Raw genomic sequence first — 72,089 nt, forward strand, 5'->3', positions numbered from 1 at the left:
GTATTCAACCGTGTGTGATTATTTGTATTTCTGGATGCACAATAGCATGTTGATTTTGAGACTAAGTCTTGGAGGTCTCGCCTTACCACCTCCTATAGATTAAAGATTCCATGGCATGGTCAAGTCATCAATCTCAGGAAATATTTGCATAGCAGATGGTGCAAAGAAATACAAATTGAATATTAACCAAAAAGTGAGAAAATAACGTAGACATATATTCTCGATATTCTGCTGAGAGAATCAACTGACGGAATGCGTATGGCATAGCATAACAATAAATTAAATATTATTTCAAGTGCAATCAAGTTATTAAAGATTCTCACATACCCAAACACTATTTCGGATGAAACATACATCCTACTCACAATAAGAGAAGTGATTTTCATGGTTTTATGTTACTGACTCGAAAGTTTCCTAATTTCCCGCATACACCATCCCTGCCGATGAAGTTCAATTTAAAAATCCCATCTTATGAATGTTGCTTTCTGATAGGTGTTTTCGATCTTAGTTGTTTGGCCAGAATTATCAATGTTAATCCTATTCCTAGAGGGAATTGTCCATGATGACAACACTTTTAAGGATTCATTATATCAACGTTCCTCTTTCTGGAGAATCCAAATATAGAATTGCCTCGAATTACGTTTTCAAGACTTACCGACATTGGTTTCACTTCACACTATTTAAACGTTTAACGTTCCCTTGGAATTTTTGGAAAATTTGCTTTTCATACATTGCTTTTGATTAATGTTTAATGTCTTCGATGCATAATGATTCGCTTCAATACTTGGTCCTCGATTATGTTTCAGTATAATGTTTATACAGGAATGATTACAACTTTATTATCATACAACCTTCCCACAGCTTCAACTCAGTCAGCGTCATCACATGTAATACAATATCTTCACCTTGTGGACAACTCTAGTTTAAGTGAACATCACAATGGAATCCTATAGGTTGTGTATGTTTTCCCTTAGTAATATAGGAAAACGCTTCTTAATATTAACATAATTTATAAATACGAAGAAATAATATTACCATATAGTTGTGATAGTCTCGATTTATATAGCTAGAATCTGGCTTAACTGTGTCCTTAGATGAGAGTTAACTACTGGGTCATTATGACGATGTGTGTGCTACTCACTAATACGTGTAACATTGACTTTGTACAATAGTTTATAATACCATGAGTATGTACGAGAGGACATAGGGGTTACTAACGGCAGAAAAAGAGACGAGTGTTTTAAAGATGTGGAATACTTTCTTTGTGAAATGGTGCATGGGTATAAATCTATAGTGCTTATCCTCTATCTTTTATCAAAACAAAGCTCAAAAGAGTTAAATGATTATTTTATTTCATATTGGAATTGAGCGTGCTTATATTTGTTACATTAACATCTTTTACTTCGAATTTAATAATTCCTTTCATTAATAATGTATCATGTAAAAGCCCGAATGTTAGAGCTATTCAGTTAAGAGAAAGAGAGAGAGAGAGAGATGATTCTTGAAATACTTGTTCTCAAAACAATCGAACTCATGGGGAAAGCTGTCGAGGGATAGGTTAACATATGGATAAGACTGGTCAAACCCACGAACATCGAAAACGTATATTACAGTGCCATATTCAAAAGATGGGAACTATATGTATGTATGTACGTATGTATGTATGTATGTATGTATGTATGTATGTATGTTTTTTGAAACGGTAGTAGAGTAACGCGTTACATAGCGCAATCTTGACAACTGGGCGATATTCTTAGTAAATTGCAATACCCTTTCTATGATAACGACGACAATGTTTTCTGCAATTCTTTTCAACCTTTTGGTAGTTGTTACAGTCTGCTATTTGTAAATTAAAAGGGATATATTACTCAAAATATGAAAATCATTTGATATAACCGTATATGAAAGGCTCACGATGCAATTGTAAAATTACACAACGTATTTATTACAAATTGTTGCGACTTGGAAGACCTCTACGGAAATTTGAACCTAGGTCTGCGGGTAAACGGCATCAATCGCCGTAGAGAACGAATTAGAAGCTCTCTAACCTGTTTCATAGTATCCTTTGCATTAAATATTAATCCCACCTACTATTTTCAAACATTCTCCTATAAAATCCATGGATAGGACCTTCCGTTCTGTCTGGTGTATATTTAATATTCTCTACAATTAATACTAGATACCTGGATTTATTTCATAGGAATCCGCAATGACTGTGCAGATATATGCGAATTAATTGCTCGGTCAGAATTCGAGTGTGACTGCTACACACAAGTGCAAACGCTGATTATGTAGCATCAATATTTGGTGATGTGTGCTTAGTCGTGATGGAATATGGATGGTGTTTGGATGCAAGGTGATGGGTGCGTTTACACGCGGACCTGGGCTCGAATTTCCGTAGAGTACGAATGCAAATTCTCTTACCTGTATGATAGTATTATTTTTATTAAATAATTCTGCCAACTATTTTCAAACATTCTCCTACAGATTCCAGGAAAAGAAGTTTCCGTTCTATCTGGTGTGTGTGTGTGTGTGTGTGTGTGTGTGTGTGTGTGTGTATGTATATATATATATATATATATATATATATATATATATATATATATATATATATATATATATATATATATATATATATATATATATATATATATATATATATATATATATATATATATATATATATATATATATATATGTATGTATATATATATATATATGTATATATATATGTATGTATATATACATAATTATTTGATTACCAAACATCGATATCATTCATTACAAGAAAATTCTAATATCTAATATTTTTACAGTACTTTATTAAAGGAGTGCGTGATGGAAATAAATAAACAGATGATTATTTACAATGTGAATGCGAGCTAATGGTAATAAATTGACATGTTTCTCTGCAAGAGAATAAGATTCCATGGAATGATATATAACGTGGTATGACATATTAGAGATCATCTTGAAAAATTTGCTTGAGAACATACGTGTACATCATTTCAACATATTCTGTCTCACGTGGATACAACCAATTAGAACTAAAAATGTCATAATCAAGGAATATTATGGCCAAACAACTTTTTAACCATAATTTGTTGATATGACCATTAAGCTTCAGTCATTAATGGTCGATTGACAATCAATACTTTAAATATTGTTAAGGATTCTAAAATAAGAAGCAAATCAAACAAATCATTGCATTGGCATGATGCGTAACGTTGTGGAGATGAATATATTTGAAGAAATTTAATTCCAGAAAGGACTGGTGTTTTTTCTTATTAAAGAAAACAACGTGTTATATTCCAATATGAAATAGTACGGATTAACTATGACTTATCGAGATTTGTTTTTAAAACAAATATTCCCTTAGTTAGATGGACGGAACTTTGTATACAAGTAATCAGTTTTAAGTAACTACTGTTAATTTAAATTTAAATTTTTGAGATACTCATAGTTAAATGAAACTATCTGTTTTATGAATTTGTAATGTCACGTCTGATAGCTCAGGCAAATTTCCCGTTGTTTGAAAGTCTCGAAAACCTCTGTAACTGTTTGTGAGAAAATTAGGGCTATTTGTTTAATTGGATAGATAAGATTATGTTGTCACAGTAATTTCGAAATTTCAGTGCAAATAGAATTTGACTCTTTTCTAGATATATTTTAATAAATAATAAGGACAAACATTGATGTCCCTAAAATCTTTAACTTCAAAAAAAATCAGCTTATAATAATTCCTTAATGTTATTAACAAAACTCACACAGTTTATTGCATTCGACCAATTAAAATCTCGATGCAGATTTCAATTTGAACTTAAATTGTTATTCACGAGGTTTTGCGAGGATAACAGTTTGAATTCAAAAGCAGTAGAATCGCTATAAGTTTTGTCAAAATTTAAAATAAGAGTGATAATATTGAAATGTAGCCAATATTAAAATTCATTTGTCGCAAGAATGAAGAATTAATCAACGATACAATATTGAAGTACGCTTATAAAAGAATGATAGATGTCAGTATCTTTACTCCTAAAATAATGAAACAAAATATGTCAAAATAAAAACGTTTGAAACCGTTACCATTTGTAAGAACAGAGGTAAACGGTGAAATGAAATTTCGAGAATGATCATGGTAGATGCTTATAGCTCAGTAACTGCAACCATTATCATCTTGTCATGGTTTGTATATATCCTACTGTTGGTACTGATGCATGAAATCATATGACGACATTATGCTCAGAATACTGGAAAATTCTTAAAACAAGGAAGACTTCAATATCGTAACTACCACAGATGCGGTTTTGATGTGTCACTTACATATACTTGATACTATATCAATTCATATTTTCGAACTAAAACCATAAGATATCTCTCTATATCTCAAAGGGCCCAATATTCAGCAAGCGTTCTAGTCTCTTCTGTACTCCAGGATTGCCAAAGTCCCGCAACCGTATTCTGGCATGTGAGGTTCGTGCTCGGCACATTTCCGCTAATGGCCTGTATCCATTCAAAATCACACAATATAGTGGCGAGTTTATCTGACAGACTCCTGAGATCTTTGCTCATCTGACAATTGGGGTTTGAAGATTGACCCTTGCGATCTTTTCTCATCTGACAATCGGGGTTTGAAGATTGAAGATAGAATCTTCCTTTCTCGCAGTGCAGAAAATATCAAACCAAAAGAAAACCTAAACCATATGCATACCATCACCTAATACTATCAGCAGTATATCCGACACAATTGTCTAGGTGGTTATCTCAGTGTTAAGTTAAATATTCCTTTTTTGCATTTCCTGCTATCATTTGCAAAGCAGATATTTCGTGCGATGATTGACTTGAACATGCCACGGAATCTTGAATCTATATTAGTTGGTAAGGGATGAACTTCAAGTTTGATTCTCAAAAGCAACATCGTATTCAACAACCAAAACTACAAAGGCGCACAGACGATTACATATATAAAAAAGAACATTTCGCTGCTATGCACGAATGCAATCAGACACAGGCGTTGAAGTCGCAGCAAGATCATTGAAACGTTGGAATCGTCTCCACATCGGTCATAATGCTGCATTTATTTTGAAAGTGTAGATTCTCTGACAATAAAGCGACATATGGTACTTCAATGGTTACGAATAGACAGGCAAAAGGATGTTCAATAATATAGTTGCAACTTATCTAAAACACACATAATATGCCCTTCACCCAGACACATAGGAAGAAGTGCTTCCATCCACAGTCACAGTGGAAACATCGATATCATTTATTACAAGAAACTTCTAATATTTTTATAGTACTTTATTAAAGGAGTGCGTGATGGAAATAAATAAACAGATGATTATTTACAATGTGAATGCGAGCTAATATTAATAAATTGACATGTTTCTCTGCAAGAGAATAAGATTCCATGGAATGGTATATAACATGGTATAACATATTAGAGATCATCTTGAATTAAAACAAATTTGCTTGAGAACATACGTGTACATCATTTCAGTTCTGTCTCACGTGGATACAACCAGTTAGAACTATAAATGTCCTAATCAAGGAATATTATGGCCAAACAACTTTTGAATCATACTTTGCTCATGTGACCTTTAAGGTTCAGTAAATAATGGTACATTGGCAACCAATTGTTTAAATATTGTTAAGGATTCTAAAATATGAAACAAATCAAACAAAGCATTGCCTTGGCATTATCGCGTAACGTTGTGGAGATGAATATATTTGATGGAATTTAATTCTGGAACGGACTGGTGTTTTGCTTATTAAATAAAACAACGTGTCATATTCCAATATGAAATAGCAAGGATTAAATATAATTTATCGAGATTTGTTTTTAAAACAAAAATCTCCTTTAGTTAGATGCAGGAACTTTGGAATCAAGTAATAAATCTTAAATAAATTCTATTAATTTAAATTTTCCAGATACCCATAGTTAAATGAAACCATGTGTCTTATGAATTTATAATGTTACGTCTGGTAGCTCAGTCCAATTTCCCGTTGTTTGAAAGTCTCGAAAATCTCTGTAACTGTTTTTGAGAAAAATAGAGCTATTTGTTTAATTGGATATATAAGATTATGTTGTCACAGTAATTTCGAAATTTCAGTTCGAATAGAATTTGGCACTTTTCTGGATATATTTTAATAAGTAATTCGGAAATGCATTCATATCCCATCAACTTATTTATCTTTAAAAAATCAGTTTATAATATTTCTTTGTTGTTTTAACAAAACTCACTCAATTTTTTACTTTAGAATAATTACAATCGCTACGCAAATTTCAATTTCAACTAAAATTGCCATTCACAAGGTTTTCCTAGGATAATAGTGTGAATTCAACAGCAGTAGAATTGCTATAAATTTTTTCAAAATTTAAAATAAGAGTAATAATATTGAAATGTAGCCAATATCAAATTTCATTTGTCGCAAGATTGACGAGTTGAAAAACGCTACAATATTGAAGTACGGTTATAAAAGAATGATAGATGTCAATATCTTTACTCCTACAATAATGAAACAAAATATGTTAAAATAAAAAACGATTGAAACCGTTAACATTTGTAAGAACAGAGGTAAACGGTGAAAAGAAATTTCGAGAATGATAATGGTAGATGCTTATACCTCAGTAACTGGAAGCATTAGCATCTTGTCGTGGTTTGTATATATCCTACTGCTGGTACTGATGCAAGAAATCATATGACTATATTATGCTTAGAATACGGTGAAATGTTTAAAACAAGGAAGACGTCAATATCGTAACTATCGGTTTTGGTGCGTCACTTACATATACATGATACTATATCAATTCATATTTTCGAACTAAAACCATAAGATATTTCTCTATATCTCTAAGGGCCCAATATTCCACACGCATTCTAGTTTCTTCTGTACTCCAGGATTGACAAAATCTCGCAACCGTATTCTGGCATGTGAGGTTCGTGCTCGGCACATTTCCGCTATTGGCCTGTATCCATTCAAAATCACACAGTATAGTGGCGAGTTTATCTGACAGACTCCTGAGATCTTTGCTCATCTGACAATTGGGGTTTGAAGATTGACCCTTGCGATCTTTTCTCATCTGACAATCGGGCATTGAAGAGTCTTCATTAAATCGTATTTGCTCTGCAAACATAATTGCTGCTACCATGGAATCGTAATCCGCCCTTATTATTTCCGTCTGAAAGATGTTATGAAAAGTCATGAATATTTTGTAGAAACGTATTTTGTATGGAGTGCTGTTTTGCATTGTATAATTTGTAGATAACAAATATATGATTAAGATTCTGTACGATGAATAAAAATACTTCCAGTGCCACTACAAAAACACAACATGATCATCATCATTCTCTGCTTAATGCTAATGTAACAACTGCTATAAATAACATCTGTATCGCATCACCACTTTAAAAACTATTTTCAAGCTTTCTTACCACATTTGATGATTTGACCTTTGTTTCTTCCTCTTTGAAATTAATATTTCCGTTTCTGAACAAGTGGTCTCTCGCATCTTCAATTTCATTGACCAGACCTGTATTACGGATGCGGTCGATCCTCTGAAAAAAGATACAATATTATTGAGTAAACCATTAACAACTCAATCTTCTTTATTATTGTATTAGCACGTGACTAGTTACATTAAAGTTTTCAAGAAAAGGTGTGAAAAGATAAATTATATAAGCAAGCGAATAGACTAGAAAGTTTGTTAAGGTTTATTTATTTTTTAGTTGGGCGGCAGGTTGAGATATTTACGTTGACGTGAAAGTGACTTGCAATGACCCCAAAAACAACATTATATTAAATTCGAAGTGCACCAGATATACTATTTTGGAAAAAATTTAAAAATGAGAAGTATTATCGTCAGCTGTATCATGAAACATTACATTAAAATAAACGCAGGAAATAATATTCTACTAATAGCGTTTCGTTAATGGACATATACTATAGGAATATCCCCGTATATTTGTATCTTTCCTTTTAACGAGATTACGTTAAAATGGTGCAATATTTGCTTAATAGGTATAATATAACATATACATGTCTTAAAACTAAACCAGCTCTATCATTATCATCACTACCACCACAACCGACAGTCAGAATTCATTCAATGATGTTTTTTAAGGACAAAACATAATTGATGAACTGGTGACATCATTACCATAACAACTACTTCTACATTGAATAAAAAATAATAATAATAATAATAATAATAATAATAATAATAATTAAACAATGACGAAAATATGTAGAAAGTCTTACATATTTCATTTTCAAGTATTTTATCATGTCCAGTGCTTCCGCCATATTCATTAGTATGGTCCCCAACGTCTCACTAATCGCTGCCTTCTGTATGCCAAAATCTTTTTCGGGTGTGCATGTTTTACCACAAGGTAAATTCCAGTATGTATAATCAGAATGTCCGCAGACAAGTGGAGCCATTGGATGAGGTGTAGAATTTGGTGCTCCTTGGATGACACACATGCACACGGTAAGGAAAACTATGCTTCCGAAATTCACTTGATCAACTATAATCACAAAAATAAATGCGTTTAGTTTAAATATACACGTTTTACGTAGTCTCTAAAAGTGCAATACTAATGTTGAAAATCAATATATCAATTAAACAACCAGTATCGAATCAAAACGTCCAATCGTTTAAACATTTGTAATCATCAGAGTCTCTCTCTCTGATACACTTTTTGAAAATGTATTTCCCCATCTCGAAAATAATTTAACATAGTGGAAAGAACAGAATCGACTTCCTAAGAACTTTAGCGGAATTAATTGAGTGTCTTTGTATAACATCGAAAAATACATCGTCAAGTTTCAATGCCTACCTTTCATAATGTTCATCTTGTATTGATATTGCTTTAAAAAACAGTACGCAATATTTTCGGGTGATACTGTTTCTACTAGCTAAAGGTCGGATTCTTTTGACACAATGTTCGTCTCAAATATTTATATACAACATAAATAGGAAACATCATAGGGATCGACAGTTTCTGGATATCATCGGAATGTTCTGTGTCTGAACAAAAGCTGATGACAGTGTTATGATCCGTTAGCAGTCATCTAAATTTAGATGTTTTTATTAACTTCCAACGAATGTTCTTCCGGACGGGCAGATTTCAGGGTTTTACCACTATACTGGAAAATTGCGATGCAGAATAAATTCTTTAAGCTATCTGGCTACACATTTCTTTCGAAATGATTAGCTATGTTTCAGCGTGAATAACGTAGGTGTTAGAGATAAATCGACTACGAACGGAATACACATAATGCAAATGTATAATTATTTCGGTAAAAGACCATGAAAATTACTTCTTCGTTTTTCCTCATTTAGGAACTAAACTTTGCAGAATTGTTTTGCATTAAATAAAATAAGTATCTTGACGACAGCCGAATGCAAATTTTGCCGATTTTTTCTTTAAATTTTGTAATTTTTTGGGACAGCTGTAGCCCACAGGACGATACAGAAAATCCAGTCTCCTGAAAGTAAATTTCTCGTTATAGACACGTTGTGGTCTTTGCAATCACATCAACACAGTCTGTAATAAATCGTCCTGAATTCTTTATTTGATCAATTTTGTACCAAATATACATTAATATTTGGATGTGTATACTTGAATTTACAACAGTAACTGACTGTATATATAATTAGACTACATACAAATCAAAATCTAACAAGATGATAATGAGCGGTATCGATATACTCTCACCCCACCCCTCCCAAAGCAAGACAAAGGCAAGAAAACTGGTGTTCCAAAATGTTTAACTGAAGCTATTTGGAATATGTCACAACAAAATACAACTGATATGATAGGTGCTACTAAACATTGATAATAATAATAATAATAATAATAATAATAATAATAATAATAATAATGACAGTAAGAATAATAGGGGGCCACGTAGCAAAGTTTAAAGGCGTTGGGTCGACACCTCGTTGCATTTTATATATATGGTTTGACGAATGCAATTTTGTTCTGATTTTCACGCTAAAGCAGCTACACTGAGAACCCTTTAAATATAATTTTGGTAGTTTAAGCTATAACATCTCATAAATAATAATAAAAATAATAATAATAATAATAATAATAATAATAATAATAATAATAATAATAATAATAATGTCATAATATTAATAATAAGAAGAAAAAGAAGAAGAATTCATAAAGCTGGAGTGGTACGTTTGTGATAAATATTTTGTATAAAAATTCGTTAAGAATACTTTATAAAGAAAACTCTATCCGACGGCAGTATCATATTAGCAAAGTTTAGACTTTTTCAGATAAAGAGTGTCGAAAGATACAGACCAGGTTAAAAAGCAAATTACAGTAATTTTATTTAGCACTATAGAAAAATTTCCTAGCGTCCTAGACAATGTCATATTACTATATTTCCGTATTTAGAAAACGACGCTTCTGTTAATTTATTTGTAGTCACCCTAAACTATATTGTGTGATATAGATTTGTTAACTCTGCTACTTAATATTAATTCCTCAGTTTATGGTTCTTGTCGTATTGATGTTGGAACATTAATGTGGTAATCGTACAATTATTTTCAATGGCCCTTAGTCTTATGGTAATGCTTAGCATCCTTGTAAAGTCACCCCATTTTATCATTTGGAAATAGGAACAAAGTTCAGAAATACAATAACACGAACAAATCAATCTTTTAATGGAACTAGAGAAGGTCAAAACGAATCGATATAATGTGAATTCCGATAGAGAGAGGAGGGAGAGAGAAAATACAAAATGATGCAAATTGAGAGAGAGAAAGAGAAAAAAATACTGTTACAGAGGAGGAAACAAAACAAGAAAACAAAAATGAAGTTTCGGAGAGAGAGAGACGGAGGAGAGAAAATATAGGATAATACAAATAAATTCAGATGCAGAGACGCAATAGAAATTCAAAGTAGATTAAAATTATTAGGATTGCCGGCGTTGCTCTCCCCCACTACACACAAGATCTGGTTTTGAATATGCCACATCTAACGGGTTAGTAACCTTTTTTGAGGAAAAGGAAGACTTTCACTATTTTCATCACGTTTGAATAAATTTATGAAAAGGTCAAAAAGGCTATGCACGTCGAAATTACAATGATAAAGGAGAACTAGTTTATAGTTTAGGCTCAGCAAAAATGGTTGATAAAAGTAGTGATAAGATGGGAAAGCTCATTGTAAAGGAAGAGTTGAAGAAATGAATCTACATTGATGTCAAGTCTTATTTTCATGAAAGAAAATGTGAAAATTGTGGAAAATACTGCTTGCGCTGGTGATGATTATTGACTCATAAAGTTTAAGTTGTCAAGAACTTTTCCTCCCAGAAGTTGTTTGGTAAAAACCCATTAGACGATTACTTTCAAATCTTAATATGCAACACGTTTTAGATGTCCATGTTTTGAAAACAAAAACGTCTAGTTACTCGTGCATCACATAGATATAAGGCTGAATAGTAAATTATTTTTCAATAGTTTCACCAAAATGTTCCCTCTCTATAGTTTACATTGTTTTATTTTTCGACAACAAGAAACATCTACTTCACCTTGTGGGCATTAATCTACGTTATTTTTGGTTCGAGTCTTCTATAGGTGGGAAATCGTACCTAAGGGGACGAAACAGCGTTGTATACTCCTATTTTGAGTAATTAAATTATTATTTCGTGTTTACACCTGACAATTTTCTTTTCTTTTTGTGCGAGTATAACTACTTTTAATCATGAAATGCAAATTTGTTGTAAAAAGAAAAATGTTAGAGTATAACCGGTGACCTTTAAATAAATCATTACCTTAAATATATACGATCAATACCATTTCATGATGTGTCCTAACAAGTTGTTTTTAAGAAAACAAGAAGACAATACAAATATTTTATATAAATAATTATGAAACTTTACAATTAACAAACTGTTATAGCACGTTGTTCTCGAACTGATTCTTCGGAGGCATGTTGTGCAAGAAGAATATTTGGTCGAATCTATACTCATTATTTATTACGGCACTAAATAACAAGTATTAATTGTTTTTAATGCTTGTGCATTATTATTGTTAGTATGAGAGAAAATTGTACAGATGAAAAAATGACCATCACATTTTTGATAAATATTTAAAGAGATATCTGAAAGTAAAAATGCACAATTGACGATGGTAATACTATTTTTATGCATTTGATAAGAAAAATAATCATATTACCTTCGTAAATAAAACCAAATAAATTTATACGCATACCATCTCAAATAAATACCTAAAAAATATTTCATGACTTGAAAATGATCGGAAAAATATTAACTAACTGCAGAAGTGAATAATTCTCCAAATTTAATCTTTGATTGCTAGTACTGTTAAGTTAGTGCATTCCTAATATACCCTTACCACCGTAAACAAATAACAACTTTGTCAAAAAGCATTTTAAATGATAGAATTCAGTGTTACTGTCATCAATGTATCACCTCACCAACAAAGTCTCGTAATGGAACACGGTCCCCAAAGAGTACGATTTTGTATATCAAAACGGTCAAAAGCATACATTATGCCTTGCAATATCTGCTTTAAGGTGACCCTTTAAGCACATCAACGTTTGTCATAAATAGAAGGACATTATAATATTTTGAAACTTGTCGGTTTCGTAATTCTTTAGTTTACTTATATTAAGATCACAGAGGCGTGTATATATACATACATACATACATACATACATACATACATACATACATACATATAATCACTACTATGAAATATCTGTTGATGCGATTATTTGGATATTTCTCCTTTGATCTTTATATAGTGGTAGTAAGTTTGCATGACAAAAGCATTCATTAGTCATTTTAGTCTGCAGATTGTCAATACTTTGCAATATATAATTTACGTGTTTTTACAATTACTTAGTGTGGTAGAACTTCTGAAACGTAGAACAGACATGAAAAACCCAAATGTTATTTGTTCTATGGAAACTGTCTTGCCTTTTATTAATAATATTTTCCAAACGTCAAGTTTGCCCTGGGTAACGTGTTCCACTGGTTCTGTAAAAAAAAGTGCTTACTTGGTTTTATTGTGTTTCTGACTCTTAATAATACTTTAAAATTTCTAAAATGATTTTTATCAAGTGTTGATTTAGATTACAGGCTCTTAAAAATTAAACGTTTGCCACATCTATATGTCAACCCAGAAAGGTAAACTGGTGAATTAACACTAAACAGACGATTTAAGTAATTAATATTGCAGGCTGTGTATTAGAGCGAAAAAAGATATTTTAACGGCACGTTTCCTTTTAAATACCGAAAAATTGTAATATGAAATTATCCATGCAGTTTGGTAATGTTTCTAAATTGTTACATATAATTACTGCACTTGACAATTTCGCACAGGCTGCATATTTCGATTTCACTCCATATCTGAACAAGAATTAAACATAAAACTGCAGTATGATTGAGTATTTTGACATGGTATTTATAACGACCCATTACAAACTATTCCATGTAGATAAAACTGTTGTAGTTATTATTATCATCATTATTATTATTATTATTATTATTATTATTATTATTTTACTGTCATTCTTTATATTACTATTATTCTTATTGAGAGATCAGAGACTCAGAGACTCAACTAAAATATATTTAACGTATACTCAATAGGTCAAATGTTGGTTTTGGTTTGGTAATATTTTACGTGGTTCAAATTTCCAAATGCATAGTCCTACGATGAATGAGAATTCGTCCATCCTTTCAAACCACAAACCAGATATATACATTCCAGGTAGGCATATAGTATGGACATCACAGGTGATAATTGTATTATTATTATAAGTAGTAGCAGTAGTAGTAGTAGGCATAGTATTGTTTATTGTCTTTTCAAAAAGAAAAGAAATCAATGTATTTACACGATTTCCTTTCATTGTTCATTATCTATATTCATCGTCAATGCACAAATAAGTTATACATCCTCTGAAAAAACTGTTAAAGTCTCCTTTCAATCCTTATCTGCCATCAGTTGGGCTTGTTAGTAGATGACCATATAAGTAAAGTGTTTTTAAGACAAAATGTTATCGCTAGCAACGCTTTTCCTGCTTACGTACTTAAACATATGCATACAAGAGTCACATTCTACTATAACTGAAATTGTGAAATGACTGTGACAACATATTTTGATACGTGATATATCCTATTAAAAAAGAGACCTTTATCTCCTACTAATAGGTAAAGTGATGTTCGACGCTTTGAAAAAACAGGATATATGCCTGAACTTCAGTCTAAACATTATAAATTCATAACAAACATGGTTTACATATAAAGACTCGAAATTCGACAATTAAAAAAAAGCTATATAAGATTCATTAATTGCATTACAAGTCCGTGCTTCGCACTAAAAGTAGTGTTCTTTTTAAAAAAAAAATTCGAGAGAATTTTTAAACTTATTTATTATTGTAATATGGAAACATATTTGCATTTAATAAGAGAATCAAGTCCATTCCGAACTTATATTCATGAAACGAAACAAAATAAGCTCTACAAGGCTAAACATAATATATGATTTGTAAGATTTGTTACATATTTTAGAATCCTTAAAAATGTCGAAAATATTGACTACCCATTGGCTGTTATTTTGTGAAACTTAAAAGACAATTCGACAAATCACGAGCCAGAAGTTTTCATTCGTGATCTTGTTTGGATATATCGATCTGTTTGATTAGGAACTTTATTTTTTATTAGTTTTATCCATGTGTGGCATGATCAGCGGAAAGGTAAAATTCCTTAACGTACAGGTATTTCTTCAAAGAATATTTTAAAGTCAAGTTTAACTCAAACATTTAATGCCATGTTCTATGCAATTCGCTGGAACCATTTTGCCTCGGACGAAAACATCTAAATTTATGAACATTAGCCATATACACATTAAAAAATAATATGTTTTTTTACCACCAATCTCATTACTAAAAGTATTTTTAAAAAATAAAATGTTTCCTTTTATAAATCATATACAAATTTCCCTCAATTTTTGTGAATGGATGAATATACATCTTCCTATGTGTGTGGGTGCATGGGCATTTTACGCAGCTATTTGACTCAGTATTGTTTTGCCTGTGTATTCGTAATCATTGCAGTAACGAATATAACTTAACACATAATTAGTGTCAGATCATTTACACTTTATAAATGAATCCAGCATTATGACCAATGTGGAGCACATTCCAACGTTTTAATGATCTTTCTGCGTCCTCAACGTCTGTGTTTGAGTGTGTGTTTTTGTTTGTGTTTGCGTTCTTGTATGTTGGAGAAGTGTGGATGCTCGTAAATTATGTTGATCAGCTCTAAACGTATCTGAGCGTGTGTGATTATTTATAGTTCTGGGTGCACAATAGTATGTTGATTTTGAGACTCAGTCTTGGAGGTCTCGTCTTACCACCTGATATAAATTAAAGATTCCATGGCATGGTCAAGTCATCAATCTCAGGAAATATTTGTATAGCAAATGGTACAAAGAAATAAAAATTGAATATTAACCACAAAGTGAGTAAATAACATAGACATTTATATCCAATATAGTATTGAGAGAATCAGCTGACGGATTGTGTATGATTTAACAAGATTATCACAATAAATTAAACTTAAATATTATTTCAAGTGGATGCAAGTTTATCAAAGATTCCCACTTAGCCGAACACTATTCCGAATGAAATATACATCCTATTCACTAGACGAGAAATGATTTTCATGGTTTTGTTATTGACTCGAAAGTTTCCTAATTTCCCGCATACACCATCCCTGCCGATTAAGTTCAATTTAAAAATCCCATCTTATGAATTTTGCTTTCTGATAGTTTGTTTTCGATCTTGGTTGTTTGGCCAGACTTATCGATGTTAATCCTATCCCTAGAGGGAATTTCCCATGATGACAACTCTTACGAGGAACAATTATATCAAACCCCGCCCCCTCTCTCTCTCTCTCTCTCTCTCTCTCTCTTACTCTCTCTCTCTCTCTCTCTCTCTCTCTCTCTCTATTTATTGAAATGAATCAACCTTGTGACATCAAAAGGGAAACGCTGGAGAATCCAATTATAGAATTGCCTCAAATTACATTTTTTAAGACTTACCGACATTGGTTTCACTGGATACTCTTTAAACGTTTTACATACTCTTGGAGTGGTTGGAAAATTTGTTTTTCATACATTGCTTTTGAGTAATATTTAATGTCCTCGATGCATTGAGATTCATTTCAATATTTGGTCCTCGATAATGTTTCAGTATAATGTTCATACACCAATGATTACAACTTTATTATCATGCAACCTTCCCACATCTTGAACTCAATCTGGGTCATCACATAGAGTACAATATCTTCACATTGCGGACAACTGTAGTTTAAGTGAACATCACAATGGAATCCTATAGGTTGTGTATGTTTTCCCTTAGTAATATAGAAAAACGCTTCTTAATATTAACATAATTTATAAATACGAAGAAATAATATTACCATATAGTTGTGATAGTCTCGATTTATATAGCTAGAATCTGGCTTAACTGTGTCCTTAGATGAGAGTTAACTACTGGGTCATTATGACGATGTGTGTGCTACTCACTAATGCCTGTACCATTGACTTTATACAATAGCTTATGATGCTATGAGCATTTTCGAGCGAACATAGGGGTTGCTACGTACAGGACAAGTGATGACTGTGGTACCACGTGAATTACAGATGTGGATGACTTTCTTTGTGAAATCGTGCAAGGGTAAATAAAATATATAGTGCATATACTCTATCTTTTATCAAAACAAACCTCAAAAGAATGAAATGATTATTTTATTTCATATTAGAAGAGAGCGGGCTTCTATTTGTTACATTAACCTCTTTTACTTCGAATTTAATAATTCCTTTCATTCATTATGTAATTGTCATGAAAAGCCCAAATGTTAGAGCTATTCAATTAAGAGAGAGAGAGAGAGAGAGAGAGAGACCGATGATTGTTGAAATACTTGTTATCAAAACAATGTAGCTCACGGGGAAAGTAGTCGAGGTATAGGTTAAACATATCGATAAGACTAGTCAAACCCACGAACATAGAAAACTTATGTTGCAGTGCCATATTCAGAAGATGGGAACTATACATATGTATGTATGTATGTATGTATGTATGTATGTATGTATGTATGTATGTATGTATGTATGTATTGAAAAGATCCTTTAATGCTAATAGGCATATATTATCGCTCCGGTGATAGAGCAAAATAAAGGTATATTTTGTTGCTTACTGTGGGACAGTCGTACGTGCTCAGAATATTATTACAAGTTGTTAACAATAGAACGTTGACCATAGGAAACTAAGATATTGACAGACAGAACACACCCAGTGTGGACAATCGTAGATACTACGGAGATAATCTCTACTGTGAACCATACTCTATATCAGTGGTAAAAAAGAACCTGTTGATGTGATGATTTGGATATTTTTCCTTTGATCTTTATACTGCGTAGAAAGTTTATAGGACAATAAAAGTGATTGCTTGATTTTTATTGTTTTTCTGACCCTTGATAAAGCTTCCAAATTATAAAATGAATTGTATCAAGTATAATTGTATTGATGTAGATTTGTAAATATGAACAAAGGTCAGAAATTCAATACTACCAAACAATCGTTTTTTGTTTTTTTAAACGGCAGCAAAGTAACGCATTATATAGCGCATTCTTGACAACTGGGCGATATTCTTAGTAAATTGCAATACAGTTTCTATAATAACGACGACAATGTTTTCTGCAATTCTTTCCAATTCTTTCCAACCTTTTGGTAGTTGTTACAGTCTGCTATTTGTAAACTAAAAGGGAGATATTACTCAAAATATGAAAATCATTTGACATAACTGTATATGCCAGGAACACGATGCAGTTGTAAAATCACACAACGTATTTATTACAAATTGTTGCCACTTGGAAGACCTCTATGGAAATTCGAACCTAGGTCCGCGGGTAAACGGCATCAATGGCCGGAGAGAACTAATTAGACGCTCTCTAATCGGTATGATAGTATTATCTGCATTAAATATGAATTACACCTACAATTTTCAACCATTCTCTTATAGAATACATGGATAGCTCCTTCCGTTCTGTCTGGTGTGTATTTATAATTCTTTACAATTAATACCATATACCTGGATTTATTTCATAGGAATCCGGAATGACTGTATAGACAGATGAGAATTAATTACTCGGTCGTGATTCGAGTGTGACTGCTACACACGAGTGCAAACACTGATTACGAAGAATCAATATTTGGTGATGTGTGCTTAGTCGTTATGGAATATGGATTGGTGTTTGGATGCAAGGTGATGGGTCCGTTTACCAGCAGAATTTTCGTAGAGTATGAATAAAAATTCTCTAACCTGAATGATAATATTATTTTTATTAAATATTAATTCTGCAATCTATTTTCAAACATTCTCCTACAGATTCCAGAAAATAAATCAATGTCATGTTAAATTTTTCTAATTATTGAAATTGTGTTTCTGTTAAGTAGTTTAACAGATAGAGCTTTAACAGAAATTAGGGATCGTCCAAGATCTGAATGTTTTTTAAAAAGAGCCTAGAGTACCAAAGCAATTATCCGTATGTCTCGTAAAATTCATTGTTTCTAGTAGAAGTTTTAATTTTACATAGACAAATCTTTAGTGAAATCAGCAGGCATTCACCATGTGACATCTAAATTCCAGAACTTTGTTTCAACTCTTACCAATGATGACTTTTTAAGCGTGCTAGACTTAATGACCATATTGATAGGAAAGCATCTTTAACTAAGAGAGAAATATGTTGAATGAATATGTTATGGCATAAGAAAGTTTGGATAGTAGTTTTCTGTGTTTGCCTGTCAAGATTTGTCTCTGCATTTCTAAGACTATTAAAGGAAATAGAGCGACAAAAACAAGGTTTATTTAGAATTAAGAAAAGCTTAGAATCAGTACGAAAGGATGGAATGCAAATTCAGATACAGAGAGGGGGAGAGTGAAAATAAAAAAAATGCAAATTCAGAGAGAGAAACAGGAGGGACAATTACAAATGCAGAGGGGACGAGAAAACAAGTAAACTAAAATGCAGATGCCAGATGCAGAGAGAGATGGAAGGAGAAAATAAAGGATAATACAAATTCAGATTCAGAGAAACGCAAGAGAAATTCATTCAATACAGATTAAAATGATTAGGACTCTCAGACATGGCACTCCGTAATTGAATCTGTAATAACGTTAATACTTATCTTGATGAGAGCAAAAAGTGGAAACTGTGGAGATTGATTCTCGCACAGGTGATAATTATTGACTCGCAAAGTTTAATTTGTCCAGAAGTCTTCCTCTCAGCAGTTGTTTGGTCCTAAATCATTTGAGTCTTATATGAATAATTCCAAATCTCAATCTGTCACAACGCTTACATATCCGTCATGTGATAAGACTGACCTGAAAATCGTATTCGTTCCTACTTGCACCTGTTGTACAATTAAAAGGCACGTCATTTTTATTTAGGCTGATCATACAGCTCCTGTGCTTTATCTGCTTTTAAGCATACCAGCCTTAATTTCCGTGACGAGCTACAATTGTTGTCCTTGCAGTTAAACAAACCAAATGTACCACTTATGAAGGGGTCGGGTAGAACTATATACAGGGTGTAAGTGTGTCTGCTATCCCTTAATCGTACAGGAGAATGCTTCATAAGATAACGAATAAATAATATTACGATATAGGTTAGACAATTAGCTCTTCTTTACCACAGCCTCTGGATACTTTGATTTATGAAGTAGGAATCTGGCGTGATGAGAATTAACTACTGGGTCGATCTGAGCGTGTATGTGCTACTCACTAATGCGTGTATCATCGACTTTATACAATCGTTTATGGTGCTATAAACATGTTTGAGAGGGCAGAAGAGCTGTACGTGAGAGGAAAGCGATGTGTGTGGTACCACGTGGGTTCAAAAACGTTCTTCAACATGACTTTATCGTGAAAGTTTAAATTGTTTTCATGCTTTATGTGATTTGGCAATGACAAAGTACTTGTTTGTGATATTTGTCTGAAAAATTATACATTGGTTGGAAAATCGTAACATATGCTCATTGGTTTACAAAGTACGATTAATTACATGCAAACACACTTAACTATTGGCAATGCTCGAACAGATACATATTTTGTGTTCGACATTATTGCTTTATGCGCTTTGTGTTTGTTTTCGTCCTTTTATGGTTTTGTGTGTGTTTTTTAAAGAAACGGTTACATGACAACATATTTCCCCACTGTTTTGCAGTCTACAAATATAAATAATCGTTGAAATAAATATACCCCAAAACTCAAAATTGTATAATAAGTGTGATAAGGTAATCATCAATTAATTTTTCATGCATCCATTTCATTCCATTGCTATTTAGCCATTTAGTCTCATCAAGTCTGACCTCCACTGCCCTATATGAATATCAGACAGAGATTCAGACAGCGACAGCTTAGCGTCATGTTCTGGTGACCTAAGTTATTAAGAAAACCACTACTTGTATCACCCAATATGATGAAATCTTATACCGTAGCCTTTGAGAGAATGAGCGGTATGGCTGAACAGCATTAATATATATAACAATTTGAATCACATTAAGGTTTCTGAAAGGTGCATTTTGTTACGTATCTATGGTAATCAAATAAGTAAAAAATCAAAGACGACAAGTCGTGTTTTGTATAAATCTAACAAAGAATTTAATTACCAAAGTTGCAAATGACAACAAGAGAGGAACCAAAGGTATTACGAAGTGACTCCAAAGTAATTCTTATTAAGGTCTATGAAAGTCTAAAATAAATGAAACGTTCCTAATAAAATTAAAAACTGGAAATTTACTGTTCCTCCAAGAATAGTGACCTTGACAAGATAGCGTTTTCCAGAATACCTACGACTAAATCATAACAGTTCCAGAATAGTATTATATGCCCAATAAGGGACACTTTCTATTTCCTTTGAAAATTCCAAACACACGTTTTTCCTCCCAAATAATATATACGATCAACATGAAACACGCCTACAGACATACAACAACAACGCAGACATGTGAATGACTCGAAAAACGGAATGGCACTGATTGCTCAAGTCTACCTTTATATATACCATCTATTGTGATTATACTGCGCAATAGACACCACGTGAAATCATGCAGTACTCATTTTGCCTATTCATTTGATCGAGCCCAACCAATGGGAATTCTTCCAAAAACCTCGAAACCCCATCGGTGAATGAGAATTAAGCCATAGGCGCCATTAGGGATTATTATTAAAGTATTATTATTAACTTTCAACACAGACGTAAACTTCTATGGAAAGATCTGAGATAATACCAAACGCTTAAGATACGCAGGTCACATATGCAGCATTTAAAGATAGTCTGTACGATTTACAGCCGTGAATACAAACTTTAATATTCAGAATAAATCATGTACCAGGAGTTACCAAGATATAGATAAACAACACAATTTCAATTGACTTTCTGGTTTAATTTCAATGTCTTAATATTATGTTATTATAGCATTCTTACCAACATATACCTTCTTTAGTTCCATTCTTTCTTCTAAATCAGTGGATATACTAATTTTGAATATCGGTCGTCTCAGATAGTGATGTGATAGCCCATGAACTTAATATCCCATATGTATAATCTTTATAAAATCTAGAGTGCACGACCCACAGCCTGAACAATGGCATCTCTTAGGTTTGTCAAAAAGATATTGCTGGACATTGAAGATGTCACGTTCAGGCTTTTGCTTGGTTGAAAGTGTCTTTTGTGACTCAGTACACCCACCGACATTGTGAATTGTATTTTCTGTACTTGGTTCAAACTGCTTGCTTAGATCATCCATTGAAAATTACAATAAATTAAAATCTCTGGAGCTTGCTTGATGAACGTACATTGTTCGTGTGCAATAAGAACTAGTTCCCAACATACGATACGATTTTGAGAAATGCGTGGATGACACATTACGGTATGATAAAAATGCATCTATCATACAATTACATAAAGTTACATAAAGTTAATAGAGAAATTAATGATTATATAATAATATTCAACACATATCTTTTGCGTAATATTACGTAACACATATCAGTTAAACAGTAATAGGTAGAACATATATATTCCACCATTTCAGATAGCACACATCTATTGCACAATATTAACGAACACAGATATATTGCGCTATATATCTATTGCATGATATTAATAAACACACATCAGTTGCAAAATATGTATTTAATACATAGCCTTTAGTCACTATTATTAAACATATATATATATATATATATATATATATATATATATATATATATATATATATATATATATATATATATATATATATATATATATATATATATTGCACAACATCAGCTGTTACATATCTATTTAAAAATATTGGATAAAACATATCTTTTGCAAACTATTAGATAACAAATATGTAATACACAACATGTGTAAAACATCTATTCCACAATATTAGGTGTTGTTCATCCCTCAAGTTCGAATATGACCATAGTATTCAGAACTGGTTTGGTTTCTATGAGTACGTGAATGTTTGATCAAGCCAGTTTGTGCTCTGCATTTTCTGTGGCATACTTGACAGGAGATGCGACTGTGGTTTGCATGTTCAATATAGGACGTGAAGCAGTTTTTAGATTTTTCATCCACGCTCCTCTACGCCTCTGCACTGCCTCTGCAATTATTTTCCATTCAAGTCTACAGCTCTTGTATGGAAGAGACTCAGCCAGGTGGTGGGATCCTGTCAGCGACCTTCCTAAGACTCAAGGTCAATGTTGAGCTACTTCAGTGATAGACTGAGGGAATCTTTGAGCTGTTTTTTCTGACCACCTAGAGATCGGTTTCTCATCCTTCGGATCTCAGCAAGAGACTGTCTGACATCTTCGTGGCGTAGCCTGTCCATCTCAACTGGGATTTCTTCAGCACATTGCGGATACTTGGCATGTCTACCAGAGGACGAACCTAAGTGTCGGTGACAATGTACTGCCATCCGATCCTCATCAGTTTCCTCATGCAGCCCAAGTGAATATCAATCATTTTCTTGGCATGGTACTGAACATTCCATATTTCGCAAGCATAAGCAGGGTAGGCAACACAATGGTTTCGTAAAATCTAAATATTGTTAGTAGACGGATATCTCTGCTCTTTTACATAATTCTGAACATAACCTTACGAAGGCCACGATTGAGTTAGCAGTTCTGGCATTGTTTTCATCATCTATGTGTCTGCACGTGACAATGTGTTGCCTAGATGGTGAACTTATTTACTGCTACTAAAAGGAGTTCAGCAAGTTTATGTACCATAGGAAAATCTCCCATTTTGTAAACGTCAAAACAAAATTAGGTAGATCTTCTAAACAATATTATGTAAGACGTGTCTCTTAAACAATGTTATGATACACATATATATCGCAAAATATTATGTGACACATATCAATTACACACTATTATGAGACATATCTATTTGTACAATATTAGGTAGACATAACTACTGTACATCATTAGGTAACACATATATAGCGTAATGCATATATATATTTCCTGTGTAGCCCTTTCCCGACATATGTTTTCTCGTGGTACGTACTATAGCACTTATCATGGTACCTCTGCGTTTCGTTTATCTCAGTAATAAAGAATAAAAATCTCGTTGCTACTTTAATGACATTTACAGCTTTTTCTCGCTATTCTTGACAAATAGTCATAAAACATTAATTTTACAACGATGTTGTAATTGTCACAAATGAATAGTGAATATAAGAAATATGATTTTTTTTAATCACAAGTTTGACATATATAACGTATGATGACGCGTTGGCCGCATGTAATATTGTGACACATATTCAGGCCACATACAAAATTTGAGACTCACATGAAACAAACATACATAAGGCCCCTGCGCCAGGACATTCGATTCACGGCCATTACAAAATTGCAGTTTCCCATGGTGCCGACATGCAGTCTTAAACCGCGGAAGAACATTTTTTACGGAGCTCAACTCAGCTCTATCTTCCTATCTCTATCTGTCACTTCTAACAGACACACACACACACACACACACACACACACACACAGAAAAAGAGAGAGAAAGAGATAGATAGATTCAGAGATACAGAGACAGATAGACAGACAGATATTTAGATAGATAGATGGATTGGATGGATGGATGCTTGGTTGGATGGATGGATGGATGGACGGACAGTTGGACTGACAGACAGATATATATATAGAGTTCCGTCGAGTACCAGCCTTAACATTATGACATTGTGCGTGATACAGCTGGAAATAGCTCTCAAAGTGAAATGTACAACCATTGTAGCTCGCGATAGCCGATAGAAAGATAGTGACAGTACTTAAATGGGAGCTAATCAGCACTGATAAGATACCGTGCTGTGCACTCCAGAAGCGAACTTCACTTTATTTCCTTCTTCATGATATCATCTTCCTTTGTTGGAGTGCCGCAAACAGCAAACCTCAAAGAAAACCTAAACCATACGCATGAACTGATTCTCTTAGCAGAGTATCGGATATAAATGTCTACGTCATTTTCTCGGTTCCCAGTTAAATGTTAATTTTCCATTTCTTGCCATCATTCTCAGTGCAAATATTTCCTGTGGCGAATGACTTTACCATGCCTTGGAATTTTAAGCTATATCATTTGGAAAAACATGACCTTCAAGATTGAGTCTCAAAATGAGCATTATATTTTTCACTCAAACTTTCAAATGCGCCCCGACACTGAAGCACATTTAGAACTGAATAATTTACGAACAGCCACATATCTCTCACATGCAATAAGTCATAAACAAAAGCACACATCCATCCAGAGACGTCGAGATCGCAGCAAGATCATTGAAACTTTGGGATGATCTCCACATCGGTCATAACGAAGCTGGGAAATCCTTCAAACGAGCAAGACATCAATGTCGTAACTATCACATATGAGCTTTTGGTGCGTCACATGCATATGCATGATATTATATCAATTGATACCTAGGAATTAAAACAGGCAATATGTTTATGTTTATCTCTAAGGACCCAACATTGAAAAAGCAGTCTAGTTTTTATGTTGTCCAGGATTGAAAAATCCAATAACGGTAGCCTGGCACTTTATTTCTTAATCGGCTCATTACCACGAATGCAATTAATTATTTCGAAATGAAACAATATGGTGGCTAGTATATCTCAGAGACCCTTGAGATCTTTAATGATCTGGTCGGAGAACTTTCTTAAATAAATCTGATGTGAACTGTAAACATCAGGGCTCGTGCCTTGGAATCTTTGTTCGTCCTTATCATTTCCGTCTTAAGAATTTAACAAAAGTCATCAATATTCTTCAGCGACGTATTTAATAAAGACTACTGTTTCGCAACGTATAAATCGGAGACACAATTGTGATTAAAAATCCTTCATGTTTGCTAAAATCACTTCCATGACCACAACAAGCACATCATCTGATCCACATACTTTGTCTCTCTTACTACTACTTTTACTGTTGCAACAAATATGTATAACATCAGCATTGTACAAACTATTAATATTTTTCAAACTTACTAAACACATTTGATAACTTTTTTCATTTCTTCATTATTCAAATCTATTATTTCCGTTCTTAAATGCGTATTCCGCTTTATGTTCAATTCTACCTACCACATATGAACTATGTTAGCCAACATGCAAACGATAAGGACAACTATCTTTCCAATAATCACTTTCCCAACTTCAATCACAAAATAAGAAAGTTTACTTCAATTACCGCAGTTAAACAAACAGATATAAAAGGCTCCTGTCCATAGGTATTAAACTCTTGGTCGTTAATATAATTTCAGTATCCCATGATATATATTGCGGTACATTACTAGATACCATGGTATACCTAAGAGAACCGGCCTTATGACACAACTTGAAAAACATATGCAAAATAGGATGACAAACATTAGTAACTCACATTTGCCGATAAAATGCTAGTGGCGGAACCGACATGATTCGTAAAGAGAACGGGTGCTGATCAGCACAGAGCAGCTACCGTTATATGAACTTCAGAAAGAAACGGTACTCAACTCCCTTCCGGAAGATATAATCTTCACTTTTCGCAGTGCAGAAAATATCAAACCAAAAGAAAACACAAACCATACCCATACCGTCACTAATTCGGTCAGCGGCATATCGAGCAAAATTGTCTACGTGATTATCTCAGTGTTAAATTAAATATTCCTTCGTTGCAATTCCTACTATCATTCGCAAAGCAGATATTTCGTGCGATGGTTGACTTGAAAATGCCATGGAATCTTTAATCTTTATTAGTTGAAAATGGATGACCTCAAGTTTTAGTCTCAAAAAGCAACATGCTATTCATCAACCAAAACTACAAAGGCGCACAGAGGATCACATATATGAAACACAACATTCGCTCTTATGCAAGAATGCCTAGAATCAGACACAGACGTTGAGGTCACAGCAAGATCATTGAAATGTTGGGATGGTCTCCACATCGGTCATAATGCTGCATTTATTTTGAAAGTGTAGATTCTCTGACACTAAAGCGACATATGATAATTCAATGGCTACGAATAGACAGGCAAACGGATGTACAATAATATAGTGGAGACTTATCTAAAACACACATAATATACCCTTCCACCCAGACACATAGGATGAAATACTTGCATGCACATTCACAGAGAAAACATCGATATCATTTATTACAAGAAACTTCTATTTTAACAGTACTTTATTAAAGGAGTGCGTGACGGAAATAAAAAACAGATGATTGTTTCCAATGTGAATGAGAGCTAATTTTAATAAATTGACTCTCTGCAAGAGAATAAGATTCCATCAAATGGTATATAACATGGTATAACATATTAGAGATCAACTTGAATTAAAACAAATTTGCTTGAGAACATACGTGTACATCATTTCAGTTCTGTCTCACGTGGATACAACCAGTTAGAACTAAAAATGTCCTAATCAAGGAATATTATGGCCAAGCAACTTTTGAATCATAATTTGTTGATGTGACCTTTAAGGTTCAGTAAATAATGGCCAATTGGCAACCAATTGTTTAAATATTGTAAAGGATTCTAAAATATGAAACAAATCAAACAAATCATTGCGTTGGCTTTATGTGCAACGTTGTGGAGCTGAATTTATTTGAAGAAATTTAATTCCGGTACGGACTTTTGTTTTGCTTATTAAATAAAACAACGTGTCATATTCTAATATGAAATAGCAATGATTAAATATAACTTATGTAGAATTGTTTTTAAAACAAAAAAAAAAAACTTCTTTAGTTAGATGGAGAAACTTTGGGTGCAAGTAATAAGTCTTAAATAACTCCTTTTGATTTAAATTTTCGAGATACCCATAGTTAAATGAAACCATGTGTCTTATGAATTTATAATGTTACGTCTAATATCTCAGTCAAATTTCCCGTTGTTTGAAAGCCTCGAAAACCTTTTCAACTGTTTTTGAGAAACATAGAGCTATTTGTTTAATTGGATAGATAAGATGATATTGTCACTGTAATTTCGAAATTTCCGTCCGAATAGATATATTTTAATAAGTAATACGGGAAAACATTGATGTCCCTAAAATCTTTAACTTAAAAAATCAGGTTCATTTTTCTTCGTTGCTAGTAACAAAACTCACTCAGTTTATTACTTTCGACCAATTAAAATCGCGATGCAAATTTCAATTTCAACTTAAATTGGTATTCACAAGGTATTGCGAGGATAGCGGTTTCAATTCAACAGCAGTAGAATCGCTATAAGGTTTTTCAAAATTTAAAATAAGAGTAATAATATTGAAATCTAGCCAATATCAAAATTCATTTGTCGCAAGAATCAAGAATTGAACAACGCTACATTATTGAAGTACGGTTGTAAAAGAATGATAGATGCCAATATCTTTACTCCTTCAATAATGAAACAAACGATTTCAAAATAAAAACGTTACAAAATGCTACCATTTGTAAGAAGGAATAAAAACAGAGGTAAACGGTGAGAAGAAATTTCGAGAATGATCATGGTCGATGCTTATAGCTTAGTAACGGTAAGCATTAGCATCTTATCATGGTTTGTGTATATCCTACTGTATGTACTGATGCATGAAATCAAACGACAATATTATGTTTAGAATACTGGGAAATTCTTAAAACAAGGAAGACATCAATATCGTAACTATCACAGATGCGGTTTTGGTGCGTCACTTACATATACGTGATACTATATCAATTCATATTTTGGAACTAAAACTATAAGATATTTCTCTATATCTCTAAGGGCCTAATGTTCCTCAAGCGTTCTAGTTTCTTCTGTACTCCAGGATTGACAAAATCCCGAAACCGTATTCTGGCATGTGAGATTCGTGCTCGGCATATTTCCGCTAATGGCCGGTATGCATTAACAATCACATAATATGGTGGCGAGTTAATCTGACAGACTCTAAAGATCTTTGCTCATCTGACAATTGGGCTTTAAAGGTAGACCCTTGCGATATTTGCTCATTTGACAATCGCGCATTGAAGAGTCTTCATTCAATCGTATTTGCTCGGCAAACATAATTGCTGCTGTCATGGAATCGTAGTCCGCCCTTATTATTTCCGTCTGAAAGAAATTTATGAAAAGTCATGAATATTCTGTAGAAAGTATTTCGTATGGAGTGCTGTTTTGCATCGTATACATTAGAGGTAACAAACATTGTGATTAAGATAGATTACGAATTAAATGAATGTTTTATTTCATATTAAAACAGAGCGTGCTACTAATTGTTATATTACCAATCTTTTACTTCGAATTTCATAATTCCTTTCATTCATTATGCAATTGTCACGTAAGATTGAGATATTCAATTAAGACACTCAGAGAGAGCGATGATTATTACAACATTTATTCTCATAACAATTTAGCTCATGGGGAAAGCTGTCGAGGGTTACGTTAATCATATCGATAAGACTGGGCAAACCCAAGAACATCGAAAACATATATTGCAGTGCCACATTCCGAAGATGGAAACTGTATGTATGTATGTATGTATATATGTATGTATGTATGTATGTATGTATGTATGTATGTATGTATGTGTGTGTGTGTGTGTCTATGTATGTATGTATGTATGTATGTATGTATCGATGTATGTATCGTTGAAAAGATCCTTTAATGTTAAAGGGCAATAATTATCGCTCCAGTGATAGAGCAAAATAAAGGTATATTTTGTTGCTTACTGTGGGACAGTCGTACGCGCTCAGAATAGTGTTACAAGTTGTTAACATTAGAACGTTGACCATAATAATGTAAGATATTGACAGACGGAACACACACAGCGTGGACAATCGAAGATACTGCGGAGATAATCATTACTGTGAACCATACTCCATATCAGTGGTAAAAAGCTGTTGATGTGATGATTTGGATATTTCTCCTTTGATCTTTATACTGCGTAGAAAATTTGTAGGACAACAAAATTGTACAGTTATTCTCGGCTGCAAATTGCCAATACTTTGTGATAATTAATTTACGTCTTTTTACAAGTACACAGGTAGAAAGGTAGAACAGACATGAAAAATCCAAATATGAATTATCTTATGGAAACAGTGTTTCCATTTACTAACAATATTGTCGAATCTTCAAGTTTGCGCTGGGTTACGTGTTTCACAGTTTCTATTTTTAAAAAAAGCGATTACTTGATTTATTGTATTTTTGACCATTGAAGACACTTCCAAATCATAAAATGACTTTTATCAAGTACAATTGTATTGATTCAGATTATTATCTCTTAAAAGTTATACGTTTGCTACATCTATCTGTCAACACCAATACTTACAGAAAGGTAAACTGGGGAATTTGTGCTCTTGTTTGGATATATCGATCTATTTGATTAGGAACTTTATTTTGACCAGTTTTATCCATATGTGGCATGATAAGCGGAAATGTAAAATTCCTTAACGTACATATATTTCTTCAAAGAATATTTTAAATTCAACTTTAACTCAAACATTTTATACCATTATATATGCAATTAGCTGGAATCCTTTTGCCTTGGACAAAAACATCAACATTTATGAACATTAGCCTGTATAAACATTTAAATAACAATCTGTTTTTTTTTCTCGCACCAATCTCATTACAAAAAGAATTAAAATATACTAAATGTTTCTTTTTATAAATCATATAGAACTTTCCCTCAATTAATGTGGATGGATGTACATCTTCCTATGTGTGTAGGTGCATGGGAATTTTACGCATGTTTCAGACACGTTGCAACTATTTTACTGAATATTGTTTTGCCTGTGTATTCGTAATCATTTCAGTAACGTATGTCACTTAACACATCCTTTAGTGTCAGATCATTTACACTTTATAAATGAATCCAGCATTATGACCAATGTGGAGCAAATCGCAACGTATTAATCATCGTACGGCGTCCTCAATGTCTGTGTTTGAGTGTGTGATTTTGTTTGTGTTTGAGTTCTTGTATGTTGGAGAAATGCGGATGCTCGTAAATTTTATTGATCAGCTCTAAACGTATTTGAGCGTGTGTGATAATTTGTAGTTCTGGGTGCACAATAGCATGTTGATTTTGAGACTCAATCTTGGAGGTCTCGCCTTACCACCTGATATAGATTAAAGATTCCATGGCATGGTCAAGTCATCAATCTCAGGAAATATTTGTATAGCAAATGGTACAAAAAAATAAAAATTGAATATTAACCACAAAGTGAGTAAATAACGTAGACATTTATATTCGATATAGTACTGAGAGAATCAGCTGACGGAATGCGCATGGTTTAAACTAAATTTAAATATTATTTCAAGAGGATGCAAGTTTATTCAAGTTTCCCACTTAGCCGAACTCTGTTCCGGATGGAAAATACTTCCTAATCACGAGATGAAAAATGATTTTCATGGTTTCATGTTATTGACGCGAAAGTTTCCTTATTTCCCGCATACACCATCCCTGCAGATGAAGTTCAAGTTAAAAATCCCATCTTATCAATGTTGCTTTCTGATAAGTGTTTCCGATATTGGATGTTTGGCCACACGTATCGATGTTAATCCTATCCCAAGCGGGAATTGCCCATAATGACAACTCTTATGAGTAACAAATATATCAACCCCCCCCCCCATCTCTCCCTCACTCTCGAAATATATATATTTGTTACATTAGCATCTTTTATTCAAATTTCATAATTCCTTCCATTCATTATGCAAGTGTCAGATGAAAGCCCGAAAGATAGAGTTATTCAATTAAGACACACAGAGAGAGAGATGATTATTGAAATATTTGTTCTCGTAACAATTTAGCTCATGGGGAAAGCTGTGGAGGGATAGGTTAAACATATGGCTAAGACTGGTCAAATCCACGAACATCGAAAACTTATATTGCAGTGCCACATTCAGAAGATGGGAACTGTATGTATGTATGTATGTATGTATGTATGTATGTATGTATGTATGTATGTATTGAAAAGATCCTTTAATCCTAAAGTGCATTTATTATATCTCTAGTGATAGAGCAAAATAAAGGTATATTTTGTTGCTTACTGTGTGATAGTCGTACATGCTCAGAATATTGTTACAGGTTGTTAACATTAGAATGTTGACCATAATAATGTAAGATATTGACAGACGGAACACACACAGAGTGGACAATCGAAGATACTGCGGAGATAATCACTAGTGTGAACCATGCTCCGTATCAGTGGTAAAAAGCTGTTGATGCGATGATTTGGAAATTTCTCCTTTGATCTTTATACTACGTAGAAAATTTGTAGCACAACAAAATTGTACAGTCATTCTCGTCTGCAAATTCTCAATACTTTGTGATAAGTAATTTACGTTTTTTTTACAATTACACAGGTAGAAAGGTAGAACAGACCAAAAAAAAAGTCAATTATTTTATGGAAACTGTATTGCCATTTACTAACAATATTGTCTAATGTTCAAGTCTGCGCTGAGTTACTTGTTCCACTCTTCCTGTAAAAAAGTGATTGCATGGTTTATTCTATTTTTGACCATTGAAGACACTTCCAAATTATAAAATTACTTTTATCAAGTACAAATGTATTGATTCAGATTATTAGCTCTTAAAAGTTATACGTTTGCTACATCTATCTGTCAACACCAATACTCCCAGAAAGGTAAACTGGTGAATTCGTGCTCTTGTTTGGATATATCGATCTTTTCGATTAGGAACTTTATCTTTGATTAGTTTTATCCATGTGAGGCATGATCAGCGGAAATGTAAAATTACTTAACGTACACGTATTTCTTCAAGGAATATTTTAAATTCAAGTTTAACTCAAACATTTTGTACCATTTTATATGCAGTTCGCTGGATTCCTTTTCCCTTGGACTAAAATATCTAAATTTATGAACATTAGCCTGTATAAACATTTAAATAATAGTCTGTTTTCTTCAGCACCAATCTCATTACTAAAAGTATTAAAATACACTGAATGTTTCTTTTTATAAATCATATAGAACTTTCCCTCAATTAATGTGGATGGATGTACATCTTCCTATGTGTGTGGGTGCATGGGAAGTTTACGCATGTTTCAGACAAGTTGCAACTATGTTACTGAATATTGTTTTGCCTGTGTATTCGTAATCATTGCAGTAACGTATGTCACTTAACACATCCTTTAGTGTCATATAATTTCCACTTTATAAATGAATCGAGCGTTATGACCAACCTGGAGCACATCCCAATGTTTTAATGATCGTACGGCGTCCCCAACGTCTGTGTTTGAGTGTGTGTTTTTGTTTGTGTTTGAGTTCTTGTATGTTGGAGAAATGAGGATACTCGTAAATTATATTTTTCGTCTCGAAACGTGTTTGAGCGTGTGTGACTCTTTGTAGTTCTGGGTGCACAATAGTATGTTGATTTTGAGACTCAATCTTAGAGGTCTCGCTTTACCACCTGATATAGATTAAAGATTCCATGGCATTGTCAAGTCTTCAATCTCAGGAAATATTTGCATAGAAAATGCTACAAAGAAATAAAAATTTAATATTAACCAAAAAGTGAGAAAATAAAATGGACATTTACATTCGATATACTGCTGAGAGAATCAGCTGACGGAATGCAAAGAACAGCAAATGAGCATCATAATGTCAATTATATCCCTGTTCGATATTCGAGTCTCTTTGACCGAATCGTGTTATTCAACCTGTCATGAAATCTTTTCCAAGCTCTTTGCGTTTTGTATGATAGTCAGAACATTCCAACTGTTGGATGCGTAATTCAGGCAAAATTTGTTGGAAACTTCGAGGTACAACATTTCACCCTTGATCACACTGGACACATTTGTAAATGCCAAAAAGTATAACTAACTATACCAAAGCTTTCGATATGGTGTTAGTTTGAATTTTTCTCGAAGAAAATGCCTCTTTAAGTCTTGTGGAATCTGAGTATAATCAAACGGTATTCGTTGCCTGTTTCGGATTTACGTGATTGACAGAAACAGTCTACCATTGTTCTCATGCAGGAATAGATTGCATACGAGCCTTAGGTATATTCTGATTTGGTTCTCCTACCATTAGAGAAGTATGACAGGATGTACATTATTTGGAAACATTAATTTAAATTATCGGTGAACAAAAATGATTGAAGGTAATGTGATCCATTATATTAACTCTTAAAAGACCAGCCAGTTTTGTAAAATTAACAATTCATGTATTGTTAAAATTTATTATTTCTCTGAGTTACAAAGTGAACATTTTAAACGTGTGTGGTTTCAGTGTTCCTAATAGCCCTTTAAAATAAAATGATGTCTCATGATTTTATTCTTATTCGACAATAGGTTTTTGTCGTTTGTCATCCTGATTAGAATTCAGTGAATAAGGAGTAAACTTTCGATCACATTCATATGCATTGATTAATCAATACCAGGAGGGGAGCTGATCGCATCGAACGACTGACCAGTGTCAGATCAAGGAGTAAATTCCTGGTTTGCATCATTCTCGATAGCTCCTGTTGCCTTACTTATTGTAACTGCACCAAGAGGATACAAATTAGTAATATAGAACCTCTCGACATGAATGGTTGATACTTCGCAAATGATGCATTAGTTAAATACATGATCGTAACCCTAACCTCTTCGAACTAAGAACCTTTGGAATAGCGGAATAGCTCTTGCTTTTTACTGTTGCTTTTTTGAACCAGTAGTATCATACAAATGACGTGCCTTTTAATTGTACAACAGGTGCAAGTATGAACGAATACGACTTTCAGATCAGTCTTATCATATGACGGATATGTAAACGTTGTGACAGATTGAGATTTGGAAGTATTCATATAAGACTCAAATGATTTTGGACCAAACAACTGCTGAAAGGAACACTTCTGGACAAATAAAACTTTGTGAGTCAATAATTTTCACCTGTGCGAGCATCAATTTCCACAGTTTCCACTTTTTGCTCTCATCAAGATAAGTATTGACATTATTACAGATTCAATTACTGAGTGCCCTCCCTTAGAGTCCTAATTATTTTAATCTGTATTGAATTTCTCTTGCGTTTCTCTGCATCTGAATTTGTATTATCCTTTATTTTCTCCTTCCATCTCTCTCTGCATCTGCATTTACGTTTCCTTGTTTTCTCGTCCCATCTGCATGTGTAATTGTCCCTCCTGTTTCTCTCTCTCTGAATTTGCATTTTTTTTCTCTTTCCCCCATCTGTATCTGAATTTGCATTCCATCCTTTCGTTCTGATTCTAAGCTTTTCTTAATTCCAAATAAATCTTGTTTTCGTCAGTCTATATTTTTTTAAATATTATTAGAACAGCAGGGACAAATCATGACAGGCAAAGACATATAACTACTATCAAAACTTTCTTTTGCTATAAAATATAAAATCAAGATATTTCACTCTTAGTTAAAGATGCTTTCCTTTCAACATCATCATTAAGTCTGGCAAGCTCAAAAACTCGCCATTGGTAAGATTTGAAACAAAGTTCACGAAGTTAGATGTCACATGTTTAATGCTTGCTGGTTTCACTAAAGATTTGTCTATGTAAATTAAAACCTCTACCAGGAACAATGAAAAGAACGAAACATACGAAACATACAGACAATTGCCTTGGTACTCAAAACTCTTTTTAAAAACATCAGATCCAGGACGATCCCCCAATTTCTCTTAAAGCTCAATGTGTTACAGTACTTAATAGAAAGACAATTTAAGAAAATTAAATAAATTTAACATGACATTGATTTATTTTCTGCAATGCAATTTGAAATTGCAAGAGTTATTTGTTTATCGAATATGTGTGTGTATATATATATATATATATATATATATATATATATATATATATATATATATATATATATATATATATATATATATATATATATATATATATATATATATACCAGATAGAACGGAAAGTGCTTTTCCTGGAAACTGTAGGAGAATGTTTGAAAATAGTTGGCAGAATTAATATTTAATAAAAATAATACTATCATACAGGTTAGAGAATATTTATTCGTACTCTAAGGAGATCCGAGCCCAGGTCCGCGGGTAAATGCACCCATCACCTTGCATCCAAACACCAATCTATATTCCATCAGCACCAAATATTTATGCTACTTAATCAGTGTTTGCACTCGTGTGTAGCAGTCAGACTCGAATCACGACCGAGTAACTAATCCTCATCTATCTACACATTCATTCCGGATTCCTATGAAATAAATCAAGGTATATAGGATTAATTGTAGAGAATTATAAATAAACACCAGACAGAACGGAAGGTGTTATCCATGGATTATATGGGAGAATGTTTGAAAATAGTAGGTGGAATTAATATTTAAGCAAACAATACTATCATACAGGTTCGAGAGCTTCAAATTCGTTATATACTGCGATTGATGCCGTTCGCCCGCGGATCTAGGTTCGAATTTCCGTAGAGGTCTTCAAAGTGGTAACAATTTGTAATAAATACGTTGTGTGATTTCACATTGGCATCGTGTGCCTGGCATATACAGTTATAAAAAATGCTTTTCATATTTTGAGTAATATCTCCATTTTAATTTACAAATAGCAGATTGAACAACTACTAAAAGGTTGAAAAGAATTGCAGAAAACATTGTCGTCGTTATTATAGAAACGGTATTGCAATTTACTAAGAATATCGCCCAGTTGTTAAGACTGCGCTATGTAATGCGTTATTCAACTACCGTTTTTATAAATAAAAGAAACGATTGTTCGGTAGTATTGTATTTCTGACCTTTGTTCATATTTACAAATCTACATCAATACAATTATACTTGATGCAATTCATTTTATAATTTTGAAGTATTATCAAGGGTCAGAAAAACAATAAAATCAAGCAATCACTTTTTTACAGAACCAGTGGAAGACGTAACCCAGCGCAGACTTGAAGATTCGACAATATTGTAAGTAAATGGCAACACAGTTTCCATAAAATAATTGACATTTGGGTTTTTTATGTCTGTTCTACCTTTCATAAGTTCTACCACACTGTGGAATTGTAAAACACGTAAACTACTTATCGCAAAGTATTGATAATTTGCAGACGAGAAAGACTGTACAATTTTATTGTCCTACAAACGTTTTACGCAGTATAATGATTAAAGGAGAAATATCCAAATCATTGCATCAATTGGGATTTCCCACTCATATGGAGTATGGTACACATTAGTGATTATCTCCCCGTATCTACGATAGTCCACGCTGGGTGTGTTCTGTCTGTCAATATCTTACATTATTATGGTCAACATTCTAATGTTAAAAACTTGTAACAACATTCTGAGCATGTACGACTGTCCCACAGTAAGCAACAAAATATACCTTTATTTAGCTCTATCACCGGAGCAATAATATATACTCTTAGCATTAAAGGATCTTTTCAATACATACATACATACATACATACATACATACATACATACATAAACTGTTCCCATCTTCTGAATGTGGCAGTGCAATATAAGTTTTCGATGTTCGTGGGTTTGGCCGGTCTTATCGATAAGATTAACCTATCCCTCGACAGCTTTCCCCATGAGCTAAATTGTTATGAGAACAAATATTGTAATAATCATCGCTCTCTCTCTCTCTCTCTCTCTCTCTCTCTCTTAATTCAATATCTCTATCTTTCGGGCTTTTACATGACAATTGAATAATCAATGAAAGGAATTATGAAATTCGAAGTAAAAGATGCTAATGTAACAAATAGGAGCTCGCTCTGTTCTAATATGAACTGAAAGAATCATTTAATTCTTTTGAGCTTTATTTTGATAAAACATAGAGTATATGCACTATTCATTGTATTTATGCTTGCACGACTTCACAAAGAAAATAGTCCACATCTTTAATTCACATGGTACCGCACTCTTCACTTTTCCTGCAAGTAGCAACCCATCTGTTCTCTCTAAACTGTTCATAGCATCATACACTATTGAATAAAGTCAGTGGTACAGGCATTAATGAGTAGCACACACATCCTCATAATAACCCAGTAGTTAACTCTCATCTAAGGACACAGCTAAGCCAGATTCCAGATATATAAATAGAGACTCTCATTGAGAAGAAGAAAGTCTCTAAACTATATGGTAATATTATTTCTTCGTATTTATAAATGATGTTAATATTAAGAAGCATTTCCATATTACTAAGGGAAAACATACACAATGAATAGAATTCCATTGTGATGTTCACTTAAACTACAGTTGTCCGTTATGTTAATATATTGTACTCCATGTGATCACGCAGACTGAGTTCAAGCTGTGGGAAGGTTGCATGATAATAAAGTTGTAATCATTCCTGTATAAACATTATACTGAAACATTATCGAGGACCAAGTATTGAAACGAATCTCAATGCATCGAAGACATTAAACATTAATCAAAATCAATGGATGAAAAACAAATTTTCCAACCACTCCAAGAGAACGTTAAACGTTTAAAGAGTGTGAAGTGAAACCAATGTCGGTAAGTCTTGAAAACGTAATTCGAGGCAATTCTATATTTGGATTCTCCATCGTTTCTACTTTCATGTCACAAGGTTGATATATATATATATATATATATATATATATATATATATATATATATATATATATATATATATATATATATATATATATATATATATTGAGAGTGAGGGAGAGAAAGAGGGGGGTTTATATATTTGTTCATCATAAGAGTTGTCAGCATGGACAATTCCCTCTAAGGATAGGATTAACATCGATACGTCTGGCCAAACAACCAAGATCGAAAACTTCTATCAGAAAGCAACATTATTGTGATGGGATTTTTAAATTAAACTTCATCGGCAGGGATGGTGTATGCGGGAAATTAGGAAACTTTCGAGTCAATAACATGAAACTATGAAAATCATTTCTCTTTTCGTGAGTATGATGTATTTTTCATCCGGAATAGTGTTCGGCTAAGTGGGAATCTTTAATAAACTTGCATCCACTTCAAATAATATTTAAATTTAATTTATTGGTATACTATTGTTAAATCATATGCATTCCGTCAGCTGATTCTCTCAGCAGGATATCGAATATAAATGTCTATTTTATTTTCTCACTTTTTGGTTAATATTCAATTTTTATTTCTTTGTAGCATTTGATATGCAAATAAAACCTGAGATTAATGACTTGACCATGATCAAAGTATAAATAAGTTAAACATCCTCTGAAAAACTGTTAAAGGCTCATTTACAATCCTCAGATACCAACAACATGTTAGCAGAAGCACACATTAGTAAAAGTGTTTTTAAGATAAAATTGTATCGCTAGCAATGCTTTTCCTGCTTACTTATTAAACCAGATGCATATATTCTACTAAGTCTGAAATTCTGAAATTACTGTGACAACACATTTTGATATGTGATCTATCCTATTAAACAAAGAGACCTATCTCTCCTAATAATAGTTACAGAGGTGTTTGACACTTTCAAAAAATAGGAAATGTGCCTGAACTTTCAGTCTAAACATTATAAATTCATGATAAACATGGTTTACATATAAATAGTATGTTGATTTTGAGACTTAATCTTGGAAGTCACGCCTTACCACCTGATATAGCTTAAACATTCCATGGCATGATCAAGTCATTCATCTCAGGAAATATTTGCACTGCGAATGGTACACAGAAATGGAAACTGAATATTAACCAAAAAGTGAGAAAATAAAGTAGACATTTATATTTGATATACTGCTGAGACAAACAGCTGACTGGATGCGCATGGTTGAGGTTTCCTTTCGTATGCTATTAGATGGAGAAGAAAGATAGAGATAGTATTACGTGTTTAGGCTCGAATAAACATAACACAAGAAAGAGTGAAAACAACAAGATTGGGAACATATAATTAATAATTTATTTCCCTGGAAAAATACTGTTAAAAACTATGAGAAATTGCGGTTACAGAATCAAATCCAAATTTAGTACAAGAATAATCAACGAATAAAGTTTTTTGCAGTCCTAATATTGAAATGATCTAATAATATCAAGTTTGAGTCCCGATGAAGAATTCAAAATGGAAGGCGATGACGTATGTTGTAGCCTGTACTGTGTTGACATCTACAGTTCCATGTATATACAAAATAATTTATTTCCGGCCTTGGTAATCCAACAGAATTTTTAATAAATGACCTTGTTCAAGAATTCTGTATGGATACAATAATATTTCCAGAGAAAGTAAATAATCTTTCAGAGTATAAATAATTTGAAAAAACTTAAATAACTCGAAACTCCAACGTTCCTTTCTGGTCACAACAGAAAAAAACAACTTGACATCAAGTGTTTAAAAGCCCTGGACTCTCATATCTCTATATCTAAACATCACTAGCGGAAAAGCCTAATTGCGAAATAGAGGATGACGTGATCATGTTTAATGCAAAAGTCACATAGCTCCTGAATGTTCTTGATAAGAACCTGTCACAGAATAAGGCATAAAAACAATTTGGTTTTCTCTTAGAACTATTCGACTATTTTTCGTTGTACATGCGTACAACGTTATCTAGGGTGAATAAGTGTTTTTCCAGGTAAGCGACTGTACTAACATGTACCGCGACGAGGGACATTAAAAACATGATATGCACGGGTATTTTAATCTGACTATTACTCACTCTCCTATGGATTTAAGGAAGATCAATTTCTAACCGACACACTGGTCGTTTTGGATCTCGTCAAGAAGTGTACGCTCTCCAGCTCTCCATTGTTCTCCAGCCATAGGGGTAAGTGTTAAATTTATATTTCATCTGATATGCGAAGCTTATTCAGTTTGTAATGTCATATCGTGTAATGATGCATTTATTACAACGCAGATTTGAAACGTTGTGAACTTTGAATTACAAGTTGCTATTAGAGTTTAATGTATTAGCATATATCTAGAGATGTCTCAGAACCCATTATTATGACCAGTTTGGTTTGGTTTTATTATAGCTGACTAGAGCTGACTAGAGCTGTATGAAGCTTTCTAAAGCTGTTTAGAGCTGTCTTCCAGAGTATTTAGGGCTGCGTGCTGTCATTGTGTATGTACGTATGTCTGTACATGTGGTGGAGCCACGGAAGTAGACGTAGCTAATTCAAGGGGGCTGTATGCTGTCTGTACGTGTGTATACGTATGACTGTACATGTGGTGGATCCGTGAAGGATGCGAGCGGCCGATAAAAGTGTGGGCCAACCCAAGGACTCGATGAAACTGTGCGGTTCATCAGTTCATGAATCGTACGACTGTACAAGAGTCAAGAAGCATTTGTGTGTACAAAATGTTGTTTCAATTGGGTACAATTTTATTTACATAAGATTATTTGAATCTTATTAGTTGTATTCCTTAAGATTATGTCAATCTCTCTCATAGTGCATAACATTATTTGAAACACATTTGAATACCTTGACATTATTTGAATCTTATTCGTAGTACCATACGTGAGATTATGTGAATCTCTCTCATAGTGCATAATATTATTTAAAACGTATCTGCAGTCTATGAGGTTTCTTGAATCTGTATTTCATATTGAATTCATATTGTTTTGTTTATTTTCATTGTGTAATGTTTGTGTAGAGTGATTGGGTCAATCGTATGTTGAGAACGTGAGAGAATCATTGTATTTATACAATATATATTTTTCTTTATTAATTCATTTCATAAACTTCCATCTTTCACACATTGTGTTTGTATTATTCATTTGGTCCAAACCCCACTCGGTTTCTATTCTGCAACAGAACCAATCATTTTGCTCCTAGAAAAAGTTGTTTACTTGACCCTCAATCAAGGCCAGGAACTAAGCCAAAAATAGAAACAAATGTTACCATTATTATGTTCCTAATTAAATTTCAAGTCAAAGTTTAATGTTTTGGAAAATATCAGTTCCTGGTAAACAAAATTACAGTATATTGACATGTAAAGAAAATCAAAAGACTCCAAAACCCACATACAATCAATCAATATCAAATATAAATTAAATCAAATATATGTAACAATAGATGTCAGTGTGCGTTTGATTATAGATGTTAAATTTCCTATTAAGCAGGATATTGTCGAAGTAGCTAACAATGAATTTTATTTAAATATTATTTCAAGGGGATGCACGTTTAGTAAAGATGCACACTTAGCCGAACACTATTCCGGATGAAAAATACTTCCTACTCACGATTTTCATGGTTTTATGTTATTGACTCGAAACATTTCTAATTTCCCGCATACGACATCCATGCCGATGAAGTTCAATTAAAAAATCCCATCATCTGAATGTAGCTTTCTAATAGGTGTTTTCGATCTTTGGGGGTTCGGCCATTCTTATCGATGTAAACCATTTCCCTAGCGGGCTTTTCCCATGATGAAAATTCTTATGAGTAACAAATATATCAACTCCTCTCTCCCTCTTGCGATCAATCGATCGATATATATATATATATATATATATATATATATATATATATATATATATATATCCTTGTGACATCAAAATAGAAAAGCTGGAGAATCCGAATTATAGAATTGCCTCAAATTACGTCTTCAAGGCTTACCGACATTGGTTTCAGTGAATACTATTTTACACGTTTTACCGTTTTGCATACTGTTAGAGCGGCTGGAAAATTCTTTTCTCGTACCTTGCATGCTGAGGAATATTGAATGCCTTCTGAGATTCGTTTCAATACTTGATCCTCGATATTGTTTCAGATAGATGTTTATACAGGAATGATTACAACTTTATTATCGTGCAACCTACCTACAACTTGAGCTCAATCTGCGTCGTCAGATGGAGGTGTACAATATCTTCATATTGCGGACAACTGTAGTTTAAGTGAACATCACAATGGAATCCTATAGGTTGTGTATGTTTTCCCTTAGTAATATAGGAAAATGCTTCTTAATATTAACATAATTTATAAATATGTAGAAATAATATTACCATATAGTTTAGAGACTTTCTTCTTCTGAATGATTCCCTCGATTTATATAGTAGGAACATAGCATAACTTTGTCCTTAGATGCGAGTTAACTATTGAGTCGATATGATGGTGTACATCAGTGCTGTCCAACCTTTTTGACAACTTGGGCCACTGGAAAATGTTTTTCTTGAAGCCGGGTTGGACGGTATTGGTGTATGTGCTACTCACTAATGCCTGTACCATCGACTTTATACAATAGTTTATGGTGATATGATCATTTTAGAGAGGGAAGAGGGGTTGTTACATGCAGGAAAAGTGATGAGTGCCGTACCACGTGGATAAAATGTGTGGAATATTTTCTTCGTGAAATCGTGCAAGGGTAAATACATTTTAAAATATGGCAACAAATAGTTAAATGATTTTTTAGAGTTTGCATCTATTTGTTACCTTTGACAAGTTACTTATAATTTAATAATCGCTTTCTTTCACTTTGTAAGTGTCATGTTAAAGTTCGAATAATTGCGCTACTCATTTAAGAGAGAGAGGCAGACAGAGACACAGAGAGAGAGAGATTTAGAGAGAGAGAGCTTTAGAGAGAGAGAGCTTTAGAGAGAGAGAGAGAGAGAGAGCTTTAGAGAGAGAGCTTTAGAGAGAGAGAGAGAGCTTTAGAGAGAGAGAGAGAGAGAGAGCTTTAGAGAGAGAGAGAGAGAGAGAGCTTTAGAGAGAGAGAGAGAGAGCTTTAGAGAGAGAGAGAGAGAGCTTTAGAGAGAGAGAGAGCTTTAGAGAGAGAGAGAGAGAGAGAGCTTTAGAGAGAGAGAGAGAGAGAGAGAGAGCTTTAGAGAGAGAGCTTTAGAGAGAGAGAGAGAGAGAGAGAAAGAGCTTTAGAGAGAGAGAGAGAGAGAGAGAGAGAGAGAGAGCTTTAGAGAGAGAGAGAGAGAGAAAGAGCTTTAGAGAGAGAGAGAGAGAGAGCTTTAGAGAGAGAGAGAGAGAGAGAGAGAGAAAGAGCTTTAGAGAGAGAGAGAGAGAGAGAGAGAAAGAGCTTTAGAGAGAGAGAGAGAGAGAGAGAGAGAGAAAGAGCTTTAGAGAGAGAGAGAGAGAGAGAGAGAGAGAAAGAGCTTTAGAGAGAGAGAGAGAGAGAGAGAGAGAGAGAGAGAGAAAGAGCTTTAGAGAGAGAGAGAGAGAGAGAGAGAGAGAGAGAGAGAGCTTTAGAGAGAGAGAGAGAGAGAGAGAGAAAGAGCTTTAGAGAGAGAGAGAGAGCTTTAGAGAGAGAGAGAGAGAGAGAAAGAGCTTTAGAGAGAGAGAGAGAGAGAGAAAGAGCTTTAGAGAGAGAGAGAGAGAGAAAGAGCTTTAGAGAGAGTGAACACAACAAGTTTTGAAAAAATATAACAATCTATTTCCCTGGAAAAATCTGTAAAAATGTATTTTAAAAAAATATGAACTTACGGTTTTAAGAATCAAATCCAAACATAATGCAAGAATAATCCACGAATAAAATAAATAATCAAAGTCCTAATAACACAATTTTCTAATCATTTCAAGTTCGAGTCCCGATGAGGAATCCAAGATGGAAGACGATGATGTATGCTGTAATCTGTAGAGTTGAAGTCAACAGTTCCTTGTAGAAACAAGAAATCAGTCCGGTTTTGGAAAAAAGAATAAAGTTTTATAAAAGCTGTCTTTGTTCAGGAATTTTACGTGAGCACACGTATTTTCCAGAGGAAAAAAAGAAATGATCTTTTTGAATACAAGTAATTTGAAATAACTCCAAACAACAGCACAACATAAGCTTCCACTATAAGAGTCCATCTATTACTAAGAATATCTCTCCAAAACAAAGGTTATATCGTATTCTAAAACGCGAAAGGGGGTCACGTGATGATTTTCAAGAACTTCGTCGAAAGTATGTAGTGGCCCTGACGAAAACATTTTACGCTAAGACATAAAAATAAATAAATATTGTTTACATATGAAACACGTAGTCCCATCATGACCTCGACCACAGCCAATCATTTTAAAATAAAAATAGAACTTATTTACGTGGTTGCTAATAATTTTGAATCAAGGTTAGGATCTAGATCAACACCTGGTGTTTACGAAATGACCAGTCAATGTCAAACTATTTTTTGGAAAAAATAGCATCTCTAGTGAATACATTTACATTACAATAGCATTTAATGAAAAATATTAAAAAAATCAAAACTGACAAACAAACAATTAAAGTGAAATAAATATATACTAGATCAGATGTAAATAAAAATACATAACAATTCCCCCATAAATAAAAAGAAAGATTTATACATAAAGCTTTTTTTTACCACAGACTAATTATACCTGAGGTTAAAAAGAACTCATATAAATTACACACAATGTATATGAAATAATACATTGTTATACACAGGACAGGCGCGTCTGCAATTAAATTATATTTTCCCTTGATGTGCCTCATGTCAAAATTATATTCCTGTAACAACAAACTCCATCTTAGTAGTCTTTGGATTTTATTTGTCATCTTGCCGATGAAAGGGGTTTGTGGTCGCTAAACACAATAATCGAAGAAGGAGCTGAACTCGGGTAAACTTCAAAATGTTGAAATGCCAATATCCAAGCCAAACATTCCTTCTCGATTGTTGAATTATTTGTTGGTGCTTATTTAATTTCTTAGAACAATAGCAGACTGGATGATACCATTTTCATCTTTTTGAATCAAAACTGCTCCAACCCCAAAATCACTTGCATCAACAGACAGTTTAAACGATTTGCTGAAATTTCGAGCTGTAAGAACTGACGCACTTTTAAGTATGGCTTTCAACTTGTCAAAAGCCTCCTGACATTTTTAATTCCAAAGGAACTTGTTTTTCTTACTATATAAATTTGTCAGGGGTTCAGCAGTCATAGAAAAATTGGAACAAAACTTTCGATAGTATCCGGCCATACCCAAAAATCGCATCAGTTGCTTGTAATTTACAGGCACGTGAAATTCATAGATAGCCTTGACCTTAGCATCTATAGGTTTAACTTGTACATGCCCCACCATGTGTCCTAGAAAGGTTACACTAGCACGGCAGAACTCACTTTAAATAAATTAATTGTCAAAAATGCATCTGGTAGTCTGTCAAAGAATTTCTGAATTGTTACTAAATGTTCTTTAGAGATGTAGTTGTAGATGATGACATCATCGATGTAACCATCACAATTACCTAGACATGGGGTAATCATATTCACGACACGTTGAAATGTACTTAGCGACCCTTTCATCCCAAACGGCATTACTTTATATTGGTAAAGTCCATCTGGAGTCACGAATGCCAAAATTTCCTTTGTTCTATCCGTTATTGGGATTTGACAAAATCCTATCAGAAGGTCAAATTTGGTGACAAACTTAACATTGCCGATCTTATCAATACAGTCATCGATTCTTGGTAATGGGAATGAATCTCTTTTTGTCACACTGTTCACCTTCCTACAATCAGTACACATACGGAAAGTTTTATCTGGTTTTGGAACAAGTATGCATGGTGAACTCCAGTCACTTTTACTGGGCTCTATAAAATCATTCTCCAGCAAATATTTAATTTCTTTTTTCAAGTATACCTGTTTGAGAGGGTTCATCATGTACGGGTGTTGTTTGACAGGTTTTGAATTTACAATTTCAACGTCAAGGAAAATTTTGTTTGTTCTTGTAGGAACATCTGGAAATAAGTGCTCATATTCAAATAATAATTGTTTAAGTTCATTTCTTTCATGCTCTCGCAAAAAATGAAAGTTTCTGGTCCAGATCTTTCATAATTTGTGAATCGAAGATTTGTCACTCAAATATCAGTAGAATCCGATGATATTCCTTGACATAAATCCTCACTGAGTGGGACAGGTACAACTAAATTAATTGCATGTTTAACTTGGCTATCTCTTTCAATATACTAATTTAGCATGTTTATGTGAGAGTCGTTTTTGTTTACGCCTCCCAGGAGTATTTATGATGTAATTTAAATCATTTATTTTCCTGTCAACTGTGTGGGACCATAATACTTGGCCTGAAGAGGATTTGTTGGTATGAGCAAGAGAGCCCGGACTCTATCACCAGGCTGAAAGCTCCTTTCCTTCGAGTTATTATCATATCTTGACTTCATTTTGGATATAGTAGAATGCAGATTTTCTCTTCCGACCTCACAAGCTTTCGACAACTTATACTTAAAATTGGAAGCATAATCAAGAAGATTAATTTCAGAATCTTGATTAGAAACAAGTTTGTTTTTCAGTAACTTCAATGGTCACGCGAAGTGTGTCAAACAACTAGTTCAAAGGGAATGAAACCTAAACATTTCTGAACTGATTCCCTAAGAGCAAACAATAGCAAATGAATGCCTTCATCCCGATCTTTACCCGTATCAAAACAATATGATCTAATCGTATTTTTCAAAGTCTGATGGAATCTTTCTAATGCCACTTGGCTCTCAGGGTGAAAGGCAGAAGATTTTAATTGTTGAATGCTTAATTTGTACATAACTTGCTGGAAATTTCCAAACATGAAATTTTAGCCTTGGTCAGAATGTACAGACTTGGAAAGGCCAAATTGAGTTTTAAAAAAAACTTTATCAAAGCTTTTACTATTGTTTTAGATGTATATTCCTCAAGGGAATTGCCTCTGGAAACCTTGTTGACGCACACATAATGGTCATCAGGTATTGGTTACCTGACTTGCTCTTAGGTAAGTTACGTGGTTAGGCTTGAATAAACAGTAACACAAGACAGAGTGAAAACAACAAGCTTTGAAAAAATATAATAATTTATTTCCCTGGAAAATTCTGTAAAAATATAAAAATATGAACTGACGGGTTTAAGATTCAAATCCAAAAATAATCCAATAATAATCCAAGGATAAAAGTCCTAATAACAAAATGTTCTAATTATTTCAAGTTCGAGTCCCGACGAAGAATCCAAGATGGAAGAAGATGACGTATGTTGTAATCTGTAGTGTTGAAGTCTACAGTTCGTTCTGGAAACAAGAAATATCAGTCCGGTTTCGAAAATCAGAAGAACGTTTTATAAAAGCTGTCTTTGTTCAGGAATTTCACATGAGCACACGTATTTTCCAGGGAAGAAACGACATAATCATTTTGAATCCAAGTAATTTGAAATAACTCCAAACAGCACAACATACAACTTCCAGTATAAGAGCCCAACTACTACTGAGAATATCTCTCCAAAACAAAGGTTATATCGTATTCTAAACTGCAAAAGGGGGTCACGTGATCATGTTCCAGAACCTCGTCGAAATTATGTACCAGTGTGGTCATGACGAAAACCAATCAATGTACTCCAACAAATAAAACAATATATACAATTGTTTACCTCTTAAACACGTAGTCCCATCATGACCTCGACAACAACCAATCGTTTTAAAATAAAAATAGATCTTATTTACGTGGTTGCTACTAATTTTGAAACAAGGGTAGGATCTAGATCAACACCTGGTGTTTACAAAACGAAAAATCAAAGTCAAATCGTTATCTGGAAAAAGTATCATCTCTAGGGAATAAATTTACAATAGCATGTACTTAAAAATTTTAAAAATTAAAACTGACAAACAAACACTTAAATTGAAATAAATATATATTAGATCAGATATAATTAAATTAAATATACATAAAGGTATACTGAAGAAGAAAAGGTCTATCAAACACATCACAAACACAACAATACACTGAAGTCCGAGGAAAGGTCCGGCAAGCACATCGAAGACACAGCAGTAAACTGAAGAACAAGGAAAGGTCCACCAAGCACATCACTGACACAACAGTATTCTGATGAAGGAAAGATCTATCAAACACATCACATACACAACAATACACTGAAGGCCAAGAAAAGGTCCAGCAAGCACATCACAGACACAGCAGTACACTGAAGGACAAGGAACGATCCATAAAACGCATCACGTACACAGCAGTATACTAAAGGACAAGGAAATGTCCATCCAACATATCACAGACACATCATAGACGTCAGATTTTGTGCAGAGCGTTAACGTTGTTAAAGCAACCAAAACTTTGCGACAGACCTTAAACATATTGACAATACATACGCAGATTATACCGATTACAGCTGGTGGATGTAATACGTCAAAAACAGAGATAACTTCAAGAAATCAGGGTGATTCTAGCACTTACCATCTCCACAACGGCACCACCCCATCGCAAAAATGAAATATGGAATTTGATGAGATCTCAAAGAAAGACAGAACGACTACCATTCACACTCAAGCAAAACCCATTAACAAAAGACGAAGCTAAAAAGAAGAAATAAAGAAGATATGTGCGAAAGAGTTCATATTATTACAGGAACTATTGGAAAAAAGAATGGGGGGACGACATCTTAGTCCCAAGGATGTACACGAAGTCCTTAAAAGTACACCGGTTTTCTTCGTGTCTGAGATTCAAATGTTCCAATGCTTATTTTGTTTTTCTACGAACGTTGCTGTAGTATATCACTGCACTATTCACTAGTATGTCACTGCATTATTCACTATTATGTTACTGCATTATTCAGTGTCTGATATAATTTGAAACAAATGAAACAAAATTTGGAAAAACTGTATAGAGGTAGACTGTCTACTAAATGTTAGATATGCAAATTTCAATAAGTCATTATCTGAACGTTTTAGCTTTACATTTACTGAAGTGATAAACGGGGTCATATCTAAAGATTCATCTATGGGTTCGGGTTAACAGAAGTAAGCTCTATATTCATTGTAATCAGATTAATACCATTTATGTTAATGTAGGCCGAGTTCTATAATGAAGCCTGTTTTACCATATTTTACACAACTAGCCTTCTCCTTTAGAAAAGAAATTATGGAAATATATACTAATTCACAAGAGAAAAAAGCACAAGCTAGAGAAACCCGTGCGAACGATTATATATATATATATATATATATATATATATATATATATATATATATATATATATATGGTACACTATTAACACAATTTTCACTTCAATTGTCAAACTGAATAATTGCTGTAATAGCAGACAGTTATTTAGAATACCTGGTTGATTTACATGATTAAAGTTGACACGACGAATATGTATACTGAGTTAATGAGAAGTTAATGTGGAAAATGTTCAGGTATTATTGAAAGCGATATGGAACCCGCTAATTCCAGCAGGCTGATCATACGAAAATAAGAAGACTTCGCCGGCATGCAAGGAGTAGAGAAATGTATGCTGTCTTCTTATTTTCATACTACCACGCTGATGATACGACGAAAAATTATACTATGTATGTGGAAATGAAAAATCAAATACAATTCTTATTAGTCCTGAATTAAGGGTCCAAACAGTAAGAAATGAAAAGGACAGATGGTACGGAAGATGAGGTACTGCATTTACTATACGAACAATATAGATTTTGAAATATTAACAAACATGATACATTACATCTTTACCGCATCAATTTTTTGACAAGCAAAATGTTAACACAAATCTAGGAAGATTTCAGCCAGCAAGACCACATGCAGATGTTATCCGTCTGACACCATTATTGGTCCAAATATAGCAATTAAGTTCGGCCCAATGATAATTTTAGCTCAAAATGCCAACGTAAGAAAATGAATGGTCATGTGTACTTCTTCGCCTGTCTGTCGTCATTTAATAATTTCATCTGCTTCTAAAAATTTATTTAAAATATTTTAAAAATATTAAACCATTTTCAACGAATTCATTCCGGCATGAAGGCATCAAGTCTTTCATATTTGAGCTAATGATGCCAATCTCATATTTAATATGGCAGATCATGATTAACATACTCAAACTTTAGGATGTCATTTCTGAAAAATCGGCTTAGGAGAAATTAGTTACTTTTATACATTATAATTTGTCTTTAAATGCTTTTAAACTTTTTCCTAGTATTCTGCTAAGTAGTATCATAATGGGCGGTGAATATCATCCTTCCTATGAGGTCTCCCAGACCATGAACCTCCTTCTAGTTCACCATAGCATTTTCCGACTGTGGAATCGTTGCATGTGTCTGCAACCCGCGTGGAAGCATTGCTTGTCAAGTCCCTGTTTGGCTTTCAGGGATTTGGGAGATGTGATATGTATGTGTGATCTCAAACATCCATTATGATACTAATAGCTATCAAACATCATAACTGTTATAGAGCTGCATCAAACTCTAAACATCCTTTTGCTCAAAATTCCGTTCAACAGATTGTGATTCAGTTTGCAAGAACACGTTCATGCAATAAATATTTTCAAGTCTTCACTAATTATGCTAATTTGTGAACAAAAAAGCATATGTAACTAAAAGCTTTAAACGATTGATCCAAAAGGAGTTCCACTGAATTTCACGAAAATATTTTAGACTACATAAGTATTAGAAAGACTTCCTATCTTGTACAAGTTATTTTGATCCTCAATCCATTATGGACACAGGGACTAAAAATAGAAAAACGTTTGAAAGATTTATTTTTGAAAACAGTTTAATAGAAATTTCTTTTCTGAACTGCCTTGAAATTGAAAACAAACCCTCTTAACTTATTTCAGTAAAACTTAGATTAAAAATACATTCCCGCAATAAGAATACAAATGTAATAATGTCAGGAACATGATTATTTTTTTCTTCGGTTCAAATTAAATGTTAATTGTTCGATGTTCTTTAAATAAGTAACAAGATAGACTGAAAAAAGCCAGTTTTGCAAAATTGAAAATATTTATTTCCTTAAAATACAAAGTGAAAAGTATTAATATCTTATCGTATGGTTTATGAAATTCTAGAGTCCTAAATAGTTCCATCAAGAAAAGAGTAATCCGAATGAGTTCCATAGGTATTCCGAATGATGGTCTATATTGTACACATGTATTAACATTACCGAATAATTGCTATAATATAATTCCAAAATGTTTTTAAATGGATTCATAGTATTTCCGATACAGCTATAAATCCATTTCATCAGAATATTTGGAACACTGTAATTCCAACGAATGATGAAATCAAATAACTTATTTAATCCTCTCAATATAACTGAATGACTGCCAAGACTGGTTGTACTACTAAGAAAACCTAAATCTACGCAATAATGCTCTTAAATAGAAAGCTAAGACGTAATAAAAAAAAACATAAAGACGGTTCAATGATTCATTTACATTGCACATTGAAGGGTCACGTGGATTACACTAGCTAATAGAAATTGGGTCATTCTGGCCTTTCAGAAAAAAATGACCTCCATTCGCATCAAAATTGGAACTTTATAATTGAAAATGCGCATCATGATTAGACTAATGACCTCTAACAAGTTTACAAACTCGTTCAAGAAATTAGTATTTAAAATGATATTAACTAAATAACCATTATAAACTATATTCATGAAAATAATACACATATTATACATATAAATAAGACTATGTACAGAAAACATTTGGGACCCCGAGTGGTCTAAAGCGCTGACCATTACGGATCACTGCCATCTCATCTCTGTCTGTGTGGGTTCGAGTCTCGGGTTCGGCCTATGTGGGTATGTGAGCAAGCTTGCTAGCAGCTTCTCGTTCGTCGGTAGTTCGTTCCGGGGTTTTCCTGGGTTCTTCCTCTACCATTAATACTGGCCCCCATGTATAGCCTATCTTGTGCTGAAAAATAGCGTCAAACCTTACACCAACAACAGAAAACATTTCTAATGCATTTGAACAAAATGTCTTTTAATTGTATCGCCAAGATAAGTCTGTACCGCTTCTAAAGTTAAAAGTCATAAGTCTGCATAACTATTATGACAATGGGAAGAAATTAATCTAAGCCTTTTTCTTACATTGTTAAAGTATATTTTGCATTCTCAAAAACGGCAGTATGAAGTGTTATACCATAACAACTTTCTTACGTGTAAACCATTTACATGGAAACATTATTTTTATTCATTCCAATAATGGATACAGCATGATATATTATTTCAACAATATGTAAAGAGTAGAAGATTTCTTTACGAAACACGTCATATTATAAAATAAATGTATATATATTGGAGCCTTTATTTGATCGTCCAGCTTGTACTTAGCAAAGTTGACTTTTACAATTATATTTGTCGTCACAACGTCATCGGAATTGGCGTCCACAAAATGCATACATTTAAATTTCGTAAATTAGCTTTGTTTTCGGTAAATTGACGCATAGTTCATGCATGCAAACAATGCCTTCACGTCACCATCACGGACGTAACATGCAATATACATCTTTGAAAAAATTTGCAATCAGTTTCATGCCTAAAATCTTCATTTTGAATTTAGAGAATGATTTTCTCATGCCTTACAATAACAAGAGACAGATTTAATCTTGGTAATGGCGCCGTAGAAGGAATATGATATGCTGTGGATTCACTCTAATTGACTTCGAAGGCTCCTCTATTGTTATGACAGCTTATGCTGCCTCCTAAGTGATGCTGAATTTTGTTTTTTGTGTACAAGGCTACAAAGTATAGGATATCTTCTGCAAACGATTCACGCATCTCTTTACTAGTATACCGATCACACTACTTACATCAGATCCAAAAGCTTTCCTTTACGCTAGTTATTTTATTCGTGATTCTAACCAGGCTCAGGACTTGTAATAACCATTCAGGGTTTATAACACCATTGCAATCGTAGACAAAAGCACAGAATTTGTAATATATATATATAGGTTGAAGGAAATGCTGTGGTACAGAATTGTATCTTCTATATATATGCTGTGGTACAGAATTGTATCTTCTATATATATGCTGTGGTACAGAATTGTATCTTATATATATATAAGATGCAATTCTGTACCACAGCATATATATAGAAGATACAATTCTGTAACACAGCATTTCCTTCAACCTAATTAGTTCTAATATTCGGAAAACATTAACACCCATGATCTGTGAAATAATTTCTAAAACAATTTCAATACAAAACAGAAAAACAAGATAACAGCCGTATCAACAGTTAATTTTAATTTAGTCAGACAAGCAAATAATTATCGATTTTGTGGATGTAAATTATTTTAAGACTGACAGAAAATGATTTTTAAAAACCTTTCAGAGATATAATTTTGCTAGTTTTGATTGTCAAAGTAAATGTTTGAAACGCACTGCTACCGACGATAGGTGGCAAAACTATTTTACAAACCAAAACGTTTTAAATCAAGTTTTAATTTCAAGCTCAAAGCCTAATCAGTGAAACTGAAGCTTTCAAGAGTAAAACGAGTATATAATAATGATCAGTTGTATTACCTAACCAGAAATACATTAATAGTTAGCTTCTAACATCGTTTCTAAACCGTTTCCTAAAATCTCTTCACCGGTTTGATTATATTACCAAACAAGTGTTTTCTAATTGTGAAAGCAAAATCTCTTTACTATCATATAACGAATACATAACCCAACAGCGTAATAATCAAAGTACAAGGCAAGTGACCAATCGTCCACATTCAATGGAATATGTATGTAGATACAGATTTCATACCTTAATTGTTTATTACATTCATATCAAGACTTTAAACCTCACAGCACATAAGGTGTCTTTAGTTTAACTTTTTGAAGTTTCTGGAGTAGATATTGAGATGAACCAGACAGAATTGAGTTACAATAGTCCAGTCTTGAAAGTACTAATGAACACACAAGTGTTTTAGTGGCATCAACTGAAAGATATCTGCGAATTGAACTGATGCGTCTCACCTCAAGATATGCATATGCATATGTTCATGACATGTTGTTGCAATGTGAAAGTACTGTCCGGAGTAACACCTAGGTTTCGTAATGATTTTGTGAATTTAATGTTGGTGTTGCTGATATTTATTGTTTGAGGTAAAGGATGTGAATGAGAAAGTCTTTGTGTTGTGATCAGAATGGAATCAGTTTTATCATCATTCATCTGCAGCTTGTTACAAGTCATCCATGATTTCACTTCAGAAATGCACCTCTCTGAGAGAGAGAGAGAGAGAGAGAGAGAGAAACAGCCAGAGACAGAGACTGAGAGACAGAATTAGAACTAAAATACGTCTTCTCCCATTCTCAAACCCCACGATACCCACCCACTGAATTCTGTCTTGAAAAAGGATCAGTAAAATGTCCCTTCCACTCAACGGAAAAGGAGCCGAAATAAGCCCTTTATAAAACCGCGATGACGCTTTATGTAAACGCAATTGTCGCCGTCGTTGCTGCCCTTTGTTTTCGTTGCCCTCCCTGCTGCTTCCTGCGTCCCTTTTCGAAAACTATGGTCTTTATCGAGGTACGAAAAATTATCCAAAAATCGTATCTAACCCGACTCGATACCGTGTTCGAGGATCATGTAGATTTATTGTTATAAATCCGTGCGGGGTTGATTGGGCATGACTAAATAAATTTCTAAACTTATTTATATCCACATCACCACTGCACCAAGTCTGATGAATATATCGTAACGTGTGTGTATCAACTCCGTTAAACACTGCAAGAATATTACAGTTATCCCTGATCACTTTAGGGATTTGTGTATATCGCTGGGTTACATAAATCACATCAGTGTTTTTGTGTCTGCCTCTGGAAAATATCCTGGCAGGATTTGATTGTTTATCCAACATGACATCATCGTAAACAACTAAATTATTAATAAATCCATCAATGCCATCAATACTTGGCGCTTCATTAATGTCAGTTATAAATTCAACAACATCATCACCGTTTTCATTTAATGATTTTGCACTTTCATTAAAATCTTTTAACACTTCGTAGCATCGTTGATCGTCTACACTTGGTGCTACCAAATACAACTTGTCCCACTTCATCCACTTCATTATTAAATTAAGTAACAACTCTGTCTTACCACTCCCAGATGGTCCAATTATAACTCATGCGAACAGAATTTGGTAGCGCTGCGTGATGCTTAACTGGTTCTCGTTTCCTTGTAGCAGAAAAGTCAGTGATCTCCATTAGAATAATATAATATAAATATGGATTTATATTGTGTGAAATGCAGAGAACGCACGCCAACAAGTGATCTAACAACTGTTACAACAAAAAATAATAGATCCTCGATTTCGGGCAAGTGTGAGCGATGCGGCATAAAAAAAAGTTCAAATTTATCTCCCTGACTCCGTCAGGTGGCAAGTCAGCGCCAAAACCAAACTCAGCGCCAAGTATAAAAAAGGAGGTGATATTGCCGCCAAGTTAGGAATATTACCAGGAGCTCCGTGGGCGAAATATTCAGGAGAAAAACATCTCCCAGGATATAATTACTGTGGTCCTGGAACCCGACTTGATATCAGACTTGATGACCAAGATCGACCAAAACCCGGAGAAGAACCAATAAATGCTATCGATAAAGCATGCCATGTCCATGATGTAGCTTATAAAAGTAAAAATCTACAAGATAGGCATCTCGCGGATGTGAAATTAATTCACGCGCTAAATTCCATTACTGATAAATCTTTCAAGGAGAGGTTAGCTAGTTGGTTAACAAAATCCACAATGAAAGGTAAATTAGCGCTAGGTGCTCGTAATTAATTATAATGGAATCGATTTATTATTCCCCAAGAGGATACTGGAAGGTTAGCGCAGCAATTAGTAAACTTGCCAGTGCGGCAAAAGTCACACGTGATACTGCAGCAGATTGGTTATCCAAACAGGCAATATGGCAAATTTATCTACCGCGTCCTAGAAAAATTAATTTTGCACATTTTAATGTTAGTGTTCCTAATGAAGTTCATCAAGCTGATATATTATTTCTGCCGCATGATACCGTTCGTCGTCGAACATACAAGTACGCGCTAACTGTAGTTGATGTTGTAACTAGATACAAAGATGCAGAACCGTTAACGACTAAAACAGCATCTGAGGTTGCTTCTGCTTTTAAACGAATTTATCAACGAGGTGGTCTGCGATGGCCAAATCTATTACAAGCTGATCCTGACAAAGAATTTCAGGGTGCAGTATCATCGCTGATGAAGCAACATAATGTCACCATTAGACGAGGGCGTACTGAGATTCATCGTGATCAGGCAATTGTTGAGCGATTTAATCGAACATTTCCTGAGCGGTTATTTGGATATCAATACGCGAAGGAATTCATTCAGGTCAAGAGATTACGCGAAAGGGTCGCAAGATTACCAAATGTGATAGCTGCATTAAATAATGAAATTACTCGAACAACCAACATGAAACCTATTAACGCAATTACCAAAACACATATACCCGTACGACGTGATTTTTCAGTACAACCAATACTGGGTGATGTCACTGTAAGATATTTATATGAACCAGGTGAACTTGAAGGTGGTAAAAAAAGAGCGACTGATCCTATCTGGAGCATCACCACACACAAAATATCTAACATAACTAGATCTACTGGTAGACCAGCAATCTATAGGCTGGATTCGACTGCTCCTCAACGTGGATTCACAAGTGAACAATTGCAAGTAATTCCCGAAGACACACAATTACCGCCCAAATCACTTAACTAGCACCCCTACGTCGATTACATTCAAGACAGGTCAGCATCACATTTAGTCGTGTATGACCGCGACTATTATCTTTTCTATCTACGGTGAATTGTCTTGGATTATTACTCGAATACTGCCACAACATTATACAATTACAGCTTGCACAGTGATTATTCTGCTGTTGCTTCAGTGTCATGATAAATTCAACATCGAGGTCAAAATCGCGATTATTTTTTTTGTCACTCTATTTGTAACCGGCGAGTTTTTTTCTTATTATATCACTGTCGTTTTCATTATTAATTTCATCAGCCATTGACTCGTCCAAAACAATTCTCCGCAATTGAGATATTCTTCTGACTCTGGACACAGCTAAGTAAACTAAGTTTGAATACTCAATTCGATCATCAACGATCCAAACAACTGTATCAGAAATAATCAGTCCTTGAGATGAATGAATCGTCATTGCGTATCCTAGCGTCCACGGGGATTTATCAGCGCGTAGTGCATCTTCAACAACATTGACATCAACTGTGACAATATCATTTAATACTAAATTCTGTTTTCTTGACTCTGTCAAGTGTCCTGGTATATCAACGTCGATATATATATCAACGTCGATATATTCTGTAACCGCGTATCAGCTGGTCTATAACACAATGGCACTGGCAACAATGGAAACTTTTCTCGTTGCAGTGAAAACAATTTCATCTGAAGTGTGTCTCTGACCGTCTTTCTACTTGCCACTATCAAATCGTTTGGTCTCCACGTTTCCCAAAAGTCACTCATTGAAGTCTCTGAAATTATTGTGCCCTTAATTTCACATTGAATTTTATTCGGTTGTAATGTGATTAATGTTTCAAATTCCTTCAACGTTGATTCAAGAGATCTATGATCATCAGACACTTCTTCAACGTAGTCAACAAAATCTTTTAACCACAAATGCGGAGATGGACCAACAAAAGGTGGTGGCTGACCGTGATCGCCGCACATAACGACTGCAGTATTTTATGTTAGCAGCCAATCAAGAAATATTTTTAATATATCTAACGACACTGTGCCTATTTCATCCCAAATAATAATACGCGGAATGTATTTTGTTCCCATTCGGTCAGGAGTCCACACACCACCGCTGTATTTGAAAAAGCTGTGATAAGTACAAGAATTGACTCCTCGTTGTTTCATCTCCCTGGCGAGTCTGTATGTAGGTGTTAGCACAATCATATCTGAATTTCGAAATAGTTCAATCGCTTGAGTTGTCTTACCAGAACCTCCCGGTCCGTTCAAATAAACGGTTTTGTGTCTGGTGATTGGATCATACACAGATGGTGCATTCGACATTTCTGATAATTCTGATTTGCAATAACTGTCTTTGATCGTAACATCAGCGGATTCACAATAACAATGTAACATTTCCTTTTTTATTTATACGAACTCCATGATTCATCAGTGCTTGTAAAACGAGCCAATAATTCTGAATATCTTTTATCGATATAAAATGAATCCGTTGCAACTCTAACTGCAGTGTCGGGAAATCTATTTATTTGCGATAGCAAATTTATAGAAACATAAGCCAGCATCGAAGATCTTAAATGTCTGTATTGAGGTGATTCTCCATTAATGTAACTTACAATTGTACCCAACTGTGTTCCGTCAGACAAGAAAGCGTCCTCCCGATTACAAAATATATTTCTCATAGCGGCATCAGCAATTATAAAATTTAATTCAGCATCATCCATAATCAATCGTGAGTGATGTAACCAAACCGAAGTCTGCGGTCGATATGGTATGATTGCTTCACTGACCGTCAACGATACCAGTATTCGGCTGTCAAGCATATATCGCAACAACACTATTGGTGCCCAACGTTTCTCTGAGAAATGTCTGCCAAACCAAACATAACAAATTGGATGAATTTTTGAGCGAATTCAAACTACGTTACACGAGCAAATCCTGTCAAGTCAAAATCGGGTAAAGGACCATTTATAGCAACTCGCGTCATCGAGTACGTGGAATGTCCAAATCTTTTAAAATATCCACTACACTCACCCATCCAAAGAAAGCTTCCTGGATAACACGCAACCATATCAACTGATATCATCTCGCTGCGGTCATACTTGGTATTCCACAAACCGCCATGTCCATACTCGACACAACTCAATTGTATATCTTCGAGAAACTCACTTCGGGTTGGTCTCCATGAATTTCTTTCTCTGGCGGCGTGAGCGGCAACACTCGGAACTGTAAAACAATTAGTTAATAACTGTTCAGTGTTTTCTGAATATCTCTGTGCGAGCTTTTCATTTCCAGTTGCAGAGATTCCGTCCGGTATAATTCACCGTTAGATCTTAAAAATTGATCATACTCGCCATCTTCGGAACTTTTAAATAACCACACCGACACAGGGTCGTTTTTGCTTATCTGTTTAATAAAACCAAGCATATTTTTACCAGAGTTCTCTGGCGGGTAATATTTCACAACACGATCCCGCGGAAATATCGTAACTGCGTTAGTCCAAGCGTGAGCGTTATGATCAATGACATTTATTGGAGCTCCGTTCCGATTATATTTCGATTTGTATAATACTTTCTCTGTTATCGTTGTTACGGTTATGGGAAATCTTAGTGCTTTTTCTAGCTCGGCAACATCGTTTATTGATGCTCCTGTATCCTTGACTTTTTCAGCCCACGCTGCTACCTTGGAACGTCTTAGATCAGTTCGACCGTTTCCGCGCATCGCATTTTTGAAATGTTTCATTACTCGCTCGGCTACACAATTCAGCTTTGAGAATCTCATTGGGGCAAGTTTATTGATTTTTTTTGGTGTTTTTATCGGATAGATTCCATAAATGACCGCTGTTACAGGATATGATCGAGCGTAATATGGTTTATCAATCCCAGTCAACATTCCTGGTTTGGAAACTTTACTTAACAGAACGGTTTTTCCATTAGCAAAAACAGGGTCATTTTTATCACGGATAACCCACGTATCGGAATCTGTTTGCAAAATAAATTTTATTCTGAAAAAATATTTCTGATTATCAAAGAGATAATCGATAATTGTTTACGCTCGTGCATCGTTCATTGTAGCATCAATGTCTTCGTCGACATTGACTTCGTCCTTGACTCGTGTCAAGGCGTATAATTTTCAATGTAGACAATACGTGAAATGCTCCATCATTGCGAAATTCCTTTTTGGCGTTCCTGATAATATCAAACAGATCAGTCAGGGCTCGTCTCCGCGAGTCAGGGGTTAGTCTGTCAAGATCGAATCTAGAAGTTTTCCAGGGCTTGATTGCAGATAATCTTTCAAGCTCCTCCATATTATATTTAAGACAAACATTTAAATAAGACATATTATATATATATATATATATATATATATATATATATATATATATATATATATATATATATATATATATATATATATATATATATATATATATATATATATATATATATATATATATATATATATATGTCTCAAAACAATCAGTGCAAGTGGCTTAAAGTTGGATCTGTAACTCCTTGTAACAAATCCTGCAGGAAAGAATTCTGCGGGGAACATTCCCAAAGCATCCGAAGGGGGAGTTTAGGACCAATACCCTCCCTGCGATGTGGTGTTGGGGTCAGGGGTAAAACACAGTTATGTGCAAGTTGCGAGGGAAAGAGATACCGTGAACTTAAAAGATATTATAACAAAAAAAATAACGATGATGCGTTAAAATGTGAGCGCGATTATTTAACTAAGTTTTCAGACAAATTATAAATTAGACAAATACATTATTATACAAAATTAATCAGGAATGTGTCCCACATCCTATCATTAAGAATTACGAAGCGAATCGTAATGGAATAGTCAGACATTGCAGGTTGAAAAAACCAGTTGGTGTTGTTACTAATGCTGGTTATCTTAGATTTACTGTTGGGATAAAGAAGTATCTCTGTCATCGTTTCGTGTTCGAGGTATTTAACGGAGTGATCCAAGACGGTCTTGTCATCGATCATATTAACAACAACAAACTCGATAATTCTTTATCCAATCTGAGAATTGTAACACAGAGCCAAAATTGTAAGTCTGGTAATACTGGCTGTAGTGATAAAAGAGCCAAAGCAATTTTATCCATAAATTTAGATACGAATGAAGAAATAATATTTCAATCGATGAACTCAGCTCGCAAGTACTTTGATATTTGTGCGCCTTCAGTACAAAAGGTCGCAGAAAATATATGCAAATCTGCCCTCTCAAAAAATATAAACAAAGGATTGTTTTTCATCATTGTTAGGTACTTCGCTAAAATCCTGAAGATTTTTAATGTAAATAGCATTATTTAAGGGAGATAACTCCGTTAGGCATATCTCATGCAATTAGTTCCCTCCCCCTGACTTTGTCAAGGTGACTTTCAGAAGTCATTACCTTTGCGGGTAATATATTATTCTGAAAGTAGTAGGACTAAATTCAAGTGTTAATTTGCAACAACTGAAGACAACAGTTAACTGTAACGATATACACTACAAACGGGTAAACGGTTCTCCTTGTTACCTATACGATCACAACACGGAAGTAAAACATCCCCAATTATCCCCCCCCCCCTTGACTTGTCTAGGACTTTATCAAGGATTTTATCAAAGACTATCACACGGGCGGGCGTACAATAAATAATATTTTTTTCACAGATAAAATCCTTCTTTTATTAAATTCGTTTGGTTTTCTAGTTCATCTGTATTTTTTCTGCGATTATATTTAAGAAAAAAGGTACGAAAAACCGATTGAGCTATTTTTGAATTTCCAAGTATCAGTCAGTTTATATACTATAGCGTCCGAATTATGTACGGGGTTTCGAAACCCAACAAAGTTGCACAACTTCCGCGTTATCGTCTCGACGCGGTGACATTTTATACCTCGCGGGATTGATTTTGGGGAGGGTGTGCAACTTTGTTGAGCGTAAAATATAACCCCGTATCTGTCTGTGATATCCTACTGTAAATACTATGTGTTGTGCTGTCCCTTACTCGCTTGTAAACTTGCTAAGATGCGGTGGCACCTTAGGAGTTTACAGATGTAAACACATGTAAATACTATGTGTTGTGCTGTCCTACTCTAAATACATGTAAATACTATGTGTTGTGCTGTCCCTTACTCGCTTGTAAACTTGTTAAGATGCGGTGGCACCTTAGGAGTTTACAAATGTGAATACGTGTAAATAATATGTGTTGTTGTCTGTCTCTGTAATCTTGCTAAGATGCGGTGGCACCTTAGGAGTTTACAGATGTAAATTGTGTTATGTATATATCTGTCCTTATATGAACCCGCTAGCATACAATTTGGTAAGCTAGAGGTTCAACATGGGGAATGTTTCGTCTTTTGCAAACACATCCTCTGGGCCTTCTAGATTGCTGTTTGACAGGTTAGGGGCTCACATGGGGGTTGTGTTTCCGCTCCTGAGTTTGGTAGCCTATCATTTGATAAGCTAGAGACTCAAGGAGATGTGTCGTCGTTGGTGTACAATGTTTTTTTCTTTTAAATATATAATATTTATATATATATATATATATATATATATATATATATATATATATATATATATATATATATATATATATATATATATATATATATATATATATATATATATATATATATATATATATATATATATATATATATGAATTACGAAAATATCAATGATGTGATTGTTGCTATTAACAAATTAGAAGAGCGCGGATTTAATATACCCGATGAACTAAATCCTGAAACAATCATATCTGATTTTGAAACACTACATGAAACTAAATGCGGAGGGCGTTATATTTTGCCTGCTCAGTACAGATTTATAAAGAGGATCCAGACATATACACATACAATTTCAAGCGTAGTAAGATCCACGGGTAGACCTGCAATCTACAGATCAGATTCAACTGCTCCTCGGCGAGGATTTACACGTGAACAATTACAAGTGATTCCTGAAGACACACAATTACCGCCGCATTCACTTAACTATCACCTCGAAATCGATTACACTCAAGACAGGTCAGCATCACATTCTCGCGCGTATGACCAAGACTACTATCTTTTATATCTAAGGTAAATTGTATCGGATTATTACTCGAGTACCGCCACAACATTATACAATTACAGCTCGCACAATGAGTATTCTGCTGCTGTTTCAGCGCTATGATAAATTCAACATCTAGATCAAAGTCGCGTTTTGTTACTAATGCCGGTTACCTCATGGGAAGAAAAATTATTATTGTCACATGTTTGTATACGAGACGTTTGATGGGGTGATCAAAGATGGTCTTGTGATCGATCATATTGACTCAAGCCCCCAGAACAATGCTTTATCTAATCTGAGAGCTGTCACGCAAAGTCAAAACTGCAAATCCGGTAATACTGGCTGCAATGATAAGAGCGCCAAAGCAATAGTATCAACAAATTTAGAGAATGGCGAAGAAATAATATTTCGATCGACATATGCAGCTGGCAAATATTTTGATATTAGCAGGATTTCAATGCATTCCGTAGCAAATAAAATATACAAATCTGTTCTTTCAAAAAATATAAACAAAAAATTATTTTCCATTATTGTTAGAGAAAACTGTCAAACCAAGCTATCTACGGTAGGTATTAAATAGTTATGCAGTTTATATTTATTAACTTTTATTTAATTTCGTTTTTTGTTGTTGTTATTGTTCAGTAAATATACAATTGTCAATTTATTCCCAATTACTCCAAGGGAGATAACTCTGTTGAGGATACGTCATGCTATTAGAGTTATCGCCCTTGACTCTGTCAGAAATCAATGAGATGACTAGTAAATAAATATTTTTTGCGGTTAATTCTCCCTTGTCATGTATTCCTAAAGTCAGTTGAAAAAAATTAATCGGTAATATTGTAATGGTAATTCGACAAACCGTACTAATTTGTTTCCGCGTTCAATTTCGGTTTGTCGAGAATGGCTTAATCAATACTATACAAGAAATAATTTGTTATCTCCCTTTTATTTCCCCGTTATTTTATAACAAGGATGTCAGTACGGTTAGGTGCATCGTTTATTAAGGATAAATAATATATTTTTTTAAGAAAATCTTTATTTTTTATGCGATAGTGATTAATAAAACAAACAGCGAGTAGCCACACTGTTTCCTGATTATTTTCATGTGTATATAGTATCCAGAAAATAACTAACTTTTCAATCTGACTTGTTAAGTATCAATACGTTCATATAGGGTATTTCTTCTGAATTCGTGTGTTCACAACTAAATTCAAGTTGTATCTTGCGATCCAACATGGGTAACTTTATAATAGTTTCTAAAATATGTATTCTGTCAGATTTCTCCGTAGCTCATTGCTAAAGCACACAACTGTGATGCTCGAGATCTGGCGATCGAGTCCCATGACTGATAACTATCGATGGTTGCGCATATTTCGCGATTTTTATATATATAATTGGGGGCACAGCCTCCCTTGAAACTCAATAAACACACCCTCCCACCAAGTCACTACGTGGTGGGAGCTCATTTTTCACCCCCGGGTGTGCAAAAATCTGGTGAGCGTAGAGAATGGCTCTTGTGTCCTTAATTAATATATATATATATATATATATATATATATATATATATATATATATATATATATATATATATATATATATATATATATATATATATATATATATATATATATATATATATATATATATATATATATATATAGTAATTAAGAGAATTTTGAAAATTCTGCAATTAAAAGATTAACACATGATGCGTAAAAATTCAAGTTGATCCCGAAAAAAATCTGAAGGTGGATATACACTATCAGCGGAATATAGATTGATTAAAATATCCAGCAACTTATGTTACAATCTCTATCAACAGTGAATGATACAGAAGTGGAAAAATTCGTCCCACTTTCAATCGCGATTGAAAAAATTCGATCAAAATTATCTGACGAATACGAAATAAAAAAGATCATCAATACACGCGTAAGACAACTGAAAAAGATTATATCAGATCGTGAAAACGAAAACGCTGTCACTTATGAAAGTGAGAGTAAAAATGAAAGGTATGACTAGTGATTGTGAAAGTGAAAGTTATTTTTATTTAGAATACTTTTTCATTCTGATTATAATATTTTTATATTGATTTTTCGAGAGTTTAGTGAACTTCAGTTATATTTTATAGTTTTTTCACTGATTTTGGTCGATTTTTCAGTTAAAAAAATCAGTGAAATTACAAATTTTGAAGGGTCAAACCTCAAGCGATCCTCTAAATGATTTATTGATAGATCGATAAATTTTCATGAAACACAGTCCAAAGTAATATATTTTCTACTAAAATATATTGATTTTGATTGTTTTTCAGCAAGAAAAGGAAATTTTATCGATTTATCGATAAATCATTTAGAGAATCGCTGGGGGTTTTACCCAATCAAATTATAAAATCTGACTGCCTTGACTTGTCAAGGTTTTAGTATTATTTATCTGAAGTCTGAGCGAGAATCAGTAAAAAAAATATTCTGTTACAATATATTTTGTAATTTTTTAGATAATATTCCTATCAATTTAATGAAATCAGATTTTTTATTCAGAATTAAATAATATTTTTTAACTGGTCAAATTTAATGCAGGAATGCACATAATTCATAAATTAATCTCTATCGCACGTGATCATGATAATATGTTCTCGCCGCATTTCATCTAATTGTTCCTGCGTCAACAAAAAGTCTTCGTTGCCGTGTTCATCAATAACTATATTAACGCTAAATTGTTCTGTGTTGACTGGAAACTGTGTCATTATAGTCCTGATGGCGTTTTCAAGTACCTCTTAGTCGTGTATACAAATTCTCACATATTGGTACATTATATAGCATACCTCTTGCTTAAATAATTAATTGTAAAACACTGCAAAAATGGTTTTCTAGGTCGTGGGAAAGAAATAGCTTGTTTAAACACTGCCTTAATGAAAGCGTAATTAACATGACCATAATCTGATTCCAACTGAGTTAGATGTTTTATTTACTCGATGATTTGTTGTTTTATATACTCGTTACAATGTTGCGATAACGACAAAAACAAATTTTGTGTTTTGTCGATTGATTGTTTAACTTCAAAATTAATGGTGTTGGAATACATTTTATAAACGTCCAAGTACCTTATTTCGCCACCAAAAGAATAAAGCTTATACACACCCGCTCCATCCCATGGAATTGTTATAAATTTTATCTCGTTTGTAATAAAATCATCCCGATGCAGTTCTGGTGGTCCATTATATTCTGGCGCAATATCAGGCCATCCTAATACGGATCTGACTGATGACTGATAAATATCAACGGCATAATCTTGCGAATATATTTCAATCGTGGATGATACAGTTTGTTCATGAACTGAAATAGCTATTTTTGATTCTTTTCCAGTTATTGATTTGATTCTTCGCTAAAATGCATCATTGATTTGTTCGATTTGATAACTACCAGTAGGAACAGAGATAACTTGCCAATCGGGAGTTCCATCTGGTTTATTTTTATTTGCAAATACAAGCGAATTATTTGCATGTAATCCACCGAATGATTTTGATCTGATGTTTGGCCAACTGTAATATACTCGTAATTGTGCTAGTACGATTTCTTTTCATGGAATTCCAGTTGGAAAGTTGACGTTAAATTCAGGATTAGTCGAACTTGCTGATATCATTGTGGTTTTCAACGGAGCTGTGTTCGTTATAATTTGTTGAAGTAGTTCGCCTGACGATGTCATTATAATTATTATTATTATTATTATTATTATCATTATTATTATTATTATTATTATTATTATTATTATTATTATTATTATTATTATTATTATTATTATTTAATTTGGACACATTTGTAACTTTAATGGCAGCGCAATCATGGTAAATTTTGATCATTTCTGAAAACTCAAAATCAGAAATTATTCCATCATTAAGGGTCTCTGATAATAATGATGATAATTTGGAGTATGCTGTTGTCGCTGTGTATAACTTTATGATATAATCATGCAATTTTGCATTTGTGCAAGTACATATTTTTTTTTTTTTTTTTGCACTGATATTGAGAACACCAGCAATTGTTGTTGTAGCTGAAATAGAGATTGATACAGCTACTGGAGCTATCATTGTTATCGCTGATAATAACACGCCGGTTCCAGCAACAACAGCAGACACTGAATAAACAATTGTATCAACAATAACTACACATCTGCAATATTTCTTAATTTTTATTGTGTATTGTTCGACGGTATTTTTCAATTTTGTTTGCCATTCACGTGCTTGATTATACCTAAATATTTGAACGTCGATTGAGGTTCTCATTATATTTTACTTAGTAACCAATTGAGGTGTTTCAGCTACAAATTCTAGGCACCACCAGTAAGATGCTGAGGTTAATTTCTTATCAGCTGCTTCGAGTATAAATATTTCTTCGTTTCCTTTATTTAATATAATAGACACAACTCCAGGAACTTATCGGTTAAATGTCGCCAGGGATACGTAGTAAATATCTCAAATTTTGCACCTCTGAATGCAGACAGCGTGTACACACCAGTGACTTCTGCGGTATGTTTGATACTATTATTCTGCTGTGACCATGTTGAAAATCCGGAAGACACTATGTTGGCAATTTGTACCGGAGTTACTCCCGGTGGGGGATTTTAATCAGATTAATTGTATTAACGATCTCAGGAATTCCACTTTCGACATCTTCTAGTGTTTTTTTTTAATTGCTTCAATGTTTGTGTCAATTTCAGCGAGTTTCGAGTCAGATGTCAACGGAGTACCAAAGAATTCCTCTGCGATTTCATTAAGTTTTCTAAAGTTTCTACGGAGATTTGTAAACGTCCTTACGTGAATATCATATTCATCCCGCAACGTGGATAATTTACCATCTACGGTATTGTAGTTAACGTCCACGTATTGTTTTGTCACGGCATCTTCATCAGATGTTGGATCTCTTAAAACAACTATTTTATTTCCGTTCATGCTGAGTTCGCCTGTCATTGTGTCATAGTTATTCCGCAAACGTCCAGCGACGCTTCTTGCGATTTCATTTCTAATAGTTGCGAATGACATACTTGAATCTCTGATTTTTCCGTCATTAGTAAATACTGGAATGTTATCCGTAGCCGCACCAATAACTCTACGAATTATATCAATCCATTTAATGTTACTTGTTTTTCGAATACCGTGCTTATCTTGAAAAACAACTACCATATCTTGGTCAACTCCAGAGAGGTTCATAATAACAGCGAGTTCATCTTTAGTCGCGTAATTTGACAAATCAATGTCATCCTTTTTTTTCTTGCCCCCAGTGATAACATTGGTAGAAGAAGATCTTTCATAAATAATAGCCATTATACTTTAAGATCTGTTTAAAACGACTCGGTTACTTGTATAATCATGCACGACTTTATGAGGTGCATTGAAAGACTTTGATATAGCGTCAAGTACATTAATTACTTCACGACCACATATTGGTGGATCAGTTATTGTTTGTGTTGGTAATGTTGAGAACCTGACAGGCGTTGAAAACACCTGAGTTTTATTGTCTTTATGTATTTTAAAAACTCAACTGGTGAAGGAAGCCCATACGAATCGAAATAAACGATTCCACTTGGATCAATCACGTATGCTACCCGGCGAGAACTTTCATCAAGATTAATAATACCTGTTTCAAAATTGTTTGGTTGTTTTGGTAATTGGTCACGCATAAAAACACCTCTACAAAAATTTATATTTAATGTTTTAGCAGCATCAAGTAAATCAAAATTTGACATCGGTAAAAAAACTATCGTTGTTTTGCAAACGAAGTGTTCCTGGAAGTTTCAGATCTTTTCCGTATCGATAAAGGGTTCCTGGTAATCTTACCTCCTTTCCCTCTTTTTTAAATCCTTTTCCTGTGGTTTTTTTAAATGCCATTCAAGCAGCGGTTCCAACAGCACCTAACGCGGCTGCTTTTGCAACGGCTGGTGCGGCCGCGGCAATTAACGCTGGTATAGCTGCAAAAAGTGGAAATAAACCACCTGTTTTTATTGAGTCTTTAATGGCAACCGCAAAGAGACTAGGTTTAACGCCTGTTTTTGATTGTTTAGCGCTATTGAAATGTTTAAGTTGACGTTCTGATAATGACAATTTATTTTGACCACCTGTGATTTGATTTCGCTTTAGTGATATTTTCATTCCGCAGTTCTTTGCTGAATTTGATTGAAGTTTTTTAATCTGATCAGGAGTCAGACTGACACTAACATGATGATATGACATAATAAATATCGTGAGTGATCTAATTACACATCATTTGATGTTACATATTTTCAACTGCTGCATCAATAACTCTCTTTCGTCCACCAACACCTTCAAGCAGCATTGATTGGTCGCTAAATATAACAGCAATTGCTCTGTAAGCACCATGAACAACTGGTGGACCAATTCCGGCAACAGGAGGTTGTGTTACCTGAGCTCGAAAATGAATATCAACAACAGATTGTCTAGATAAATCAAGATGTTCCAGAGAAAAATAAGAAATCGGACACAGCGTCGTGAAATTTAGCTGTGATATTTGCAAATCACGTCCCATAAATGTCATTATATCGATGATATGCACGTGCTACATGATTTTGATCAAAATTTAATAATATATCCTCAGTGGGTTCCTGATGTCCGTTTATTCTTAAAGAAACTTCACTAACTGCAAGTTTGTCAAATATCATATGACTACGTGTTCGTGAATTTATTCGCGTAAAATCCTGAAAAGCAATAAATATATGTCGTGGTGCAGAAACACCCTGTTGTGATGATATATGCCATGTAAAGAAAAAAAAACATTAACACTAGTTTGAATACTGTCAGTGGTTACTGTTAACCATTATAACAATGATTTACCACCTGAATCCATAAAAGAAAGTAGTTTTTTGTTCTTCGGCGATCATTGGAGTCATTACCGGCATCCACAACGAAAGTTTTGTTAGTATTACTTTAGCAGCATCACCAACAGGACGCCAAATTGCATCATCGTCAGTAGCTTTTCTTACTAATGCAATTGTTTGTCTAGCCCCAAAGATAACTTTTCTAAAGTTTCTACAAAATCCAAAGATGTGAGATAGTGGAATTGCGCATGAAAATCTTCTACGATCACCTTTCAACATTGACCGTCGTGATGTAAATTCTAAGTTGTGTTCTGGATTAGCTCCATGAACCACCAGCCACACAGCAGCATCAGCAGTGCCGGTATCGTTTCTTGGTCGTCTTATAATATACGGTCTCTGTTCAGGGTGGTCAGCATCATCTTTGTGAAACATCATTGTCGGGTATTATTGTTGTATAATAATTATTATTATTGTGTAATAATCTGAATATCTTGCTAGACCTATTATCTCGTGGCAACGTCGACGTCCTTCTGAATTGATTCAATATTTCTTCCGTCGATAAGATATGTAGCACTGTCAAATAATGTCATAATACCGTTGATAACAAAACCAATTCTAACATCACCTGTATATTCAGTATCATCTATTTTTATAATTTCACCTTCTACTTCAATAAATGCTTCAGCAGGTAAAAATATCTGCTTGTATCTTGTACAAGTAATCCAGCTCGTCCACGTTGATTTGGTTGTCGTGCGTCATAAGAATAATATTGATAATCGCGTACAGATTCATCCTTGAGAATTGGCGAATCCATGTCAAATGCATTATCGGAGATCCGCTTGAACATTTTATTATAATTGCCATGATCTAAATCATGGTCGTCTAACAAGAAGAATTTTCTCACGAACAGGATCAATAGATTTCATTCCTAGTTGTTTTGCAATTGGTATTACTTTTGGAGCTATCCTTCTAAATAGACCCTGAACAACATCACCGAGTCTATCTCCGTAAGCTGCTTTATAAGTAGGTAATTGCGAATTCATTACCCTAACCGTGGTTGGTCCACGTTGAGCATTATGTATGATCATTTTATTTATTATTTATTTATTTATTTAATCACTGTGATAATCATCAACGATTTCATCAATGAGAGATCGATAAACATTGATACTCATGATACCGCCTGTAATTAATCTTCTACAAATATCAGATATTTCATTAACGATTGTCGCACAGAATCACGAACAGGAAGAACTTTCTTTATTGCTTCTAGTCTCTCTCGAGCTAATCTAGCTGTGTAAGATTCCTTAGCTGGTGGCATTATTGATATGATAATGATTTAATTATAGCAGCAGAAAGGGTGCGACCTCAAGTTGGTTCAATTTCGTAATATATTTGCGCTTATCTCTGATTTGTCCGAGAAAAAAAACAAAACAAAATAAAGTAAACTAACCCAATTAGAGAAGCCTCAGTGTGTTTAGAATACTTTGATTTTTAAAGTTATTTACGCCATTTATTCTTTTTTTACGAAGGTTTATTTCGGCATTTGGACCCCTCAGAAAAGTGGTCTGTTCACCCTTTCTGCTGCTAGTGTCAACATAAAATAACTTGAATTATATAATGTGCGATTCAAATGAATAGGTCAATTGAGACATTTATTAATTTACATCAACAAGGGTAATGGCAAGGCCAGACAAAAATGATAAAATACAATGATAAAGACGACGACAATCATGATGATGACGTTATTTTTATTAGTGTGACTTAAATTTCTTAAGAAATAATTAAATGTCTTGGATAAAACATTCGACACACTCTCTCTTTACCTTTCTCCCTTCTCTCATCCTTCGACATCTATGTGCAGCAACATACATGTTTCGATTAGATGAAAGTCATACATAAGTCACGGCGACTACTACTTCAACAGTGAAGATAATGATGAAATCATTATTATTACCAAATTTTCAATCTTTGGTATCATAACAGACACTTTATAATATCTAAAATATTATCATTTTATTTTTGATTATTTTACAGTTGGTTATTTGTTGAATGTTAATTTTATTCAGATAGCTGGCGACACTTTGTTTGCTGATTACCTCTAATCAATTGGTGTTTTGCTTCTGCTTTTGAATATCTAAGAATTATTTTGGACAAGGGTTATGCAAAGTAAAGACAAACTTCAAAACCGCATATTTTTCAAGAAACAATAATAATGTAATTTCCATAGAGGTTTGTCATAAAGATTGTATTAAGCTAGAGCAACTATCCCTTCACGTAATCACGTTCTGAATAAATCCAGATGTGAGAATATTTTTTCCCCATTTCAGGATCAACTTAGCCCTATGATTTTGTGTTTTATGATTTTGTGAGAAACATTTTGAATGCAGTAA

This window comes from Sinohyriopsis cumingii, chromosome 7, assembly GCF_028554795.1.
Source record: "Sinohyriopsis cumingii isolate HCF-2022 chromosome 7, ASM2855479v2, whole genome shotgun sequence".
Classification (NCBI taxonomy): domain Eukaryota; kingdom Metazoa; phylum Mollusca; class Bivalvia; order Unionida; family Unionidae; genus Sinohyriopsis; species Sinohyriopsis cumingii.